This window comes from Haemaphysalis longicornis, unplaced genomic scaffold, assembly GCF_048455015.1.
Source record: "Haemaphysalis longicornis isolate Haplotype H1 unplaced genomic scaffold, Haemaphysalis longicornis Haplotype H1 scaffold_7, whole genome shotgun sequence".
NCBI classification, from domain to species: domain Eukaryota; kingdom Metazoa; phylum Arthropoda; class Arachnida; order Ixodida; family Ixodidae; genus Haemaphysalis; species Haemaphysalis longicornis.
The window spans coordinates 129,623,202-129,692,144 of NW_027526422.1; the positions used below are offsets into that span (position 1 = coordinate 129,623,202).

General features: G+C 46.6%; 1 protein-coding gene across 1 annotated transcript; it reads right to left on the minus strand.

The window, feature by feature from the left end:
* Window positions 1-10,351: 10,351 nt before the first annotated feature.
* Window positions 10,352-41,808, minus strand: LOC144146972 (uncharacterized). The gene is made up of 5 exons (XM_077678961.1): window positions 41,560-41,808; window positions 35,331-35,464; window positions 32,880-32,941; window positions 26,044-26,127; window positions 10,352-11,687 (listed from the first exon to the last, which is right to left on the minus strand). The coding sequence occupies exons 1-5, from the start codon at window positions 41,662-41,664 to the stop codon at window positions 11,557-11,559; spliced, it is 516 nt and encodes a 171-aa protein (XP_077535087.1). The 5' UTR covers window positions 41,665-41,808; the 3' UTR covers window positions 10,352-11,556.
* Window positions 41,809-68,943: the final 27,135 nt, after the last annotated feature.

The window sequence follows — 68,943 nt, forward strand, 5'->3', positions numbered from 1 at the left end:
CATCCTTATTTGTTCGGCTTCTCCTCACCACGAGAATCTCAGACTTCTGTGGTGAGCACGACAGCCCACATCTATTTGCGTACTCATTCACAGTGTCGGCAGCAAGCTGGAGTGTGTCCTTCAACCCTCCTTGGGAATCGGGGCCCGTCCAAAGTTTCACGTCGTCCGCGTACAGGGCACGGCTTAAGTTTGGTATTCTTCTCAGATGCGCTGGTATATCCAGGAGCGCGATGTTGAAGAGTAATGGGGAGAGGACTGTGCCTAGGGGACTCCTTCTACTCCCGAGAGTTACGGGATTAGAGGTGACGCCCGCGATCTTGAGTATGGCCAGAGTCCTTCAATGCTGTACTGGTCACGAAACTTCGGCGCTCGTTTCATATAGGGACCGCACGCGCCACTACAGGTGCCACCGCCGCACGAAGGGCATCCAGCCGCCGCGCGTGCGGCGTATTGGCCAGCTCTTGGCGTGCAAACACTCTCTGCTTTTCGTGTCTGCGCGCTGATTAAGTGTTTTAAATGCAGAGCATTTCTTTAACTCACATGTAGCGTCCGCCGTGCATCCGCAACAGCTCAGCGCGCAGGTGCGCCCTCTCCCCCACTCCTCTCCCGCATCACGCTACCCTCCTCGCTCTCAACAACAGGTCCGCACCCCTCCCCCTACACTATAAAAAGAAATAACAGTTACCGGCGCCTGGTTTCGATCCCACGACCCTGCGGGCGGAACGCAAGGTACTTGGTGCTCTACCCACTGCGCCACAAAGCCGACACAGAATGAAAGGCTACGAACGTGCCTTATATCCTTGACTCATTCAAACTTCGTCAAGAAGCTGCTGATACAACGCATTCACTACCTGTGGGCGGAACGCGAGGTACATGGTGCTCTTCCCACTGCGCCACAAAACCGACACAGAATCAAAGGCTACGAACGCGCCTTATATCCTTGACTCATTCAAACTACGTCAAGAAGCTACTGATACAACACATTCACTGCCACCAACTCCCCAAACACCAAACGTTAACGCAATACACCCACCCCCTAATGGACGCATTTACTCGAGTCCCCCTCGCGGGGAGATGGGCCCTTTTTTTTTGTAGAAGTTAGCGATGAATAGTCCAGTCATTGTGTATATCACCTGCCCTCAATGGGATTTTATTTTTCTACGTAAATTACCGTAGACTTCTGCCGCGAATCTAACGGCTTCTGTGGGCTCTGGCACAAGCGCTGCGCCGTCGTGTTTATGGATTTTTAAATCTCTATTGCTTCTTGTGTTAAAGAAAATGTTGTAAATACCATACATACTGTAGTTGCGTAGTCACGGAATGCTGTGGGCCTATCGATAATACAATAAAACAAAACTGAAAACAAAACTGAAAGAAACCAGGTACGCGTCGTTCAGACTACGCCTTATAAATCCGTTGATCGCTCTGGAATGCACAGAAAGCTAAAAGAGATAGCCCAATAGTATTGTCGTTTCGATGAGTGGGTACATACTTGAGAACATCTAAAAAAGCTGCAGAAATGCGAAGGATCAAAACACGAAGAGATATATGTTGCACCATGCGTCTTTCCGCTTCCACGCTTTGCAATCCTTGGAAGAACAGGAAGCGAACAAAGAACAATAAAACTGATTTTATCACAGGCAACAAAAAAGTTCAATGTTACGAAGGGAGACAAAGGAGCGTGGTCCAGCGCACAAAAATTTATTTTTTTGCGCTGCGATGTGCAGCACACGAAGCAAACAGAATATTGCCACGTAGCCAAGAACGACACAAAGCTTTTCTGAACGCAGCGAGCTAGCGAGCTCCTGCTCTACAAAAGACTAGAATGAATCACAAACGCCGAAGAAGCAGTCCGCAGTGTGATGTGTTCAGATGAACGTCGATAAAGTGTGTTGCTTGGCGTTTGCTATGCATGCATACTCTCACAACGTTGTTAATTTCCGGTCCATAGAAATAGGATCTAGAATATTGTCGAAGAAACAAAAAAATCAAGCTAGCGACAAGGTGGCACCCTTTCCATATCGAACAATAATGCCAGACGGGACGTACAACAAAAAGACCAAACGGGCGCTCCGGTTGAAACGCCAGATAAGAAACCGGAATAGGCCATGCGCGGTTACAAAACAAACAAAACGAACCCAAAGGGGTAATTCGCGCAAATATGAAAAGTAAAAGCACAAGGACGTCCCAAAGCTTTTTACACGCGAGCCTGAGCGCAAGGTAATACAAGTTTCCAAACAGGTAATGGAGCACCGCTACAACCTGACTGATATGACAAAAATCTGGCTTTAAGTTAGCCTTGTACGATTCTAGGTCCACGATTTTCTCAAAAAGGTACATTGCTTTTTCCATTCTCACACACAGTGCATTTCAACACACTGTCATGCACTTATATTCGAAGCTGATATCTCCCGTTTCTTGCCTTGGAATGCCGCGCCTACATTTCTCACGCAGCTCCCCGTCGCTCGGGCAACAGAACAAGTAAACATTTTCGGTGGTATCGTTGTACATGGAACGACACCCCGGACCGCAACACATGTTCGGCATCGTTGTTGCACTACTTAAGTCGCATCACAAGAGCGCGAGATGCACGTTACATTTTTTTCCCCGCACAAAACAAACACAACTCGCCGCGGCTCCGCCGTTCGAGCCAGCGCAACGGCGCCCGAAGAGTGACCTCAGTGAGAGGGTGGCGCCACCTCTCGGAGGCCAAACGCAGCATATGAAGCTCTCCCATTGAGTTACGGAGCAGTTTTGTGACCAGTAAAGCATGGAAGGACTCTGGTATGGCTCTGCGGCTGGAAACAAAATCAGCAATGCAGTTGTATGTCATCTCCCTGCATCCTGTGTTGGCCAAGTTTCAAAGGATCGCCTTGTGTGCCACGTTATCGAAGGCTAGCCTTTCAAGTCCAGAGCGAGGATAGCCCTCGGGGAGTGACGCGTGTCAGGGACGAGGACCTCCTCCTTCAGTTGAATGAGCCCGTCTTGTGTCCCTAGATGTTTCCTGAAGCCAAACATTGTGTCCGGCCTTTGTTGTGGTGCGTCAAGGTGGTTTTGCAGCCTTTTCAGTATAATTCTTTCCATGATTTTGCAATACAGGATGTTAGCGATACCGGTCGCAGGTTCTCAAGGTGTGGGGATTTGCTCGGCTTCGGGATGAAGCGAACTTCAGCCATATTCCATTGATACGGGAGTTTTTCTTTCATCCAGAAGAAGTTCAAATGTCTAAGTAGGATTTCCATGGTGGGGTCATCTAGGTTGGCAATAAGCTAATTTGTAATTTTGTCTGGGCCCGGGACACTGTTTCTCTCGCTGTCTGCTATTGCCTCTCGTAACTCGTACAGTTGGATTTCCTTATCTAGCTCGGGGTTAGGATTTCCATTGTACGGAGGGAGAGAAAATCCTCCCTGTGTTTGGAGGTACTTCATTCCAGCTTTTTTAGAAGGTCGGCGCTAGTTCCCCAATAGGCATTGAGTGTGCGCACCAGGCCCCTGTTAGACGCTCCTTTACTTTTCAGGGGGTCGATTAAGTGCCTCATTAGTTGCCAGGTATTGTTTGTGGCCAATGTGCCTTCTAGGCCATCGCATATTTGTAACCAATTCTCTTTGCATAGTGCTGCCGCCTATTCTGCAGGCTGCCTGTTTATGAGGGATATATGCTTCCGGAGCTTTTTGTTGTGTCTTTGCCGCTTCCACCTTCTTGTGAGGCTGTATTGCGTTTCCCATATGTGGAGGAGTTTTGGGTCCACATAAGTTATCCTGTAAGAGGTAGCTACAGTCTGAGTGTGGGCTTGGGCATCTCCAAGAGGCGCCTGCGTCAGTTCTCCACAGGATAGTTCAGAATCGAGGTTCTGAGAGACCCTGGCCTGGCGGAAGCCATCCAAGTTTATGCAGCCTGATCCAATACGGTCCTTGTAATTTTTGTCTTTGATTAACAGATGGATTATGTCATGGTCAGATCCACAATTTTCCTGCGTATTAGTCGAGGTAATATCTAGAGGTCCCCCACTAACAAAGCAAGGTGGGTATTAGTATTTCTGGATACGGTGGTGCACATTCGAGTAGGTGTGTCGGGGTCGTTGAGCAGCGTTATATGATCTTGCTCGATGGATTCTACGATAGCTTTCCACTTTTTTCGATTTGTGAATGTACCCCTATAATTGGTGTGGGGCGTTGCAATATCCCATGATTGTGTGGGGTGACTTTCCTGCTAATAATAGGGCTTCCTGGATAACTTCCCGTATTCAAAGTTGTGAACGCGGTAGCCGCAATACATGTTAAGTATAAACAGATTGAATTTCTTCTTTGTTCACGGAGATACAATTTCGTTGAGCCTATGCGGGCGGTCCTTGTGTGGCTTGAGGTGTTGAGTCACCGAAACGCAACCTTTGACGACAATCGCCGTAGACGTTTAAGTAGGATCGGCATACGTGATGTATCCTGGCAGACGAGGGGTACTATTAGTTTCCGGTAGTTAGTTTTTTTTTTATTTCTGGTTCAGGGTTAAGGTAGGAGATGTAATGTTGAAGTTCGCTCTTGTTGTTTTTTATACCACGGCACTTCCATTGGAGAACCACTGTGGCGTTTGTTTTATTTGATGTGGCTCTCATGTTGAATTGTTGGGTCCACTTGTTTTCTACTGGAGATCCTCGTAAGTATGAGGAGAGCCTGCGACTGCTGCGTGGGTTTGCGGTTTCGAGGCGGTCTATGTGGATGCTGTGACGCTCTGCTTCTTGCTTAAGGGCCTGTACATCTTGCTTCAATACTTGTACGTCTTGGTGTAATCTCTGTAGGTCCTGTCCTAGGGCATTATACGGGGCACCTATGTTTTTCGTTTACTTTAAACTGGTCTTGCGCCCACAAGGCGGCCTCAAGCTCACGAACACAGAAATGGCCGAAGTTTTCCTGGCTCTGTTGAATGCGATAAACTTCACTTGGCGCCAGGCTAATCTCAAGGTTCGCTTAGATGCCGTGCAAAATATACTCGCGATGAGCACACCGTCCTCGGATGCATCCAAGGTTGTAAGCAAGGGGAAAAAACTCAGGATAGCCGATACTATCCATGCCGTCAACCTATATGGACTAGCGCCCGATGACTCATCCAAGGGACTCATTCGGGGAGTGCGCCTGCGCTTTTCCGAACTCTAGGAGGGTTTGTAACTGGGCTGCTTGTTTCATTGCATGAAGTGGAACAGCGCAGGGACGGAGCTAAGAGCAGAGGCGACAAACACGGGCGCTGACTACCAACTGTTTATTTTTGGAAAGAAAGAATATTTGTACCAGTACAAAAATTAGCATGTTGATCAGAGAACGGATTGCAGAACGCGGGAAGGCATGGCAAACAGGCAGGGAAGCTCTTATCCAGCATGCGCGCGAAGATATGGGCGCAATGTGGGCTCCTCTTATCCGGCAAGATATGCGAGTTCCTCTTATGCGGCAAGATATGCGAGCTTTGCTGGATAAGGAACTCGCATATCTTGCCGGATAAGAGGAGCCCACATTGCGCCCATATCTTCGCGCGCATGCTGGATAAGAGCTTCCCTGCCTGTTTGCCATGCCTTCCCGCGTTTTGCAATCCGTTCTCTGATCAACATGCTAATTTTTGTACCCGTATAAATGTTGTTTCTTTCCAAAAATAAACAGTTGTTAGTCAGCACCCAAGTTTGTCGCCTCTGCTCTTAGTCCCGTCCCTGCGCTGTTCCCCTTCACGCTTTTCCGAAGCAAAGATCCTTGCCAACCTTAACCAAAGCCAGGGGGAAATATACGCCTGTCGCGGCCTTCGACAATCAAATGTGGTGGTACTCACCTTTGCCGGACTCAACGTTCCGTACTTTGTAACCTTGTTCGGCGCGAAGAACCTCTGTTCGCTGTACAAGAACACAGCCCCCGTGTGTAATCTATGCCACGAAACCGGACATCGATCCACAGCGTGCCCATAGCCAAACCTCAACGTGTGCGACCAGTGCGGCCTCTGAGAACGTAAACAGAGACACATAATTGAGCCACTTTGCAGCCTCTGCGGAGGCTCCCACATGACAGCGGTTCAGGGCTGCCCGAAGCGCTTCTGTGAGCCCTACCTTCGACGAAGAGAGCAAGCCAGGGGCCAGGCGGGGGAGCAAGCCACGAGTAGGGTCTCTACACTGCAACGTGGGTGGCCCAGGGAGCGCTCGAGTACCCCTACCAAGCGGAGGCGCAGTAGCACGGACTCCAGGTCCAAGTCTACCTCCCGAAACAGTGTGCTCAAGCCAGACATGACCACTAACGAGCAGGTGAACAGGTCACATGTTGTGTCTCCCACTGCTCCTAGTAAACCGACCCCCCCCCCCCACGAAGCATCACCTACTTTGTGCCGAGAATGCACACAACTCAGAGCACAACTAGCAGCACTCCAAGCCAGACTTGAAAAAATTGAGAACTCCCAAACGCGAAACGTTCCAGAGAAACGCAAGAAACCCTATCGCCCTGACCCAGAATATTCAGCACAAATGGACACAGCTCCCCCACCCTCACTAACAACGAATGATCTACGAAGCACGACACTCGAGGGTCCCACAGAGAATCAAGTCCAGGCACCAGATGCCTTGCAAGTCGCCCAAGCCCAGTTGTTTCAGGCAGCCATAACAACAGTGATGGCGACATTGATAAATCCTCTAGACAAAGTTGTTGTGGTTGGCCGATTCAATGCGCGGCTCTGGAGTTATATTACTGGTCGCAGAGTCCTCATGTCCGTAGCATCTGGTGAGACTGGGCGCCACCATGTTAGTCGCGGTGTTCCATACGGTGGAGTACTAAGACCCACCCTGCTTCAGAATAAACTCATCGGTCCCGTAGACGAAATACCTGAAGTCAGAGTCACTACGTAGCATGGCGATATATGAATCAGGACTTGTCAGTGTAACTGGACAACCGCTAAAAGCCCATGCTCAGTGAGCCTAAAATGAATATTTCGGTGCTTGCGTGGTAAACGTCTTAGCTTAGCTCCAGCAAGTTGCATTCTTCGCTCACCAAAAAGTCGATGCTCCTATACCCCATCAGTACTGTGGGTACCGTAATACCCAACGTCACTAGCCATTGGTTTTGTGGAGTGACAGCAGACCATGGTCCGTCGTGGACAAAAGATATCACACTGAAAATTATTGTCTGACAAGCACTGTACGCGTCCTTCGATTATTGGTTGAAATGAGATGCGGCCGATAAGAGCGGGCTATTTTCTATTGATGCCAGACACTTTTCCCAGCGAAGCTGTTAAGCACATCGTTATGGTTTGATGTCCGCAGTTAAAAATACCAAGACAATGCCTAGCGCACCTGAGCGCGTGCCTCGCGGCGACCGCCCAGCAGTTAAAAGACCAAGAAAATGGCGCGCGCTAGTGTGTGCTCGCATCGCAGTGACTGCCCAGCGTTTCCAGCGCACGTCTGTCAAGCTAGACATGCCCACATACGGTTAACGGACAAAACTGCAAAAATAACTACGGCGTTTTCCCTACTCCTGGCAACACACCCTCGGAAGAAGGAAAATCTCAAGCGTTCGCCATAATATGTGCCATACCTGCTCAGAACGAGAAAGGCACGTCAAAGCATACGCCCCTCCAAGGCGATGTTCAATGATTATCGATTCCGATAAAATGAAGGAAGCTCACATTTATAGCAACAACGATGGAGTAAAGGTGGTCGCGGCACGGAAGGAAAAGCAAATCGGTTACGATGGTGAACTTAAGCCTTCGTGGTGGTCCTGACGCTTGGGTATAGCTTTGCTAAATTCAAGTCTTACGAGTTAGTGTGAGCTTCCTTTATACTGTCCGGCATATTTTCGTGAGGTCGTGCCAGTCATTTCGAATTTGTGGGCCTTTCCATGACGGGCACTACACTGTTTGCAAGCACGGGTTCTAAGAATAAATGTACCTCGGCTTAACACGATGCGCTTCTACTATGGGCGGAATAAGCGCACACCTTCGACTGAACCTTCGATGTCTGACAAAGAACGAACACCATCCATTATCGGCTTTCCTGGGAACGCGCCCGAGTAGCTTTGTGCCAGTTATTTTACTCCATAAGCCTATGATTCGAGCAGGTTTCGCTCCAAAAATGGCTTCACAAAATCAAGGGTATTATCAAATTCATTTACACGACTTTCCATACGGAGAAGCCCGCTACGGCTCTAAAATAATTGATTCTAACTTTCTTGACAGGCACATACGTCGGAAGTGTGCGTGTATTTAATGGTGGCTCTGTGCCTGAGCCCTGGTCAACCATGGCAGTGGTAGATCCAAGCCTGTGCGTTTCTCGAGTCTTCGCACTAGATCTCAAGAAACCTCCGCTGCGCTGAGTTGTTTAGCATACGGGAGGCCATTTGTCTAATTTCCTATAACAACCTGACAAATGGACTTTGCTCTATGACGCGATACCTGTAACACAGGCTGTAATGGTTTTATAAAATCAGAACAATAATAACCATTTTCGGTGGAAGCAATATTATGTTCTTTTCAAGATAGACAATTTCCTTACCAATCCGCGGGTACCAGCTCACTGGGGCTGCATAGTTATGATTTTGCTTGTTTAACTCTTCTCTCGACTTCTTTTTTGCCCTGTTGGCCCTCTATGTTCGCTATTACGATAAGCGGTTCCATCTGCTTCTATGATTAGCGTGATTAAATTACCCCTGTAGGCTTCTATAGATGTATCCAGTACATGTTTATACGTTGAAGGCCAGGACCTATTTACTAGCCCACCTCTTATCGCTGAAGCCAAAGGCTCTACGATGACGCAGGCGATGGTTGCGGGGTTCGAATTCCTTATGACCCAGGTCGGAATTCTATATCCACTTTATTTTCTTGTTTTGCATTTAGGCTCATGTGGTGGTGGCTGTTTCTCAGGCCCTACTTAGGACATGCTGACGCGAGACGCCCGTTTTTATTTAATGTTGTTTAACGCTTATCGATGTAAACACAAAGAGGGCTGCAAACTTTTTAGGTACACACCAGGGAACAGTTTCTGCCAGCAAATTGCCACAGGTGACAGATTTCGTAAACTGGTTATTCTGACTCCTCTGCACTTCTTTGAAGTCTGCATTTTTTATAGCCGACCTACGCATTAATAGCAGAGAACGTAAGTTAGAACGAAGTGAAGGTCACTTCGCGATGCCGGAAAACATGCCAAAAGGCCTTGGGAACTTTATGCAGCGTCCACTCCCGCATATACAGCAGGTTGGTGCACAATTTATGTATTGTTATCTGTAAGTATCATTGCGTCCAGTCAATAAGTGAAACTATAGCAGGTCCTGTTCGGGAACTTCGAGAAGTGCTTCCCGAACAAAAAGAAATATGGTTTCAGCTGTTGCACTGGCCACGTGAAATGACCTTACACGCTCAAATAAATTAAGCCCGTGCTGTCAGAATTATATCAGCGAAGCACATCCAGCTTCTGGACCTTTTGTTCGGGTTTGGGTGCATGATTTACAATGACTGCATAAAACTATTAGGGCGTACAAGCGTAAGGAGTCCTCTACTAAGGGCTTCACTCCTATGTTCAGAATATTAAAAAGTTTTATTTTCTCTCTCACTGATGAAGGGAGTGACGAGAGAATGGTCGAGCTATCTGTGCCTTATGTGCACTTCTTTCCCAGTCACGAGACGTTCTTTTCTTAGCAGCTGTGGAAGAGCCAGTGGCTTGGCTGTGTGACACCATTATTCACATTGCATGTGATCTCCCCTCCACGTTCGCTTCAAGCACCGTCCGCCTGTCTATGCCGCGGCAGTGTGATATATACAACGAGCATACAGCAACGACGCAGCGGGAGTCAACCCAATAGACACGGGCTGAAACGTTCGCAAAGTGACCTATGGTTACATGCGGAATGAGGCTTTTGTAGGTCATGGTGGCAGCAAGGTCCTGTCCTGTTATGTGCGTGCAACGGGTCCACGCATAGGTGTTCTTTGTGGCTAACTAAACAGGTATGTTCTATTTCATTTACTTCGCATAGTCCACTCGCTAACTGTACTCGAAAGTAGGAATGCGATAATTCTAGTAGCGTAAAACACCGAAAAAAATTCCGCTACATTTCTTTGCGCATTCTGTTCAAAGGTGTCTTCATGGTGGTAGACTGGCCGACTATCTGACTTTTTTTGCTTGGGCTAGCGGACCTTGAATCATGCTTACGCTAAAATAGAGCCGGCAGGGTTGCGACGCTAAAGAAGTGGCAATTAAGGTCGATGCCCCCCCCCCCCCCCTCTAAAGTCATCGTTTCACGTAGAGCCAACAGTACGGTACTGGGTAGAAAATTGGTGTTAGCCATCAAAGTAATCTTTGGAACCTACTACCAGAAACAAAAGGCACAATAAAGCCGCAACATCCGTAAATTGTGCATTTTATTGCTTAAAACTTGGTTACAAAGGTTGCGAAGCAAAAGATGAAGGCAAGAAATGTAGATAACAATAAACACTGGCGAGCTACCTACCAACGAGAAAAATCTCACCAGAGGGATAACAAAGCGTGCATTATTAGATAGAAAGTAGCTTGCCAAATTACAATTATTGGGAAGGTAATTTTGTGGTGCGGAACCTGGATGTTCGCATTGAAGTGACATATTGGTTTAAAAAATTCTTGAAACGGAGATTGTTCTTTACAGATCTATAATGTAGAAACATGTGGCTTTACAGTTGTGTTACATTATGGGAAACGGGGCAAGCGTTTGACTCTTACTTCCCTGTCTTGCGGCTCAATGTCTCGCGTGTTGGGGTTTCCACTGAATATTTTTCTCATTTAAATTTTTCGCGTTGCCGATGGCCAGCAGCAGCCAATGGCTGCATGCTTGAGATATGCAGGGTGCTGCTCTTTAATGCGGGTTTTTACTCGTGAAAGGTCAATAAAATGAAAAATGGTAATACAGCGAAGCATTTGGACTAAATCTTAACAATCATGGTGAAGGGCGGCACACATACATTGTTAAAACCCATGCAGCAGGTAGAGTAATATGCAACAAAACTAACAAAATGTGTTATTTTTGTATTGCGTGCGGACTGCAGAAAAAAACTTTAAGTACAAGCCAACATTGCTATACTCTGATAAAATTTCTTCTAAGGTGCGGCACTTATTTGATCTGACATGATCTGACACTTGATCTAATTATAGAAAACGCCGCCGCCGACATGGTTTTGTGATTTTTTGCAAGCAATACCAAATATAAAAATAACATTCCTGGGCAATCTCATGACCATTGAAATACATATCTGGATCCAGAATTTTCTTTAGTAAACAATCGTGAGGAGTTTTGTTAAAAACCGGGTAGCGCCCTGAATTGGTCATTATATATAATCTGCTGTGTCTGCAACTCTGGTTAGGCTTTTCTTCGCCGTAGTGCAGGTCTTGCAAAATATCTGGCCAGGGAACTGTTGAGGTTAATGTACGCAGTAATGAACGGAAATATCGGTATTAAAATATACTTGGCAATAATAAAAGCAATGCTAAGCAGTGCGCGTGGATAAACAAAGCTCATGCCCTGGGCCTCTGGAATCCGCAGTGCGCTGTGTGCGGAATAAAGGCGACCCAGAAAATTCCCAGGTTCATCCGGTTTTCCGGCACTCCTTCTCGTCCAAGGTGTCGTAGGACCTTCCTGGGCAAACGAGCTTGTAACCGTCTGTGCATTTTTTAACCTGGGCGGTCGTTGCGTTTTCGTATACCCATAGGCGGCATCCTGAATGAACATAAAATGAAGTTACTATCAATTGTCGTTGCATTGCACTGTTGATATTGTAGTTGCGGGAAGGACATTGTTTTCTTGTTAAAGCGGTTCGCCCAGTACGTACCAAGAGTAAGTCATTACACACACACACACACACACACACAAACACACACACACACATATATATATAATATATATATATATATATATATATATATATATATATTTATATATATATATATATTGTACTGGAGATAGCAGTCCCCGACACGGCGACATACCTTGCGGTTAGTGTGCGCCAATCTCCCCTGTACAACCGACGGGGTATGTACCGGAGCAAGGACTACTATGGGCCGCATGATGATGGCAGGCGCAAGGTGCGGCGCGAGAGAAGAGGCACGGTCAGCATCGCGTTGCTCGCTCTAAGAGAACGCACCGAGACATCGGTCTGCGCTGCCTTACCCGTCTCTGGTCTCTGCCTCTTTCCAAGCGTCTTGCCGGTCCCCAGCTATAATCCCCCTTACAGTGTGATGGAGGTGCAGTTCCCATTTGCCTTTCCAGCCTGGAACTACGGAGCAAGCGCATAATTCGACCAGGATTACAAGAAATCCATCGTGAAATGGCGCCTCCGCAGCATGAACCCATGATGTGCTCCGGATCTCTTCCTGCCAAGTTCTCCGGCGCCGACGATCATGACGCCGAAGACTGGCTGTCTGCCTACAACCGCTGGGATATATATATATATATATATATATATATATATATATATATATATATATATATATATATATATATATACAAAGTAAGAAACCTCAGTAACAGCAACAGCGGAGGGTTTAATTAGACATACACGCTAAAGCGGTGGCGCAGAGGTAGAGCATCCGCCTCGCGTGCAGAAGACCGTGGCTTGTGGAACTGGTAAAACAAAATCTGCGCAATTATTAAACAGGGGTGTTAAACAAGAGCTCTTCGCTAGACTTATTCGCACCCCACCAAAAACCGTCGCTCAGTTTGTGACTGAGGCTTTCATGACCAAGAGGACACTGGACATGCGTTAGCCGCTATATGATCGACCACTCAACGCGCTTTGGCGCGAACCCCATGAACGCCCCGGGATTCACCACGGAAGAATTACGGAAAACAATCCGCGCGATCGTTCGCGAAGAACTGAAGAGACGTTGAACTTCTCAGAAGTTCAACACGCACTGGGAACTTCTATGCCATCGGAAGCACCCGGTGAGCTGCAAGCCATGGCATACGCCGAAGCTGTTCGTCGACCCCGCCCTTCTCCAACCCGCCGCTAAGAGGCGCCGCCGTACCAGCGCTTACTGTCGCCTCCCGCACCACCGTAGTCAGAAACCAAACGCCGGGAAGACGGACGTATGATGAGCTTCGGATAGTCGTCCTCTATGCTACCACTTTGGAAAGGCCGACCACATCTGTCGTCGCTGCTCATACAGGAGACTCAGACTGCGTGGTTCCTCCGTCGACGCACCTCGCCCACTCCCTGTCCAACGACCGCGTGAGATCGACAAGTATCTATCTCAAACCAGCCGTGACTCAGCCCGTTTGAACCGCTTGCCGCGGCCCTACGCATGCCAGTCGCATACCCATGGCCCAGCCCACGTGGGGAAAACTAAAATCAGCAACTTCTGCAGGAAAAGTTGCACAACGGCAGAAAAACGCAAACCCTCCAACGACGCAGGGACGCTCCGAACACCCTTATTCACGATATGCCCTCAGCTCGACGACCCGATCTGACCTTGGCGTTACTCCCGAACACGCCGACAGCCACACGGAGCGACGGGTACCCGGCATGACGAAGACAACGACGACGCATAGTTGCTGAACGCATGCACGGACAAGCCGAGATGCGATGCCCCGAACCAACCTGAACTCGAAGAAGGCGGCCTTTGAAGACCAGTTGTCCATCGATGGCTTTGATCTAGCCGCCCTCATAGACACGGTGGCCCACAACTCAGCAATGAATGGATCACTCGCGTCTAAACCGAAGAAAGTTGCGACCAGATGAAACAGTCCACACATATGCACAGCAGGTGGCGATCTTGTAACGGCAAGTAGAACGGGCACAATGCGTGTGACTATAGACGGCACGACGTACACTACTGCGTTCATTATTTTGCCTACCTGTTCCTGCTAAGTAATTCTTAGAATGGACTTTCTGACGAACAACGGTGCAATAATTGATCTACAGACCAAGTAGATAACTTTTCCTCCAATAACTTCATGACGCAGGATCCAAACCACGAACAACGTGCTGCTGTAAGAATCGCCGATGATTGTCACCCTGCCACCCCGCGCAAGCCTGATGATCACCTTCTACAGCGAAGATGCTGATCCTGACGTCGACGCTATCGTACAGTGTGACCAAACGTTGCTTCTCCACCACGGTGTCTCTGTTTCGAGAGGCATTGCGCACTTTAGGCAACGCTAATCCTACGTTTGGTCACTAATTTAACCAAGGTGTTCAAGTATTTAAGCAAGGACGCTACAACTGCGTTCCCCGACGAAACGCAAGAAGCAAGTGATGTGACCGCGCTTGCCGAGTTTGAACACGCACCCTAAGACACCTTTAGGCTTCCGCATTCCTTCGACGTGAAGGCGGCGCTACCGCAAGAAAAACAAAATAAATTATTGGCTTTGCTGCGTCGCAACAGCGAGTGTTGTTCGTCGAACTCAAAATTCTGTCGGACACCTATAATTCACATGAACTAAATAAACCGGTGTTCAACTTTACCTTGTCAGCATATGACATCCATCGGTTGGGTACTCTTTTCAAGAACCTCTAATTTCCTCTTACTTAGGGTAGCTTGCGGACATCGTGATAGGATTATTCGGCGAAGTGGGTGTTTTTTGCGTTGACAAAAGCGCGAGACGATCAAGCTCTTATAATGTAACATTTGCTTGAATCGACCTTCGGATGCTTGGTCTAGCTCCGATCGACTGCTTTCTGGCCTGTTTTCCAGGCAGGAAGCCTCGCGACCTTGCGAAACATTATGGCAGTCTCCATCAATTGGATACATATCATGCTTGATACTACTGTACCTAACGATTAGATGCCGGAACTTTCGGCAAAATGCTTATATTTTTCCTGAGTCCGTATCGAGCGTATTTAATATATAAGCTCCAACTAACGAAAATGAAACGCTTTACGCCATATGTTATTGTGCTTTTAGGTGCCCATTTTGAGTTTTGGGCCTATATGATCTTTTTTGCACTTACATATGCCTTTTTAGGGTTGTATATCACTTTTTGGCATTTTTCGCACCCATGTTCCGTCAAAACTCTTCTCGTTTCAAATGCCCGAAACTTGGAGTTTGTCTCACACTGTTTGGAAAGATAATCCACACGCCGTACCAGCGGAGCTGCATCGGAACTGTTTCCGCGAAAACCTCTCGCACTGTGTTGACCACCCCATTCGCAACAATCCGCCCAGCTTTCCTTCCTTTATTAAGGATACCAGTAATGTTATCTGAGACATCACAGAAATTGAAATTCCTGGTACCTGACTACAGTCACCCTCAATGTTGCGTCACTGTACACTGACATCCCTCATGAGCAGTCGTCATGTGACAAACCTATCAACTCTTCTACTCATCAAATTTTTCTTAGACTCGTTATTGAAGTTAACAATTTTGAGTTGGACGACGTCTATTGCGTGCACGTCAGCGGAACGTCAATGGGAACTCGAACAGGAACCAACTACGCCAATATCTGTATGGCTCGCCTCGAATCAAACTTTCTTGATACCCAAAAGTTAAAGCCACTGAACTACAAAAAATATAACGACAATGTATTCATGGTCTGGCAGCACGGTGACGCGGCGCTTCTCACCTTCATCGAGGCATATAACGTAGCAGATCCTAGTATTTCCCTTTTTCATACCTACTCGAAACACAGTCCCAACTTTCTGGACGTTACCGTTACTAGTTCCTACGGAAGGCTTTAAAATAAACTCCACAGAAAACCGACAGACCCGCCGCAGCATTTGCATTTTCAAATAAGCTACGTCAAGCACTGCAAGACCAAAATTTCTCATTGTAAATCACACCATCTTAGAAGAATTCATACAACCCAAGCCGATTTTGACTCAAACTGTCGAGAACTTAATACGGCCCTCATAAAATCAAAAATACCCGGGACAAGTTATCGACGACGCTATTATGCGAGCCAACCAATTAGACCGTTGCGGAATCTTTAAGCAAAATCTCCGAACGTTATTCCTTAAACTAAACTAGTGTTAACCCTCTCAGCCTCCGCTCCAAGAGTATCCACCGTGCTAAGAAAACATCACAAAATCCTAATTCAAAGCGAACGTCTAAAAAGTATATTTCATAAACTACCACGCCTTGTCTACCGACGCAATAAGAATTTTGCGAATTTTTTACTAACACTGGTATCAATCGAAAGCAAACCACTTGTTGCATTCTCTGTAATAGTCCTCGCTGTAAATTATGCCATCAAATGATCACCACGCCGCGTGCCACCAGCATGGCTGCAGACTACTACGTAAATACAAATGGTAACATTGACTGTGACTCCGCTACTGTCGTTTACCTTCTGGAGTGCACTATTTGTAGGCAACAATATATTGAATAAACTGAAACGCCCTGTCGAATGCAGGTAAATAATTACCCCTCGCATACAAAATGTTGTCCTTATTTGCCTTCTTCGAGACCTTTCAGCAATCCTGGTCATGCATTTGAACGTCTTAACGCAAGAATTTACCAATATGCATATAAAACCCACCACGACCCTCAGATTGGGAGATCTTATATGATTTATAAATTGAGGTCGGCGACGCTTGGCATCAATGAAAGTTTCGAAAAACTAACGAGCTTTTCCCTCAATTAAAATTCGCTACCTTACTATTTTTATCACGTCGCTCATTAACTATACTCATGCGTTTTCCATCAGAATTCGCACATACTCTATCCCACCACAAAACTGTCTCACTCCTTCAGTCCCATTCCAGCACTGTCACCAAGTGCAGCGACTTTATTAGACTTATCCGGATAGACAGTGCAATTTCCTTTTGGGAAGGTGGCTGCGTTCCAAGCACTACTTTTCAACCTTCATTTATTCCGGATTTGAGCAACGTACCTATTTTTCTATATTTTTCCCACCCGCCAACGGAGCGCACACAAATTGCGAACTTCCTTTATTTCCTATTTGCGCTCTTCCTTTATTTAATTTATGTATACGTTCACACCTGACTCCCGTTCCACTTATTACCCCTTTCTGTACACTTCTTTTCGAAACCATATTCCTCCGATCTGTATGCGCACTTCCCTGGCGCCTTCAGGTGCAGCCCACATGCATTGTTTCCCTTCATCTGGTTCAATGATTAGCTCATACTGCAATGCTCTTTGGTGCACCGCATGTTCTCCCCATCCATCGAGAGCACACACAAATTGTAGTCGTCCTTTATGCCTGTATCTATCCGTCCGAAGCCATCTCCCCATCCTCTGAATACCATATTGTGTACATTTCTCTTCTGTTTGAAATCATAACGTCCCGAGCTGGACGCATGCCTTTGCGGTGGCTGAACTTGCAACACATACCCTGTTTGTAGCCATATCGTCATGTAATCTTGAGAGCTGCTTTTTTAAATCAACTTTCTGTTTTTCGCTTCTTGCTTGTTTTCTTGTTGTCCCAGGGGCATAGCCTGACTGTATGCATACTCTCCCTTTTCCAAACATCTTTCCCTTCTTCTGATAGCTTTCCGAAAAGTGTTCCAAATATTTATGGCAATAATATTCTCACGAAGACAAAAATAACACAATGCTTGAAAGAAAAGTTTTTTAGAGCGAACTTTGGCTCCCGTAATAACTAAAAAAAAAAAACAGGCCGCGAAGCAGCAGTCAAAAAAGTGACCTGCGCATGCGGGTGTCAGCGAATATAATTCCGTGGGGTCTGCTCTGCGGACATTTTTCTTTTGGCACGGGCTTTTCCAGAACCGTCGAATTACATGGAGAACACTGTAGATAAAAGAACACTGTTCTAGACTATGCCGTTAGGGCTAAACAATCTCCCTATCAAATGAGATAATCCGTGCTACATAAGGCAGAAAGAATGGAGCAAGCTCTTTGGTCGGGATAAATATAACGCAGCCCGGCGCAGCCGGGTGGTAGAGGCAAAAGTGTAAATAAACAAATCGAGTGCATGGTTTGCAGCATTACCGCCCCCCCCCCCCATCCCTCTTTAAGGTAGCATCGACCCGTTGCTAAAATGAAACGACACTCTGAACAAACCAAAAGTGAAGTCCCTCATTTTACGTGAATGGTTTTAGGCGAACCGCGTGGATTACTTCGAGCCGCGTGCGTCGTCATGATTTTCCACAATCTCCCTCGGGGATCACCTCGTAGGTATGTTGGCGAACACATTGTAGGATCCAGTAGGGTCCAAAATACCGTCGCAGAAGCTTCTCCCTGAGTCCACGTCGTCCGATGGGAGTCCAAACACACGATCCCCTGGGCATACTCGGCGTCTCGGCGTCGGAGCTCGTAGCGTCCGGCATCCACAAGCTGCTGGTCCGTTGTGCGAACTCGAGCGAACTGGCGGGCCTCCTCGGAACGCTGAAGGTATCCTTGGACGTCGGCGTTCAAGTTATTGTCTTCTGCGTGCAGAGGCATAGCGTTAAGCATTGTAGTCGGCCATCTTCCGCAGACAAGCTCCAACAGTTTCATCTGTGTTTTTACTGCATAGCCACGTTGTACGCAAACGTGACATCTAAAACAACGTCGTCCCAAGTCTTATGTTCAACGTCCACGTACCTAGACAGCATATCCGCGATCGTCTTGTTCAGACGTTCCGTTAGTCCATTCGTTTGGAGGTGGTACAGCGTCGTTATTAGGTGATCCGTGTTGCTGTAGCGTTAGATTATTGCACAAGCTCCTCAGTGAAGGCCGTTCCAGTGTCCGTGATTAGAACGTTTGGGGCTCTATGTCGCGATACAATTTTGGGCCGAATTCTCTAAAATAACGGGGCGTCGCTTTCAAACGACGTGGTAGCGCCATGCGAATGCATGTGCTCTGGGGTTGGGGTCGTCGCTTTGAGTGCAGATGAGGCACCAGATAAGCCAAGAAAAGCACTGTAGGAAGAGGCGCAAAGCAACAAGCAAAATGGCGCTTTTCTTGGCTTATCTGGTGCCTCATCTGCACTCAAAGCGACGACCCCAACCCCAGAACACATGCATTTGCATGGCGCTACCGCGTAATTTAAAAGCGACGCTCCTTTTTTAGAGAATTGGGCCCTTGGTTTATAAATTACCCCGAGACTTCTCGTGCAGTCCCCCTCGAAGAGCGGCGTCTCTGCGTAGCATGTCATGCAGTCTGTCGCTACGACAATCCACTTGTTCTCAGGTCGTGACGTGGGGAACCTAGCCCTAATGGCCATTTGAATCTGTTGGGAGGGCCTTGATGGGACGGCGATCAGCTGCTGAAGCTCGGCTGGTCTCGTTGTCGGCGTTTTTCTTCGCTGGAAGTAGCCAGTAGCGACCGCTCCGGATGTAGTGGGCGACGTCGGATGCAAGGCAGGGCAGTAGCACTTCGCCTTGATTTTTTAAATAGTGCGAGCTGTGCCGAGATGTGAAAAAGACCGGTTGCCGTGGCACGCTTCGAAAATGTTGTCACGAAGGTACGCAGGAATGACTAGAAAAAAATTTCTTCTCGTTACGGGGCCGAAATTCTTCTATACAAGGACGGGCATTTTTCGGCTGAATTCTGGTAAATTCCGTTTGAACACCCCAAACACGGCGACGTTGCATCCTTCCAGACAGTCCATCATGTTGCGTAAGTCGGGGCCGGCACGCTTCTTTACGGCTAGGTCGCTTTCTGTCACGACTCCGAAGAACACGCTGTCTTAATCGGAGTCTAGTGCTGATGGGTCGACGTGGGCGCGGGGCTGGCTGCCGGCGTCGGAATGTTTCCTGCCGGATTTATAGAAGATTGCAACGTGGAACTCTTGCACACGCAAGCTGCACCACACAAAACAGCCAGAGTGGTTCTCCAAATTGGCGAGCCAACACACCGCATGCTGGTACGTTACAACATTGAATGGTCTACCATACACGTATGGGGGAAATTTCCAAATGGCACAAATATTGCGAAGCACTCATTCTCAGAGGTTGAGTAGTTTTTCCCCTGCTTCGACAGACGACGCCAGCAAAGGCGATTATTTTTTGCAACAGCTTTGCTTTAGGACGAGGAAGACACCCAAGCCTCTATCACTGGCGTCGGTGTGCATTTCCGTTTCGGCGTTTTTGACAAAATGAACGAGCACGAGCGGGTTTTGCAGGCGTTGTTACAGCTCGCAGGATACTTTTTCTCGGGCGTTTTTCTAGCTTAAAGGGGTTCTATCTTGTGTCAAGTGCGTGAGTGGCCCGAGAATTCGTGCTACGTTTGCGACGCAGCGCCGGTAGGGTGCGCACAGCTCGATACATCTTCGGACGTCCTTCTGGTCTTTAGGTCTTGGTACGTTTCCTATGGCTGACGTTTTCGCCGTGTCAGGCAGGACTCCCACGGCGTTGACGACGGGACCCAGAAACTTGAGTTCCTCGTACGCGAAGCGGCACTTTTGAAGTTTCAGCGGACGCCTGACGAACGGATAGCCTTGAGTATAAACTCAAACCGTGCAAGGCGTTCGTGAACGTTCGGGCGAATACCACTGCGTAGTCGAGATACACGACAGAGGTGTGTCACTTCAAGGCAGCTAGCACGGTTCCCGTGACTCTTTGATATGTTGCTGGTCCCGTACATAGCCCGAACGGCATTACTTTGAACTCGTAAAAGCCGTCCGGGGATATAAATGCAGTCTTCTCTCAGTATCTCTCGTCGACTGCTATTTGCCAGTAGCCTGGCTTCAGATCCATCGATGAGAAGTACTTCGCGTGGCAGAGGTGGTCGAGGGCGTCGTCGATTCATAGCAGGGAGTATACCTCCTTATTCGTGATTTTGTTCCGATGCTGGTAGTAAACGAAAAACCATAATATGGTGTCTTTTTTTTCACTAGTACGACCGGCACAACCCTGGGGATTTTCGATTTGTGTCATATCGTCGCTGAGTATTTCTTCCACTTGTGTCCGGATGGCTTGCCGCTCGTGGGAGGACATGCGATACGGGGACTGTCGGGTAGGTCGGGCTCTATCTTCGGTTGTTATTCGGTCCTTCGCTAGTATAGGTGCCTGAAATGCCCCTATAATCCAAATGATTATCCTCACGATTATCCTACAATGCTAATATTATAGCTGCATTCCGATCATGCCTATTCTAATGGGTTCATGAAGGACAGAGAAAGAAAAGTTATCCTAAATAAACATTTCTCGAAATAAAGTGTAAAACAAACTTATTCTCTCATCAAATGCAGCGACACTGCTTCAGTAATTTTATATACATTTGTCGCGACCGGCGCAGTGACAAGCAGCCATGACAGCGTTTGGGCTCGAACTGATTTTTATTCCTCCAGCACGAGCGCACGTGAGCGTGCGCCTCGTGGTTCCGCCTTCGTCGTCGTCGTCGCCTCGGCGCGGTAGACACGCGCCGCTACAGGGCTCCCCCCCGTAGAGCCGGAGGCCGTTGTTGAAGACCACGTGACAGTTTTCGACGGTTGATGGTGCAAAGTTCTGGGCATGGTTGTAGAGACGGGGAAGGTCTGATTGGGTCGAAGAGAGGCGAGGTATGCAGGCTTTACGCGGTCAGCGGCGACGACGTCTTGGCGGCCGTTGATGTCGAGGGTGAAAGTCTTGGGATGCCGCTCGATGACGCGGTATAGGCCATCGAAAGCGGGAGTGAGGGGTCGACGGGCAGCGTCGTGGCGCACGAACACGTGAGTGCAGGAAGAAAGGTCCTGGCTCACGAAGACGGAGTGGTCGCTGCGTTGTCGAGGAAGGACAGGCCGGATTTGCTCGAAAAGGCGACGAAGGTCAGCCACGTAACCGGGGTCCGAAGGACCATCGGCAGGCGGAGGGGTGAGGAGGTCGCCCGGGAGACGAAGAGGGCAGCCATACACCAGCTCGGCAGATGTGCAATGCAGGTCTGCCTTAAAAGCCGAGCGTAGTCCGAGCAAGACGAGGGGAAGGTCGTCGGCCCAGTGTTCCCTTGGCTCGTAGGTGGTGAGAGCTGCCTTGAGTTGGCGGTGTAAACGCTCCACCATCCCGTTGGCAGACGGATGGTAGGAGGTGGTGTGTATGTGGCGTACTCCCAAGATGGCAGCGAGAGCGTTGAACAGGGCTGATTGAAATTGACGCCCGCGATCAGTGGTGACAACAGCGGGGCAGCCGAAACGGGACACCCAACCACCAACAAATGCTTTGGCGACTGTTTCCGCCGTAATATCAGGTATCGGGATTGCCTCTGGCCAGCGCGTGAAGCGGTCGACGCACGTCAACAAGTAGGTGGCGCATCGCGACGGTGGTAGGGGGCCGACCAGGTCAATGTGCACGTGCGCGAAACGGCTGTCCGGTGGATGGAATGGCGAGGCAGGAGTGACGGTGTGCCTGGTTACTTTGACACGTTGGCACTGGAGGCAGGTGCGTGCCCACCGGCGGACATCTGCATTCATGGAGGGCCAGAACCACCGAGCTGTGACGAGGTGTTGAGTTGCTCGGATGCCGGGGTGACTCTTGCCGTGCAGGGTGTCGAAAACGGCTCGACGAAACGCCGGTGGAACGTAAGGTCGGGAGACGCCGGTTGATGTCTCGCATGTGATTGTGCCTTCGGTAAACGGCAACGGCACATCTGTGAAAGTCAGCGTTGAGGTGTCAGAGCGGCGTTGCTGGAGCTCAGGGTCTTGTTGCTGTGCAGAAGCAAGCTCTTCCATGCAAATCGGTTAGGGTGAAGTCGAAAGGGCTTCGACGCGAGACAGCGCGTCAGCAGCAGTGTTGATCGGGCCGCTGACATGGCGGAGATCGACAGTAAACTCCGAGACGAAGGAGAGGTGACGGATCTCACGCGACGAATACGAGCTGTGGTTGCGCTGGAAGGCGAACGTCAGGGGCTTGTGATCCGTAAGGACGTAGAAGTCCCTGCCTTCCAGGAAATGCCGGAAATGTTTGATGGCAAGGTAGACAGCCAGTAGCTCGCGCCCGAAAGTGCTGTACCTTGTCTCAGCAGGTTTCAGCCTCTGGGAGTAGAAACCAAGTGGCTGCCAACCGGAGACGAACTGCTCAACCACAGCACCGACAGCCACGCTGGAGGCGTCGGTTATAAGACGAAGTTGAGCATCAGGAACGGGGTGTATAAGCATGGCAGCGTCGGAGAGGGCCTTCTTCGCAGCAGAAAAGGCGGACGCTGCTTGCTCGCTCCACTCGAAGTACTCTGCAGGGCCTGTCTTGGTGGCCAGCAGATCAGTGAGGGGCTGGACTAGTTCGGCACAGTTGGGAATGAACCGCCGATAGAAGTTCAGCAGGCCCAAGAACTCTCTAAGCTTCTTAATTGAGGCGGGCTGTGGAAAGTCCTGGATGGCCTTCACCTTGCTGTCGAGAGGTCTGATGCCCTGTGGAGTGACCAAGTGGCCCAGGAACTCGATGGTCTGCACGCCGAAGACACACTTTTTGGGGTTGATGACGAAGCCATATTCGTCAAGCCGAGTGAAAAGGGCTCGCAAGTGCACTTCGTGCTCGGATGGTGATGAGCTTGCGATCAAGAGGTCGTCGAGGTAGGCAAAGACAAAGTCTAAACCGCGGGTAACCTCGTCGATAGCACGTTGAAAGGTCTGGGCGGCGTTACGCAGGCCGAAGGGCATGCGGACATATTCGAAGAGACCAAATGGTGTAATGATGGCAGTCTTCGGTATGTCTGCTGGCTCCACAGGTATCTGGTGATAAGCTTTGACCAAGTCCACCTTGCTGAATATCTTGCAGCCTGCCAGATTCGCGGTGAAGTCCTGCAAATGAGGGAGCGGGTACCGGTCCGGCACGGTGATCGCATTGAGGGCACGGTAGTCACCGCATGGCCTCCAGTCACCGGGGTCCTTTTTGGGTACCATATGCAGGGCTGACGCGTAGTTGCTCGAGGATGGACGGACAATTCCCAGTTCCAGCATGTGCTCGAACTCTCGACGAGCAATGGCATAACGCGATCCGGCGAGACGACGCGCTCGAGCGAAGACAGGGGGTCCCTTCGTGACGATGTGGTGGGTGATGGTGTGCTTCACCGGGGACTCTCCCGTGTGGGGTCTTGTGATCGCGGGAAAATCTGCAAGTATCTTCTCGTACACGGAAGATGGCACAAAGGCTCGAAGTCCGGTCGCCGTGGTAGAGGAGAGAATACCATGTACTGAAAGGCTCGTCGTCATGTCCACGAGGCGTCGAGAGTGCACGTCCACGGCCATGTTGTAGAAAGCCAGGAAATCAGCACCGAGAATGGGCTGCTTGATGTCAGCAATTGTGAAAAGCCACCGGAAAGTGCGACGTAGGCCAAAATTGACTGTGAGCGACCGCTGGCCGTAGGTGTTGATCGGCGAGTTGTTGACGGCGATTAACGGGGAGGTCATTTCTCGGTGTCGTCGGTCTAGCGAAGAGGCCGGTATGACGCTGACCTCTGCTCCCGTATCGACCAAGAAGCGGTGGCCGGCAACCTTCTCGGTGACGTAGAAGAGGCGGCTGACTGCATGACCGGGTTCACTTGCCGCCGCCAGTGTCCGGTCTCCTAGTTTCCCGTCCATGAGCAAGGCTGGCTGCACTTGCGGGCGGCAGTGCCGAAGGTACGGTGATACCAACAGACGCCCGAAGGGCCAGGCTCACCGCGTGTTGCGGAGGAGCCATGTTGAGAACGGGACGGGGATGGGGAGTACCGTCGGTCGCGGGATGCACGTCGGCGTCGGTGCAAGAGGGGTGCGAGGGATGACAGCTGATGGCTGAGTTCATCAATGCGGCTCTCAAGTCGACCAAGCCTGGAGTCGTCCCTTAAGGTGGAGGGCGTATCGACGACTGCGGCGATGCTTGGGGACCGGGAATAGTCCGCGATGCGGTCAGCCAGTTCCGCGAGTTGGTCGAGTGGCATGTCAGCGGCTGCCGCAAGTACCAATACCATGTTCTGGGGGAGGCGTTGAAGGAAGAGCTCCCGAAGAAGTGGATTATTGAGGTCCTGGCCATGATCGCCCAATAGCTGCCGCATGCGATGTAGCAACTGCGAGGGTCGCCTGTCACCGAGCTCCTCGGTGTTCAGAAGCTGCTGCAGCCTGCTGCGCTCCGACTCCGACTTGCGTTGGATGATCGCTGCCTTTAGGTGGTCGTACGGCGCTTCAGTATGTGGGGCGTCGAGGATGTCGGCTAGCTCGTCCGCGATGCTGCCTGGCAAGGAGGTCACGACGCTGTTATATTTCGTCTCCTGGCTGGTGATGCGATGCAGACGGAAGCGCGCTTCTACTTGCGTGAACCATGTCCCCGGGTTCCGAGTCCAAAACGGGGGTAGAGTAGCGCTGTGCACAGCCGCGGTTGTAGCGTGAGCAGGCGGAGCTGCTTCGTGGGCGGGCGTAGCTGCGCCGGGTTGTAGTTGGCCCCCAGAATCCGGTGAAGCCGAAGGGGCCGACATGGCGCGGTCAGAAGAGGCGAGTTCGGTCCACGTCACCAAATCATGTCGCGACCGGCGCAGTGACAACCAGCCATGACAGCGTTTGGGCTCGAACTGATTTTTATTCCTCCAGCACGAGCGCACGTGAGCGTGCGCCTCGTGGTTCCGCCTTCGTCGTCGTCGTCGCCTCGGCGCGGTAGACACGCGCCGCTACACATTGATAAATAACCCAGCTTTTCGTTCAGACCGCAGCGTTTCCCCTGAACCAAGGCGGCATATACTCACGGCGACCACTGGAGATAGTGCCAAGAGCTACTGCCTCATAATTAGTCTACGCCTACCAGGTACAGCGTATGCTGTGAGCAAAAATATGTACGGCAACATTAGCAAAGCAATATTGCATAAACGTATGGCGTTGTGATGCTTTTGGTGGTGTGCACGGATTCCTACGAACTGCGCTCCCGATCTTTCGGCGGTAAAGGTATCAATCTAAGAGATTTGTTTTCCAGAGCAAAAATTTACCTTAATGAGATAAAGAGTAGAAATCCGCATACTTTCATTTCAAGCCACCAAGAGCAGCTTGTCAATGAAATTTTACAAACGAAGGGCATTCATTACCCTGCGAATAAAATCACCCAGAATGCCACGTCTCTCCGGTGAGGGGAGAACGGTAGCGTGGACCGGAACACACAGGCTAAAGGTATAAGAAAACCCTGGAGCGCCAACGAATAGACCTGACGGCAATAAATAACGTTTCGGGGATAGAAAGCCAGGAAGAGACCCCTTCAAAAGACTTCTCCAACACCCCTGTCTTTCCAGCCATAAATTATTCTTACCAAATAAGTCGCTCTCGTACCGTACAACAAAGCAGATGCCATAGTCAGCATACCGAACCTGGACAATGTAGCTACGGCTAGCATCTGTAAAGAAGAACGTAGACAAAATTATTAGTGCGTGCATATTGATTTTATACAGATTACCAGCAACGCGGAGAACAAATCAGACACGGCGAAGTGCTGCCTTGTCAACCATATGAAGCTGCTCTTTAAACATTTTCTCCGCCATTGTGGCTGCCCGCGTTCTTTATAGGGGCCCGAATTAAAGTACACCCGTTTCCTCAGAAATAAGCGGTTTTCTCTAGTGTCATTTCAAGAGCGGCACAGCAATATTGTGACAACCAGAAAAAAAAGCAAAACAAGAACCATCATCGCAAGCAGAAGGCAATAATGTGCAGTGTTACGAAAGGCCTCTGCGCTAAGCTTCCAAGCGCTCCAATTGTCCAGTGTAGAGTGTCTAAATCCACTTTTGGCTTTTAACTTTTCTGCTTCTTCCCACAATCGAGTAATGTGGCTTTTATTTGTTTTTAGTGCAGTTGCTCCGCATCCAGTCTGTCCCTCTGGTGGTTCATGTGCAGTTATTTCCACGCACTACTGTTCCTATCGAACGCCGCTTCTGTATCCTAATCTCAGCTGTCTTCCGCACAAGTTGCACTCTCTAATAAAAGCCACTTATGTGCTATTCCCACGCCTCTCACGTCTCCTTGGGCCAACCCACGTCTTTATTTCAAAATGTTTAGGAGGTCCGCAAGTTCTTGCCGTGGAATTTGCGACATCCTGTGTGGTTTTTCCCTGCGTCACCATATCTCCTGCGCTGGTTGCATTCATGATTCTTGTCCTTGAAGTGTTTACGTGAATTGCGGATTGGTAGTATACAATTTTTAGTAAAAGAGGCAGCCTTCTGCTGAGTACTAGTTATTACAAGCGCCGTGGGAACTCAAGCCCAATATATTGTGCGTTTGATATAAGTAACGGCTCGTTAATTCGAACCCTAGGGGAACATCAAACTAATTCGAGTTAATGAAAGCTCGAACCAAAGAAAGTGAACTACAAAAGCCGTACAACGAGACTGCGGAAGCGTATAGCATGTCAGACATTAAACGCCTGAAAAAGGCTGGTACTCAATGCGGCCTTTTATGCTCGAAGGCGAACGTTAGCACTATTTTCTCCAACGAGTGAATGCAGCGAACGGCTTCCAGTGCCCCCAAACTGAAGAAGAGTCGGGTAGAATTCAACCCGACCATTACTTTCTCGTGATGTCAGCACTGGTACTTCGCCGGACACCTTGTCGTAGTCACTGGAAGCGGCAGGTTCTACGCTTATGACCTCCGAAATGATGCACTCTGAATGCGAGCCCCACACGGTGAACTCGTATCCAGAAGGACCGAGTTTGCAAAGGATATTCTTCTAAAACAACTGCTATGGTGGTTTTAGATTGTTTTTACCCTATTTACCTTCTCACACTGTTTTCCGCTCCTTCCCTGAGGCGACGCAACCTCAGGCGTACACAGCGGGCCCGTTTCTCTGGCCATGCACCAGGCCCCATGCTGGAAGCGCGGCGGCGCGTAGTTCTAATTTTCCGGGCGGAGTTCCCTCCCGTTTTAATCAGCGGGCTTTTCAATAGGCTTTTATGGAGACTTCGCCGGACCAAATCGTACATATCTAATATCAATCAACTCTAACGACGAAAGTTTGAATTGAAGAGCTTTCGCTCTGTGTTAGAGTGGTTTTTTGGGAGCAGTGACAAATTTTCCAAGGTTTGCATGGTACGTTTCTTGAAGCATTCATTCTTTTAGATAGTTTCTATTTATGAATGTTCAGCTCTAATGCTCCGACGCAGCTTTTTTGGTACATTTCTTGATGTAATATTTGCAGGGCTCCCATCCCTGAAGTGCTCAACGCATTTGGAAATCTCAACTTGCTAATATATTCTACCCTTACACCACCCTCAAGTTTTCAGCCAGATTTCAATAAATCCCCCTCCCCCCCCCCCCCCCCGGGCAGGCGCAAAATAACATCATATGGTGCAACCTTGTTCGATTGCCGTCCTGATATGTAACTCCTAGATGTAAAGCGTGGCATTTTTTGGTGATTACCCCCGCCCCCTGTGTTACATGGACCGTGCAACGCCATGAAGTTCCCACAACATGCAGAGTTGGCAGAAGTAACCCCTCAAATCTTTATAATGGGGCAACTAGAGATATTTGGTCGAACAAATTTTGAAAAACTAGAAAATGCGACACATATATACACATTACTTTCACAAAACCGAATTGACAAACTGAGATGTATGCACCTTATACATCTCCCTCGAAACCCAAGAATAACTAAAAAAGCTCCTCAGAAGAACGTAAAAAACCGTACAAAAATAGCGAAAAGGCCTGTCGCGTAACGCCATGCATTAGCACACAAATGCACCTTTCGCGTAACTAATGCATTTTCCCTTTGTAATAGCGCCAAAGAGATAAATGGTCGGACAGAAGTTCGAAAAAATAGGAAAAATAAAACGATTGAATTTGTTAGAAAAGGGGTCAGACAAACTCACATATACGTATCTCATACATCTCCCCCAAAAACAGATGAATAAACAAAAAAATGTTCGGAAAAGAACGTTCAAAATCAGAATACAAAAGAGCGGAAATTGCGAACCGTTCAATGGCCCGCATTTCCACAAAATTGAATATTTGACAAAGGCAACTTTAACCCTTATAAGAGCGTAAATGGAGATAATTTGCCGGACCGAATTCTGTTGAACCAAATTATTAAAAAACTATCAAAAATACAATTTTCAAAAAAGTGATCTGACAAAATCAAATATCTTATACATGACGCCAAAAAACCAAAGACAAAACAAAAAATTCAGCAAAGGAACTTTGAAAATGCGATTAAAGAAAACTCGCGAACCAACCAACTCTGCTGTAACCCTTGCACCCTCAGAAAAGTTTAATTGCAAAGTGAAGGCACGTTCTCGCAATAATGGTATAGATTTACATCATTGGCGAAAAGAAAAAAATCACCACTAATAAGAACAAAATAACCCAACGTCTTCTGGTTCCCATGAATTGAAGCGCAACAGAATAACACGGGCGAAGAACAGAGTAGAAGAGACAGCCGCCTGTCTCGAGTAGCGCCTGTCTCATCTACTCTGTTCTTCATGAGTGTTTTTTTTTTTGTGGCGCTTCAAATCATGCCAACTATTCACCAACTAGCCCAGCAAGAAGTTCTCGTTTTCTGGTTCTTATGGCAATATTGGGCAATAAATGACTTACACTCCTGACATGCAGTCTAACAGTGATATGCATTACTAGACAATTCCCTGTACTTCTGAAGATTTTCGGTATGGACGATAATAATATCAATGCATCTATTGTAGCTGTCATTCGAGAGCCGTGTAGAAGTCCTTTCTTGTATGCTTCGCAATGCTTATCAAATCGGTGTTGCTATACTCTGCCCATTTGTAGTTCCTGATGGACGGCATCAACGTCACTCAACGTTGTACAGCGTTTTCTAAACTCAGTCTGTTTCTTCAGTTGGTTGAAATGTTGAATGTCGCTTAATGGTTTGTTATCGCCATCGTGAAAAACTTTTATAGAACATAAAGCAGGCTGACATGTCTGTAGTTGTTAAGCTCTTTGGCATATTCCTATTTGGGAACTAGAATTAGGTGAGCGGTTATTGCAGGCTAGCGGTCCTTTTAGTCCTGAAATAATGTGACGATAATTTTGAGAAGGTTTCTTAGAACAATGACTTTATAATTATTCATACGTCCACGGTTTTTTCTTAGTCTGTGTGCAGCTTGCCCTCTCTTGATTCCTTTAAGCGACTTTTCGAACTCTCCTTTATTTGCCGGTGGGACCCCTCTGAGCAAGGTCTACTCCTTTTAGACGTGTTTTGTTGCTTAACTATACAAGAATAAACTCTCTTTATAACCTTTTCATCGTCACCACTTTCTTTTCATGAAACTGTCATATGCTTTTCACCAGTTTCATGATCTCAGCCAGGGTTTTCCGTACTTTTTGTTTTCTTCCTGGATACATACAGCTTAACTTTGCCAACAGCAAACTCTTTTAAAGCACAGCTTTACTACTTTCGTTCAGCGATTTCTTGGAGGATGCGCCATTGACCTTTTGACCGGAACACTCCCCCAGCGACACACCCCTCGAAGCGCATTGCGTGATTCGCGGGGACGACTGTTGGCGCCTGCGGGCGCCGACAGTGGTCGCCACCACCGCTGCGGCCAAGGCAGCCAACCACCCCTGCTGCTTCCCATGCATGCCGCGCTGGGTCGTTTCTGGCAACGGGACACGTCTCGCGCCCGGCGAAGAGGAATGGTGCGTTCGCCATGAATGAACACTGCGTCCGCCCCGACGAACGCCGCGTTCGCCCGGCCTCCTTCTGTGAGCGTTGCACGGAACCGAACGGCTTTGAGGTGTGGCCGGCAACACAGGTAAATCAAACGTTAACCAAGCGAAACCTGTACTCAAACAGACTAAGTCAAGCTTTTGTTTTCCATATCCAAGGTTAGCGGAGCTTAGCTGCAGCTATTTTTTGGTTATTTGAAGCTTCCTCCCATTTTTAACGTTTGTCGTCCTTTGGCATGTGTTAGGTCGCGATGTGAATAAACATGCTCGCGTCTGTTAATTGCCACAACTCCACAAATTCGATTAGCCGCTTTGTTTTCAACAGAAAGATTATCCGGACATTTTACCCGCCGCGGTGGCTCAGTGGCTAAGGCGTTGCGCTGCTGAGCACGAGGTCGCGGGTTCGATTCCCGGCCGCGGCGGCCGCTTTTCTGATGGAGGCGAAAAGCAAAAACGCCCGTGTGTACGAGATTTCGGCGCACGATAAAGATCCCCAGGTGGTCAAAATTAATCCGGAGCCCTCCACTACGGCGCGCCTCATCGCCTGCGTTGCGTCGGCGCGTTAAACCCCACAATCAATCAATCAATTATCCGGACATTTTGAATAACCGTCGTCGTTAGCTAGGTAGTTTACTATTCTCCATAATGTTTGGTGATTCTACACCTAAAGCTGATTTCGTTGTCATCGCAGTGATGTGGTCCTTCAAATACATGCTGTGTCGTAACAGTTTGTGAATTTGGTTAAGATCGGGAGTTTTGCTTCGATAAGGCTATTCTATATGCACATACACTACCACAGACACACAGCAAGACTGGCGTCTTGTTTTACAAGTATCGGCCATCACTTTTGAAACATGCGCCCACTCAACTCCTCAAATTTGTGTGATCACTGTCTAAACCCCGCTTAGCCTCTTGACTTCATGCAGAATACCTGCAACTGCACTTGGAGAGAAGTCGATTTCATCGGTGATTTTGACGTTTGCGCTTTTCTGTTTCCGTTCTATAATCGTTTGCTTGCGGAAAAATATGGATATTCTCAGGTTATTTTTCAGCCCAGCCTATCCAATGGATCCCTTTGGCTGTTCGGAGTACGGATTAAAAAAATTTTCGCGGCACGTTCGCACGCCTGCTTTTCCGTTTCTGCATTGAAATCTCCTATTAATATTATGTGGTGATGTTCGTTGCATTCCTTTCCCGATGAATATCCAGGTAGAAACCCGACGGCATGGTACTCCTAACTAGACGCTGCGGCATAGGCGTAAACTAGTCTTAGCTTCTATATTGGTTGTAGCCCGATCACTGAGACGACGACCCTCTTGGTACTGGTGCATTGTTACCCACGTTCTCGGCATCTCTTAGGAAACAAGGATTTTTACCGCATGCTCATTCATTTTCGAAGAACCCGGTAGTGCCGAATATGTGAAATACAGCAACTTGAAATTTCAACACCGCGATATTGGTCGTTCTTTTATATGAGCTCCCTATTTGTCATGGCTTTTATGCGCCAGGCGCGAAGTTTGACATCGCTTCGGTGCTTCTTTCACTTGGAGGGTGGTATCAGGTTACGTTCGTAATGTAGAGGGCTGTTGAGGTGGAATACCAACGCATCGATTGCCGGCTTGCACCGCGAAAGTTTCGTTTCTCTGCTTGTCGGACAAACCAGCATGTTATACCAAAATACTTTGCGAATTGTTTCATCATAAATTTAACATTCTCGAAGAAAGTATCCAGGCATGTCAGGTTTGGTGCAAAGCTAGTGAATTATTTATGTCAGGTTGCCACCGGTGTACAGTGCTCTATAAACATGAACGCGTGCTCTGAAAATGCCCTAAGGACGTAAGATGCAGCTTTTTTCGTGCGAGTGGTCTAGGTCCCCTGTTCGAAACACAGCTTTACGAACCTCGCGGTAAGATGCTGTTTGGCAAGCGAAGAGGCACTGAGTATCATATTGCCTGTGATATAACAAAGCTTATGCGGTGAAAGTTTCGCGCGCTGGATACTAACAGCGACCACACGTGAAGAGAAGTGTGGGGTCCTACACTTCCGTAGATCCGCAGAAATAAATCGTCATGGTGCACGCGCGATACTTCAAATCGCCGCAAAACGCCCCACTGACAAACCACGAATTATTGAAGCGCGGGCGGGAAGCAATGATGTGTTATAAAGAACGCCAATAAATCTTTACATGGACAGGTCAGAAACAATATTCCTAACCAATATTTCAAAAATAAGTGCAGGCCTTAAGAAGGTGTCTTGGAGGGCGTAGATACAGTCTTCTTGGCTTAGTTTTTCAGTACCTTTCGATTCGTGTGTATGTCGTTTCTAACGTGCAAATAATTTATGTTACGGATTACGTTTTTCACGCCCAGGAGAACGTCTATATTACATACATTATTGCGGAAAAGCGCGAAATGAGCCGGTTAGGAATAGTTAGCTGCATGGCTGTTGAGGCGAGATGTACGAGGGCCTACTTACCAACAGTAATGTTGACTTGATCTGGCTCCTTTGTAGGCGCAACCGTCTGCGTGGTTTCGAGCCTGAAAGTAGCAGCAAACGTTCTGTGAGAAGGAGCACTTCACTAATATTTGAGTCCTAAAAATATTTATAAAACATTGTGTAGTAGCCCCTCGAAATTAGTTACCCAAGCCAGCTTCTTCTCCTTTAAATAACCCCCTCTCTCTTTCTCTCTAACGGTGTAAAATATTAAAACAAAAGTAAAGGTACCATTGATAAACTATTCCAATATTTATACTAGATCTTCAAAAATACACGAGCATCTTGTCCTTCTCTTTAGCGGATTTAAGGCTCGGCCCAAAGCGTCCGCCTTGCTCCTGCTTGAGAAATTCTCAGGGTGGCGTTTCTCAGAAGTTTCTTGCACACCGCGCCAATTGCCCTTCGTCCTTTAGAGGGGCTATGCAGACAAAGTCAAAATTTGTTTTAGTCGAAATAATTTGTGTTTTATAATGCCCCCAGCGCTCACCCGGATGCAAACGAAGCTTTATTCACTGATAAATTAATCAATTCAAGTTAAAATTTTGATTTTCTCGCTACATCGTGAGTTCTTGCGGTCTGCAATGACATCACAGGGACCGACCGCTCATCAGCCGATTTCGAAGCCGTGTTTATCGTTAGTGAACATCAATGGCGCCACCATACCGCGTCAAGCCATTTTCTGCCTTTGGTTTGTTTTTGACTGTATTCAAACCTCGCTTGTTTTTGTTCTGGGAGAAAATAATCGTTTGGTGAAAGACACTGCTCGCTCGAGAAATATGATCGCGTAAGACACCATTGCTTGCGTCCATCGGCCAGTGTCGTCTGACACAACGCCAAAGCATCGCAGTGCTATGGAGCTAAACAAACCATAGTGCGCGCTGTACAATCAATCGCTACTTCTATGTTTACGTGGGCTTTCGTAACTTCCACTGTTTGTCTCACCACTCTTACTGCTTTAAAAAGAATGTGCCCTAAATTTATGTGTAAATATCTTGTTCGGCAAGCTTATAAGATCGGCTTATATGCGTTTGTTTTTCCGACTTTTGTGAAGGGAATAGGCCAGTCATTTTTTGTGCATTATTTGTTTTGTTTAGACCTATCTGAACGAACTGTTCACACTTTCTGCAAGCGCTGTCATTACTTTCCCTGTATATTATACAACAATCTGTGCCAATTTAAGTTACACATATTGTACACTTTCCTAACTGCTGTGTGCCATAAACTGCATCTCTTAAGTTGTTCGGTGATGATGTATGATGCCAATTTATACATACTTAGTTCTTGTTTTTTTGTTACTCATGGTTCGCGCTCACCTTTTGGCACGTTTCGCCCATTTACTTGTTGTATATGTCTTTGTTAGCCCCCCTTATCAATGCCCTAACCAAAAGCCTGTAAGATACCTGTAAATAAATAAATAAATAAATAAATAAATCGCAGAGCTGATTGGTATGATATCATAGGTTGTGTTGCGGGAAATGAGCTAGTGGCTAGCACGGCGATTCACATTTTTCCTAATTATATAGCTTATTTGAGCGACGTTTACCTTAAAAGTGGTGTCAGTATGATTCTAACGAGGCAATCTTTTCTATGAGCCAAACTTGTGTTTTGTCTTCATGGCCCCTTTAAGCATGTCAGCAGCCACATTTGGTAGCTTTGGCATAGGTGTTATTGGTTTGTCGTTCGCTTGCTTGGCAACTTGTATTGGCATCCTAAGAATTTATTCGCCTTTCCTCCGGTTTCTATTCGTTCCGCTTTTGTCGCCCGCGCTGGCCGTCATTGGTCAGCTTTTATGCATCAGTTCAAAACAGCTCGTTATATTACCGCATCAGTGAGCTACAACAACAACAACGAACATTTATTGAAAGGGATGGCTCAAGGCCACATGGGGAAGAGGAGGGAGGGGAGATGAAGACCTCAATAGTGTCCTAACATGGAGGAGTCCAGAACGAACCGCCAAAGTGCGGATAAAGTCTGTTTGATGCGGCCCTTCGGACGGATCCAGTCCTCGTAAGCGAGTACCCAGGCAGGCCGATGTGTCTCACGTGGCCCTACGAGACCTATGCAGTCCCATACAAGGTGATGGATGGTTGGCTTCAGTGACTGCCCACATGCGTAGCAGACGTACGTAGGGTCGGATGGTGATGCCAGCGCACATGAAAGGTCTTCGGAAGCTGCTGCAGTGGAATTGCCGCTCCTCATTGTTCTATTCGAGGCGTGCCTCCACCTGGCCACGACGTCATCTGTTAAAGCGTATCCGGAGCGCGCACGGTTCAGGAAGACATGTGCAGCGCGGCTAAGCCCAGGAGGCACTGGGTCCGGGTTGATGGGCACTGTTGAAAGGATCTCCTGTCGGCGGCGCTGTTTGCGGCAGCGGCGTTCGCCATCGGGATGTACTACAGGATACAAAATCAAGAAAACAGCCAAAATGCTCACTCTAATATTCCCGTCTTCGACTTGTAAGTGACGACGTACGTTCCATTGTCCAGGTGCTTTTGGCGAACGCACAATCCCAATGTAAAATCAGTCGAAGCGCGTGCAAGGTAGATGGTTTTAAATGAGCTGTAAATCTAAACGGAAGAAGAACATAAAAAGTTTGAATAAAAGTTTGGTTGTCCTCACGCCGCGATTTACAATGGATAGTAGGTCGCCGATAAAGCAGCGTTAAGCACCACTTTGAAGGGCAAGACATGAAAGGGGCATTTTGATGAGCGGATTGATTGGGGTCAGCAAAAAACGATAGACATTTGGTTTGACTTGGTTGCGACCATGGTAAACCACTGGCGTATTGACGCTAACCTAATGGGGGATGATTTAATTGGGGTGCACGTATGCTATTATTAATGGACTAGGGGTAAAATAGTTATCGCTTTCCCCTGAGATCAGTGACTCAGCAGCTTGATACAATAAATGCGATGCAGGCAATTATGGTTGCAGTATGCCTAGTTTCAAAAAAGTAGGCAATTATGGTTCCAATACTGCTTGTTGTGAAACTGTCGCTTTAACGTAACAATAATAACACAAAGGAGCACGGGATAATGACCCTCTGTCAATCCCAATCTCTCTCTTACCCCTCTTGTTTTGTTTACATTTGAGACGTTGCCGGCGTTAACTATCTAACAAAAAATTTCGCCGCTTCTTTCTAGGGGTGGGGGTTCACGCGTATGTTATACTTGTTATAAATTTGCTTTCTTGGGACTTTTTTTTAGTTTTTCTATGTTCCTTTTCTCCAACGGCTCCTACTTTGGTGTTATCGTCAATTGCTTGTCCCGATACGGTATTAACCTCCTTTATGTATTGTAGTATCCTTGTTACCGCCAGTTAACGTCGTGAATTCGTTGTCAAGCCTGAGTGAAAACTCCAGAGCTTTTTTTGTGAGTAGCAACAGTGCAGGGTCTCTCAAGCAGTTGTTGCGCAGCGGACTGAGCAAGGTGTTTATTTTCTTTTTGGGCATTCCGCTCCTTTAAACAGGTCAAAGTATTTTTTTTTTCAAACTTACTTGCCCTTGGAGACTTGTGATTTTTTGATAAACATCCGCTCTTCCCTTTCAGTCACCGAATAAATCTCGAGGTACAGCGGAATTGCAATGTATGTTAGTCCAGTTGTGTAGGGTGAAATGCCCAAAAAGTTTGTCATTGGTTCGAAATTACAAAGCAGCTGGAAAGATTCTCCAACGATGATGTCCTAATGCGAATGCAATAAATTCCCCATTACCAGAAAATTTGGCGTCAGCGTTATGGAGTGAAGGGTTCGAACTGGTCGATGGCGCAACGAAAATAAAAGAGGAGAAACAAAAATTGGGCCAATCTCGTTCCGGGATCGGAACCTGGACGTAGAGAATGTGGGTTTAAAACACTGCCCCGCCCAGCGGCTGACCCTTCGCTCTACCTAAACAAATGTTTCCTTGTGAATGCGTTAGAGCCTTCTACATGAAAAATTTTGTTCAAGACAGGTACGCTAGTTTGGAGCGGTAATTAGCATTCTCAATGTACACTTTCCGCAAACGCTGGTCTTAGCACCGTACGTCTAGGGCCAGCATAGGCGATTGAAGTAGCCTATGGGTCGTGGTAAGAGAAATATCAAATTTGTGGCAGGGAAAAGAGATGACGACGACGGTAGTGAGAGGACGAAATATTTCGCCTCACTGGTGATCTACAGCGGAAAACAGAGAAGCAAAATGCAAAGGTACGAAACACTTTGGCGCTACTTTCACATATGGAGGTCTAACAAAGGCGATTGGCCAGGCGTCTTTGCAATATAAACACAGCGAGGAGCGGCACAAAAAGAGAAAGATGTTACGGGGATGCATTAAAGCGCTGGTGAAGAGCTTTTCAAAAAAAATTGTTGAGGGCAATACTTTACGGTTTTCTTGACGCTTAATTCGAAAAACATGTTTATTTTATGTGTAAATACCGCCAAACCATCGTCTTCGTCAAAATAAACGACTCCTGCCCGGGGGCTCAGTCAGAGTCCTGGCTCCCTTTCGCCATTGGCCGGCGGCAGATGACGTCTTATTCGGAAGTGCCAGCGCTGCGGTGACCGCTCGTCCTGAAGATCTTAATGTGTTGCCGTTCAGATACGCGCCAGAAGGTCCTCAGGTCAATGCAGGGCTCACACAATCTCTCCTTGTAATAGGAGAGCCTTGGGGAAGTATAAACCCAACAAGTTCGCTCGGGGCGGGCTTTAAAATGGGGTTCTCTTCCAACGACTCAATGCCGACTTCTGCTTCTCGGGGGCAGGGAAGTTGTGCAGATATTGGTTCGCCGCTTTCACTACCAGCGCTAGTCACAATTACTAGCACAAATTTTAACACACCATCATTTTCTTCCTCAAATGTGGAAATTTATTTTTACATTCGGAGAGGCGGCAACAAGCTCTGTGCAGCGGCCTGCGATGTGCGCAGGCAGCAGTTATTAATGCGGCCGCCGCCGGTCACTGCGTCGCGCGGAGGTGCTGGTGCCGGGCCGGAGGTGCTGGTGCCATGGTGGCATTGCTACACATACTCAGTTTTAGAATACGGGAACTGACCGTTGGTGTACCCCAAAAGGTAGAGGAACCCAAGCGCAGCACGCTGGTCCCCGACGAGCTTTAGAACGCCTTCCCTAACTGCTCCAGCCGGCTCACGTTGCGCGGATCGCCGCTGATGTTGGGAACTTTAGGCTTAGCACGGAGGCATATATTTGATCGCTACTCTCCCTATAATTGCGAATAACTATCCTCAAAACACTTTTTTCACCCCACTATCAGCCCCTTTCTCGCATGTGGAACGCTAGTTTCACGTTGATAGTCATCATAGGGATCGGTGCTATGTTCATTCTCGCCCGCAGGTAACACCATCCATCGGGCTCTCGCCGCATCCCGTGCTCGGGCAGGTTCCTTTGCTGCCGGCAACGAGCCTCCTCGAGCGATCGGCGCTCCGCACTCGCGATACGAATTTGATCAACCCTTTCAAAATCACCTTAGATGAGAATCCCTAGCACAATTTTCCACCACCCTATCATCCACTCTTTTGCACATTTCCTTGCTTCTCGCGACGGCCTTGATTATGGACGGCCGCGAAGAGCGGTTGCATCCACGGCATGTGTGGTTCGAGTCGTCTCGTGGGCCGTGCAGGCGTAACGACCGGTGAGTGTGCGGAGCACTTCCGCGCGCAGAAAACGCGTCATGCTTTACAGCTTGCTTGATTTCTTCTAAAATCTACCTACTTAGCTAAGCGGTCGTGACAGCCGACAACATTGGCCGGGAAAAAGAGCAAGAAGTTGGGACCCACAGCTGTGCGGTCCCACAAACTTTCTAATCCACTTATAATAAGGGATCAAGAACTTGGGGTACCTCTCTATTTGTTTGAGCCCGTCGCATTGTGTGTGAACGACAGTGCACCCGACGACACGGGCGCTCGAGTAGGAGATCTGGTATATAGGAGTCTTTTTAGCGAATCACACAGTAGCATTACGGTTTAAAAATCGACACGGAAACAGCTCTAGAGAATAAAGATTGAAAAAGTGCAGATTTCACGCCTGCCTAATTCGGAACTTTGCCCAGAAAGATGGGACACAGCGAAGCGGCGGCGCACGTCGCTGGCTGTCTGGCGAATTTGACGCAACTTCCGGTCGCTGCCTCTCGGTTTCTATATCTTTCGGCGATGCGGGAGGGAGTAGTGAGCGGGGCGTAAGGTCAACTTTGTCGCGACGAATACCGCTGTCCCCAAGCTAAAAATGCCGAAAAAATGTTTGTAGGAATAATTTGACCAATGTAATATTTTAAAAAGTACAGTTTTATCCGTTTTTAAAAGCGCTTCAGTAGCCCTTTGAGAGGACGCAATGGCACCACTGGAGACCTGCAGGAGTAATTTGCCCATGATAATTGCACAAACTAACAAATCACGTCTACACTAATATTGGTCAACAAGGTCGGTTTGGGTTGGGTTGGCTTAGGTGAGGTTAGGTTACGTAACGTAGGGTTAGGTTAAAATAGCCGTGTTTTTTTCAAGCAAAACAATGTTTTCTGTGTGCTTTTTAAATTTTTTGGTCCTGATAAACATACAAACAAGCCATAGATCTGATCATGCAAGTGTTAACTGGTCTCTAATGGTGCGAGTAATTATGGCACCTGGCAATGCAAAATTTCAGATTGAGCAGAAACAAACCTCTTTTTGGCCTGCTTTCATTAACGTTGTGACCACATGAGCCCAAAAACAATGCATGATCTTCGTAGTGCATACATTTTTAGATTTACAAGATTCAGGATACAACTAGGAGCTACGCTTTTTTAACGTGAATGTCGGACTTTCGTTTTCACAGGAGATTCTTTTTTGTAGCTTTCCGCCCCGATAAGGCGCAAAAATGGTGACGTCTACCGCAAAAGGCATATTTGAAGAAGAATTGCCCCCAAGACTAGGTGTTTTCTTTTTGTTCTTTATGTGTTAGAAGAACGTTTATGCGATGGCGTCCATTGACACCCCCAGGGCCGAAAGGGCTAACAGCAAAAATGGTGCACCCCTCCATTTAACGACCGCCATGATTAAACGCCAAGCATACTCATGAGAGATTACCTGGCGGTCGTCTGAGCTTGAAGTTTGACTCGCAGACGGTTCGGAGTTTTGGTCGGAGCGGCTTTGACTCCGTTCTTTTTTGGATTTCGCACGAAGAAAGCTTCGCTTTCAACCGTCTCCTTGTTAATATTAAGGGGTGCATCATATTGCTGTCTAACTTTGCACGTCCATGCACCCTTGTAGACATCCAGACTAATTTGACCATTAACTGGCTTTTGCGCCCCATGAATATTTACTAACAGTGTCCCGTAAAACGCTTTCTCAACTAACGACTTTTTTATGGTTCAAAAAACAATTGAGCACTGTTTCATTGACTGCAAAGTACCTGTATTGCTCTGCGATGGGCTTCCACGGACATTTCAAAAGTTATTTCTACCTCATAAGTACCCCACATTCTGCGGTACCTTGTAGCTTCATGAATTAGCAGCTTTGTCACCTGTTATGTTTTATGACCCTACACAGTTTGGAAAAAAAATGTGCGTGTTAGACCAACACGCGGAGCCGATGGTATCTTTCTAGATGCACTTTAGTTAAATGATAATTAGGCTAAACGGCTATTATGACTAAGATAATTTTAGACTGGATAGGTACCCTGTCCTACAGCGATGTGTATCATTGGGGACAATTGTTGTGAATATCGTGAAGCGAGAATTGTGAATATTTTGTTCACCGAATACCACATTACCCGTTTCGTGTTGTACATTCAGCGCCATAATCTGTAAATAGTTCAGGTACATATGCTTCCCTATTCTAAATAAATTTTATGTTAGAAGAAAAAAATGTCGTAATGCGGCTTCACAACGCGAGAGACCAACGCCCGATTCGGACCACAGAAACCTTTCTTTTTTTTCACATCGCCCACCGCAGAGAAAGTTGGTTTTTCTTAAGTATCATTTGGACGAAACTTACGCCATCGGTGAGACATAGAAACCTTCGATTTAACAAGAGAACCCCGCAATGGCAAGGGATCATGTCCAAAGTTATGAAAGGACGAGCTCCCACCACTGAACATGGGTCTGCTTTTTGTCCTGTCTCTACTGCGATATATTCTGTATCGTCTACCTCATGCGCTGTTTCTCCGGGCGATGAGGCATGTGACTGTAACACTGCAAGGCACCCTGCCCTGATCCTTGGGGTACAAATTAGTATGCCTCTTAGCGTGATGTCGGGGGCCTAATTCCCCCATCATTCATAGTAGCCGAGCAAGATATACAGGTCCAGACAACAGTTCCCCAGTCACAAAGCGCTGTGAAAAACTTCTCAGTTCTCGGCCATCTAGGGCATGTGCAAAAATAATCCAGGCTTTTAAGGTGGATTATTATATAAACGCTACGCCATGGAATGTAGAAGCCTTTGAACTTATTCGGCTTTGTTGGGTTGTAATGCTTTGCACTGAGGCTTTATCAGCAAGTCTTTGCGTTCGCAAAACGAGGTACAACGCTGAAGAGCGCCGGAATATTTGATTGTTCGAAGCTGCCATAATACTGAAACTGCTCTTGATGCTTCAATGGTTGCACCGCGTTTCTTTTAATTGACGTTGTTTTACGACAGTCATTTAGCCCAGGCAACGATTTCGCCTACTTTGCCTGACCACCAAGTAACATGTTGTCTTACCAGTGATGCGTTGCATCGCTGAACAGTAGTTCCGCCGCATGTCTCCGCATTAACAGCCATTGGCATGACCATGCAAAAGAGATAGGGAGCGAAAAGTAAAACCATCTCGTTCGTAAGAACCGCCGTGCCACCAGTTGGAAACTCGTATTCAAACGAAGTCTCTTAAGTTATCTGCTGGGTTGAAGTGTAGCCTAAATTCCCGTCTCTGTACGAGTCGTTCCGCACGGTTCCCACGTCGCAACACTTACGCTCTCCAGCATAAATACCCTCTTTGTTAAAAACGCACAAAAAAATTATAATTAATGCGCCCATACCACAGAGCTTAGGTTTCCTGTTTTTTTATGTTTTGACTGTTTTCAGTACGCACGTTATGTGGCTTGTACTTGCTACACGTGCGCTTAGGTACCTTTACTTGGATACGAGTGATGTGGATGCACCTTACGCACGTGCGCACTCTTCCAAACAAGCGTTTGCTTTTCCAGAGTAATTTATCATTTTATTAATGGCTTACCTTGTTATTCCCAGTGACAAGAAAATTGCGGTCTTTCCATCGTGATGACAAAATAGGAACACTTGTGGCTGCTCCGCTCTGGAAAAAAAGGGAGCTAGGGTATGTCCTGTCCTGAAATTGGATATATGTTTTGAAGCAGGGAGGAAAACTTGTGGTATGACGTTCTGGCAAATGCTAGGGTGTGTAAAATATAGTCAACTGGTCCTGTCTGATTAACAGTTTAATTTACGCGTACTACGTTCTGCCTCATCGAGGTTTTTCCTGTTTGCGCATGCACGTGCCTCTGTCCCGGAAACTGGGTTTCGAGTTTAACCTTGCGTAGAAAAGTACGCACACATATTCCAAAAGCCATGTCGCTTTCAGGAGAGGTATTTGCCTGTAAAGTATATGCGAATGCTGCACGAACCCAACACATTTTGTATAAGTGGTCAGCCCCAGGAAAATTCGTCTTGTGCTGATGACGCGAGTAGTCGTTATGACATAAATAAATATATTACACTTAAATTGAGTTTATTTTCAGTGGCCCGTGACTGCCATAATCTTTTACGTCAAAAGACAGCGAGTGAACTGCAGCATGTCGTCGTGTCCGTGCTGATCTCAGTACTCTATAAGTAATTACCCAGTACCCCCTTGAAACAGGCTTTTCAAATTGGTGTAGTGGTGTGACGGACTTTTCCGTACTCACCATATCTATCCAAGCTGAATGTCTACAGTGTGAACTGCGCATCACTGCCTCACTAAACTGCGCATTTTGTGAATCAAACCCTAACACTTCAACTGTGTGCATTGTGTGAATTGTGGTGTTTACCTTTCCGCACCTTTACTGCCAACCAGTACCTCATGGCATATTGTTTCTATAAATTGTTACACCGACTCGTATCGTAAACAGGAATTGTGAACGTTTGAGAAAACCACTTGCTAGAACGACGTATGGCGGCGGTGAACTGTGGTGTTATTAATCAATCAATCAATCAATCAATCAATCAATCAATCAATCAATCAATCAATCATGTTTATTTACGTGCCCAGGAAGAGCCAGAGGCCTGAGTGCTGGCGCGCGGATAGTTACATGAAAACAAAATACAAGAAACACATTGCAAGAAACAAACAAGCGACAAGACACACACAAATTGAAGTAGTGAAAATGACAGAATAAAGCACAGGCGGGGCCTGGGTACAGGTAAAAAAAAAGAAGATGCCTTTGTGGCTAAGCTTATTGTAAAGACCACACAACCAGCAGAGAACAAAGTTTGACAGCAAAACGACAAAAACGATGACAAGAGTATAGAGACAAATGATAAGACAAGCATGATAAGTAAACAGTTTCAAAAATAGGCAACTATCTATTGGTTAAACAGAACCGCAGAGAAACCAAATTCCACCATTGAAAGAAAAAAAAACGAACGACAGAGATATCATAGATATTTAACATACTGTATTGAACAGCGCAGTACGGTAAATTGTAAAGGAACTCAAGGATATCAAGGTTTTCAGAGAAGCGGTTATAACAATTCTGTTTTCTGCGCACAGGAGAATGATTGGAGTTGCGCGCAGCGCTCAAAAAAGAGCGATGCGACCTGGTTGGCCTTTGTGGAACAATAATAATAATATAATATTAATATAAAATCATGGTAATAATAATAATACTAACCAATCAATCAATCAATCAATGTTTATTAGAGTGCCCAGGAACAGCCGAGGCCTTGGTTCTGGCGCACTGAGGAAGACAAAATGCGGCACTAATATACAGCAGAAACTCACAATATTGTTACGTGACGGCAGGACGCAGGAAATGAACCATGAAAGATGCAAGTGATGTATTTACACTATACTACACGATGTCGGCCATGAGAGAGCCCGCCCAGCTGGGTCTTCGTCTTCTTCTCTGGAGATTGGAGATTGCTCTCTTCTTCTTTCCGTGACACGTCCCCCTCGTCGAAAGCGACCGTCCCGGTCGAGGCCGTCGGAAATGTACAGATGCGGTGAAAATGAACGAGGAGAGGAAAAGTGGAAAAGTCCTTGCCGCCACGGATGAAGATGATGGTCGTGGTTAGAACTGGCCCAAGTGCATCAATGCCCGCCGACACAGTGAAACAACGTCCAAAGTCCTCGGAGATGCGTCGGAGTTCTGGGCAGGGGAACAGCGTCGTCTTCTTTGTAGGTCGCGGCTGGTCACGTCGTTTGTTCTCGGCAAGTCACAGGCTGGGGACGCGGGGCTGGGGAATGGTGCGTCCATGGCTCACAGGGGCTGGGGCGGGCCGACGCATTCCAAGAGCCTTTCAGCGATGTTCAAGCAGCCGAGACGAAGCGAAGCTGGGGCCAGGTTGAGGATCAACTCCGCAACCTCCACCAAAACATGTTACGTGACGGCAGGACGCAGGAAATGAACCATGGAAGATGCTAGTGATGTCTTTACACTATACTACACGATGTTGGCCATGAGAGAGCCTGCCCAGCTGGGTCTTCGTCTTCTTCTCTGGAGATTGGAGATTGCTCTCTTCTTCTTTCCGTTACAATATAAACAGTCAACGAGAAGAATGAGCGAAGAAAAAAAACGAGCAATAAAACCCTAAGGATAATAAAAAAGGTATTCCAACCAAAATTAGACGATTAAGAAACTCTAATGGTGGATCAATGGCAAAAGTATGTGGAACAATGGTCACAGCAGTTGGGTGAAGTAAGCAGACATAAAAACATATTCGCAGATATAGGCGAAAACACAAAGCTTCAATTAGACATGGATGTATGAAACAAAATACAGGAACTGATTTATGAAATTACAGCACCAGAAGATGGAAAGTACCAGACGCATCACTGTGCCTCCTCGCAGCACAATAAATCGGGTACGATGGAAGCCAAGTAGCATACCGTAATATATGACAAGTCAATGAAGCAATTACAGCCACAAAGTCACGAATATATAGGACTTACAAACAAGAAACAAGAACTATGAAGACATTGCACACATAAAAACGACATAAAAAAAACTACAAAAAAACTGTGCCGAAAAGAAGAGTAATTATTGTATCACAGCTAATAACCCAGTCAAAAACTCCCGAAGGGGACGTTGAAATATATAAAGTTTCCCAGAGTGACAGTTATATAGACGCTGCACTCTTTGGAGGGCGAATGGGTGTTGAGTGCTGTAGCATTATGGAAAGGGGGGGTAAACCTTGTTGGTTTTTGCGAAACACGAAGGCTGATTTGTGGGAGTAGTTCCTGGCATGTGATAATACCATGAAGCAGTTTATATAGAAAAAGAACATCTAGGCGGGTTCACCGACAACTCAGAGAGAGAGGTAATGGGAATCTGGATACTGCTAAGGCAGTCTCTGGAGGCCCAGAGGAAAAACGATGCCTGTATATTGATAGAAATTTGGTCTGAACACGCTCTATACGTTCGCTGTTAGAATTGCAGGTTCCATTCCACACGACCGAGGCATATTCTAGTTGAGGAATACAAAGTGTTTTGAATAGTTTCAGGAATGAATTAGGAGACCGAAAGTCCTGTGCAAATCTGCATACAGCATCAAGAGAGCGAAGAGCCCGACGAGTAAGTTGATCGACATGGGGCGAGAAAGTTAAGGCGCTGTCAAAGAGCACTCCAAGGTCTCTGATACCATCTACTCCAGACAGGGGGCCGCCGTCAATGGTGTAAGGAAATTAAATATGTTCGTTTTTCGGCTATAAGAGATGACCTTTGTTTTTTTTGGATTAAGATTTCATCTATTCTCTGAACACCATTTAGAGAACGAGGACACATCTTTGTTTAGGGAAACACAGTCCTCAGAAGACTCAATACGTTTGAATATTTTGATGTCGTCAGCATAGACTAGAAACGAAGACTTCTTGATTGCAGCTGACACATCGTTTATAAAAATAGAAAACAGAGGGCCCACCACAGAGCCTTGGACACACCACTTTTTCTGTACATAGCGGACTTCTTGCCGTGAACACTCACATAACAAAACCGATTGTGTAGATAACTCCACAACAATGCCGCGAGTGGTGCATCAATAAAAGCTTATTAAGTAACAACGAGTGGCAGATAACATCGAATGTCTTGCTCAGGTCGCAGTATACAACGTCCAACTGGCCTCTCTCTGAAACTGCTGCGGAGGCCTGCTCCATGAAGCAGGCGAGGTTTGTTGTTGTCGACTTTGCCGATATAAAACCATGCTGGTTAGGTATAAAGACGTTTTGTACAGAACTTGATAAGACTTCGTGAAGCGCTGCCTCAAACAGCTTGGAGCAGACACAAAGGAGAGAAACAGCCCTATAATTTGTTGCGTCAGACGTCGGGCCTGGCTTTAAAATTGGACGCACTCGAGATATTTTCCACGTGCGAGGGAAGACATTTGTTTTCAGACAATTATTGAATATATAAGTTAGAACAGGTACAAAAATACTGCCATAGGTTTTAACAATGGCTGGAGGGATTCTGTCAGGGCCACAGGACAAAGATGGTTTCATGTGCTTTAGGCTCTCAAGAACCAGCTTTTCGTCTAATAGTATAAGGCGTGGGACTTGTACATGGTTTAACAAAAGGTTCATTACCGTCTCATCGTCTCAATAATAACAATCAATCAATCAATCAATCAATCAATCAATCAATCAATCAATAAATCAATCAATCAATCAATCAATCAATCACTCAATCAACCTTTATTTTCAGTGCCCAGGAACAACCCTAAGGTCTTGGTGCTGGCACACCATATACAACACATTATTAAAAGAAACTTAAGACAGCACGGCACAACACACAAAATCCCCGATATGACAGAAAAGCAAAAAAACAGCGTTGCAAGCTATGGCACTCGGCCAGCGAAACTTTCAAGGCACTTGAAAAAAGGAAATATACAACAAAATACACAGTGCACATGATGGAGACAGAGTGTACATACAGAACGAGAGTTTTGATTTTTGAAAAGTCACACTGCAATAAAGTATTACCCTAAAACGAGCGATCCTTTGCGATGTCCCATCTTGTCGAGACACAGCAAACAGAGCAACAAGTTTGACAGAACAATAGCGAAAAAAAAACAATGGCAGGAGTATAGACATAAATGATCAGACCAACAAATCGCAGAGATAATAAAAATGATGAATGAAACAACAAATAATTGTTTATTAGTGGGTCAAGGGACGATGTGCTGGTGCGAAAAGAAAGAAAAGTGCATATCTCAGAAAAATATAGAAAATAGCACTGTATATTCTGAAAGAGAATGAGACACTTTGAGATACACACACGCCGACACACGCACATGACCCGAGCACATATGCAAACAAGGCATCGCAATCAGTGCATAGCGATAAGACTAATAATAATAACAATAACAATAATCAATTAATCAATCAATCAATCAACCTTTATTTTCGGTGCCCAGGAACAACCCCAGGGTCTTGGTACTGGTACACCATATACAAATCGTACATAAAAACAAACTAAAATCAAGACAACACAACACACAAAACCGTATGCATGAAAGAAACAATAAAGTAAAGATAGTTACAGTAATCTCAGAAAGAAAAACAGCAAAAAAAATAAGAAAAGAAAAGAAACAGGAGACCTAGCGTTGCAAGCCATGACACTCGGATAGCGAAATGTTCAAGGCACGTGAAAAACAGGAAATACTCACTGAACATGACAGAGATAAGTTATACGCATAACACGAAGGTTTCATAACAAAATGTTCGGAAGTTTCAACTTTGAAAGAAGTTCAGCATTACAAGCACTGGCACTCAAACCTGCAAAAATTCAAGCAACGCAAAACCAGGAAATGTGAAGAACAAACAAACAAGAACATGATTTGCCTAAAATAAATACAGCACATAAATTTGCAAAGACTAAAGGCACTTAAGTTACAACAGTTTTCAAGTCGTTTGAGAACAAAGAAAAAGAGCTCTGAAATATATCAAGACGATCAGAATATTCATTATATGCACATTGTATTCTGCAGAGGGACGAGCGTCTTCTACTTAAAGCATCTGTTCTAAAAGTTCGAAATGTTCGGAAAAGTTTGTTCGGCAAGTTGACATTGATAAGTGTAACCAAGTCGTCACACAAAATAGCCCCATGAAGAAGTTTATAAAGAAAGATAATATCAGCTCGCATTCGTCGACACCGAAGGGAAGGAAGACTTTTCAGAAAAGGCACACTGCTGTTAGCGTCTTCTGGCACATGACGGAAGCGGTGCTTAAAGATAAAGAGGAACTTATTTTGAACTCTTTCGATACAGTCACTATTGGACTTGCAAGTTCCATTCCAAACAACAGAGCCGTATTCGAGAAGAGGTAGGCAGAGAGCCGAATACAACTTTAAAAAAGGAAGAGGACCTTTAAACTCTCTAGAATACCTGCAAACAGCACCCAGACATCGAAGAGAGCGACGGGTAATTTGTGTAACGTGGGAAGAGAAAGTCAGAGAAGTATCAAATAGTACTCCCAAGTCTCGAATTTCAGTCACCCTCGGCATTGCAGTGCTTGCAATTTTATAAGAGTATTGCAGCTGTTGAGTTTTTCTACTATAGGAGACAACTTTCGTTTTTGAGGGGTTCAAAATTAGGTCGTTTTTGGTGCACCAACGATGGAATGACGCAATATCAGCCTGAAGATAATTACAGTCATGAATATTGCGCACTTCTCTAAAGATTTTCATATCATCAGCATACAACAAAAAAGAAGAATTTTGAATTACAGAAGCAACATCGTTAATGAAAATGGAGAAAAGAAGGGGACCCAGAACAGATCCCTGGGGTACACCACTGGTTGCTTTGTACCTAAATGAAGTTTGACCGTTAACACTTACATAGCAATATCGCTGCTGGAGATAGCAACGTATAAGACCCACCAGAGAAACGTGGACATCTAACAGAATGAGCTTGGCAAGCAATAACGAGTGGTTGACTACATCAAAGGCCTTGCTCATGTCACAGTAGACCACATCAAGCTGGCTTCTACCAACGATTGCTGGGACAGCCTGCTCCATGAAGCACGCGAGGTTTGTGGAAGTTGAACGACCACGCATAAAGCCATGTTGATTAGGAATGAGGACGTGTTTAAGTGAAAAAGACAACACCATATGAAGAGATAACTCGAATAGTTTAGAGGCAGAACAAAGGAGCGAGACTGGCCTATAGTTTATGGCGTCAGTTTTTGGGCCTGACTTGAATACAGGGAATACGCGAGAGATTTTCCATGAGCGAGGGAACGTGCCAGACCGGAGACAGTTATTAAACATTGAAGTGAACACTGGAACGAATATGTTTGCATACGTTTTTAGAATGGCGGCAGGAATACCATCTGGTCCACAAGAAAGCGAAGGCTTTAGCCGCTTGATACTGGTCCGCACGATGTTCTCATCCAGTTGGAAATAACCAGAGTTACCGCCCTGGTGACAAGGGGCGCTACTGTTATCACTGCCACCGCTAATTCCAAAAAAAGAAGAAAACTGACGAGCAAAGCAGTCGGCCACCTCCGCAACCTCATTGCCGTTGGAGTCTAGTAAACGAATAGATTCTTTAGTTTTACTAGATCTTGAATGAATGTACTTCCAGAAGGCTCCCGGTTGATGGGTTGCTTTAGCTTCTACTGACGCCAGGTACGAAGCATGATCACGCTTGTGCAATATTGTGCATAAGGCACGTAGGCGCCGAAACTCCTGAGCGAACTGGTTCGCACCAGAGCGCTTCATCTTTCTGTGCGCACGTTCTTTGAGTTTAAGGGCATCCCGCAATTCAGAAGAAAACCAGTGTGGGAATTTGAACTTCTTTGGTAAATATTGCGGGATGTATTTCTTCATACCCAAAAGTACAATCTCAGTAAAACGGTTAACTTGTTCATTGACATCAGGTTCGTCAATGACTGTCGACCAAGGGGCAGCAGAAAAGTAATCATACAGCCCAACGTAATCTCCCCGGGCGAAAGCGTAGCGAGGTTGCGTGTTGCAGGAACTTACGGAATGGTGGAGCATTGTGGGAAGGGACCAGGAAATAGAAAGAGGAGGATGAAATCTGTCAGGTCTAACTAAAGGACAACCAGAGTGTGACACACTAACATCATCAAAATTCGAAAAACACATGTCCAAAATGTTTCCACTGCAGTTTTCTATGTGTATATGCTGTGCCATGGAAGTGAAAGACGAAAAATCTAGTAATCTATTACCCTTCTGTTCAATGTGGTGGTTATGGTGGGAAAAGGATAGATGGCTCCACTGAACGCCAGGAGCGTTAAAGTCTCCAAGAAGGAGGACCTTGCGGTTGCAATGAGTAATAAGCTCTTGTTCAATGGAGGAGACTAACTGATTGAATGCGTCAGGAGCTACATCAGGGGGAATGTAAAAAACCCCAACAAGAAGTTTTTCAGTTTTAGAGATAAGAATTTCAACCCATACAGACTGATCTGCATTCTGAATATCACTACAAAGCACACTCGGGAGAGATTTGTCGACGGCAAGAAGGACCCCACCCCCTTTTTGTTTGCTTCCCGTCAAGGCACGATCACTACGATATACATGGTAATTTTGAGGGAAATAATCACTGGACAGGATATCAGGGCACAAACAAGTTTCAGAGATAGACATTAATGGAAAACACGAAGCCAGGACATTACCAAAGAAGCCAGTTGCCTTGGTACGAAGACCGCGCACATTCTGATAAAACACATCCAAAGTACTAGTCATCATTGCTTTTCTTATGTGATGCGCTCAGAGCTGTGAAGCATGCCTTCGCGAAACTCCTTAAAGAGGCAGTCTTTCGGCCAAACAGCGGGGTCATTCAAGCGCTCGAAAAACTCTTCACTGACGGATATATAAAAGGATGCGTACGTGTCAAACTTCGTCTTCAGTCGTCGGCAGCTCAGGGACGAGACACCTAAGGTTGACAGATGGGCATTAAGGCTAGCAGAGGTGGTGGATGGGGAAAGCTTTGAGACGAACATAGCTTTGGGGCGCTTCGGCTGCGGAACGACTACGAGTCCACATGTGTCCGATGCACCGACACATGCCCGGCTTCGGCGCTTCTTCTCAATAGTAGGAGGGTTACGATCAAGCACAGACACAGATTGCACCGGGGAAAGTGGGGACGGAGTGGGAGGCAGTGTCGAAAAAGCCGAAGACACCGACTGCAGCGGAGCCGGCGTAGCCGACGGCGACACTCCTTTGTAGACAACTTGCGTGAAAGAAGGCTTTTCTGAGCTGCGACGTACTTCATCCTGCAAGGCAGGGGGGCGGCGAAGCAATTCGGCACGCAAGGAGCACACCTCCGCACGCAGGGAACTAACCACCTTCGCATAATGGGCGCGGTCTCCCTCCCTCTCTTGACGGAGACGGTCGAAAGAGAGCGCGTTTTCCCGGCGCATGAGGTCATTGTCCTCCCGCAGCCGGGCCACTTGGTCGCTGAGGAAAGAAATTCCGTCCAGCGCGTCGATGAGGAGTGCGCGAAGACCAGAAGTTTCGGCGTCAAGGTCAACTGGCTTGGACGGCGGGGCCGGGGCCTTCTCGACGACGGGCGGCGACTCTCGTCGAAGGGAGTAGGGGGAAGGAGCCCTGCTTGCGGACGTGCCGATGTCGTCGCCGGCTCCGCTAGGCCTAGCCGCCGCCTCAGCCGTTTCACAGATGTTGCACTTGAACGGCCGAGCGCCAGAACTCAGGAGTTGAAGCTCAGCGTCCGGCCACACAACACACTTCGCGTGCACGCGTTTGTTACAGGAAAGGCAGCGGAAAAATTTTGTTTACCGTAAAAAACACAAGGGCATAGAATACAGCAATCTTTGCTGGGCGCCATCTTGCCGCAAGATGGCGCCCAACAATAATAATAATAATAATCAATCAATCAATCAACCTTTATTATAGCGCCCAGGAACAGCCGAAGCCTTGGTGCTGGCGCACTGAGAAAAAAAAAGAAAAAATGCCGCATTGAAATACATCAGCGGCTGACATATATAAAACCAGGAAAAAATGTGGGCGCATGAAAAACAATAAACTGGAATACCACAGAGAAAAAATAAAAGTGGTATCCAAACTACATTTTACGAAGTTATGGTACATTGCACAAACACAGCGTACAGTCACCATAGCAATCGGCTGAAGCATCAATTACACAAAAACGTATGAAACAAAGTACGGGAAATGTTTGTAACTATTCACATAAATTGATAAATTATAGAAACATTTGTTTCTATAACATTTGGTTCGCCCGGGCCACTTAAACATATGTATGAAGAGTTGACTACAGAAGTGTAGCATAGTACATACAACGATTACGCCCGCAGCACTAACAACGTATATGAACAAATGAGAACAGACTCTGTGAAAACAACATACACATTCGGAAAATAACTGAAGAACACGAGAACTGTCGAACTGAAGTTAGTGCGCCACGGCTAACAGCCCGAAAATAATATAATAATAATAATAATATAATCAATCATAAATCAATCAACCATGTTTGTTTACGTGCCAAGGAACAGCCAGAGGCGTGATTGCTGGCGCGCGGATAGTTACATAAAAACAAAATACAAGAAACACATTACAAGAAACAAACAAGCGACAAGACACACACAAATTGAAGTAGTAAAAATGACAGAAATAAAGCACAGGCGGAGCCAGGGTGCAGGTAAAACGATTTAAAAAGATACCTTTGTTGCTCTGCTTATTGTAAAGACCACACAACAAACAGAGCAACAAAGTTTTTCAGTAATACAACAAAAAACAACGGCAAGAGCGTAGAGACAAATGATGTGACGAACAAATGACAGTAAACAGTTTGAAAAATAGGCAACTATCAGTTGGTTAGACACAACCACAGAGAAACCAAATTCCAGAAGAAAAAAAACGAACGACCGAGATATCATAGATGTTTAACTTACTGTATTCAACAGCGCAGTACGGTAAATTGTAAAGGATTTTTGAAAGAAGTCAAGGCGTTCAAAGAAGCGGTGGTAACAATTCTGCATTCTGCGTACAGGAGAATGATTGGAGTTGCGCGCAGTGGTCAAGAAAGGGCGATGCGACCTGGCGGGCGGTTGCGGAACACTAAACTCTAAACAGTTAGGCAGGTGTGCGCAAGAAAAGTCACCATGAACAATTTTGTGGAGGAAGGTAAGATCTGCACGCATACGTCTGCAGTTCAAGGAAGGAATGGAAGGAACTATGGTTACGTCAGAAACAGGACCCGGACTGTGATTTTGATGACGGTGCTTAACTATGAATAAAAACTTGTTCTGCACACGTTCTATTAAATCACTACCAGATCTGGAGATGCTGTTCCAGGCAACAGAAGCATATTCTAACTGAGTTATACATATTGCATTGTATAGCATTAGAAATGGATCTGGAGAAGAGAATTCCTCTGTAATCCGACCCACATTTCCAAGATTTCGGAGCGCTCGCCGGGTGATTAGCCTAATATGAGATGAAAAAGAGAGAGTACTGTCGAAAAGCACCCCGAGGTCCCTTATCTCCTCAACTCTTTGCAGAGGAGCTCCCTCAATACTGTAGGAAAACAGCAGATGGTGGGTTTTCCGGCTGTAGGTGACAACCTTTGTTTTAGCGGGGTTTGAAATTATGCAACTTTTTTCTGCACCAGACCGATAATTCCGGCACAACCCTCTGCAAGACGCAGCAGTCGTGAACACCGCTAATGTGCCTAAATTGCCTAAATAATTGGACATCATCAGTATAGAGAAGAAAAGAAGAGTTTGTTAACACTGTTGACACCTAATTCATAAAGATAGAACACAATAATGGACACAGCACGGAACCCTTAGGTACACCACTTGTTGCAGGGTAAACACTAGACTTTTTGTAGTTTACATCTACGTAAAAGGACCGGTCAAGGAGATAGTTGGACAACAAGGGAACAAGGCTTGCGTCTACACCGGACGTAGCAAGCTTGTTAATTAATAACTGATGGTTCACCACATCAAACGCCTTACTGAGGTCAAAATAAATAACGTCGAACTGGCCGTTTTCACAAACTGCAGCCGAAGCCTGTGTCATAAAGCTTGCAAGATTTGTGACCGTCGATCGACCCGAGAAAAAGCCGTGCTGATTTGCTATCACAAAGTTCTTGACGCAGGCCGCAAGAACTTTGCGCAGAGCTGACTCACAGAGTTTTGAGGCGACACAAAGGAGTGAGATCGGGCGATAGTTGGAAGCGGGTAACTTATCACCAGACTTAAATATTGGAAAAATTCGAGCGATCTTCCATGCACGAGGAAATTTAACGAAAAGTAAGCAGTTATTATAAACTGAAGTCAGGACAGGCACAAAAATGTTGCCGTAAGCCTTCATCAGAGCTGCTGGAATTCCATTCCAATAATAATAATAATAATAATAATAATAATAATAATAATAATCAATCAATCAATCATGTTTATTTACGTGCCCAGGAACAGCCAGAGGCCTGAGTGCTGGCGCACGGATGGTTACATGAAAACAAAATACAAGAAACATATTGCAAGAAGCAAACAAGCGACAAGACACACAAAAATTGAAGTAGCGAAAATTACAGAAATAAAGCACAGGCGGAGACTGGGTACAGGTAAAAAAAAGATGTCTTTGTGGCTCAGCTTATTGTAATGAATACACAACAAGCAGAGAACAAAGTTTGACAGTAAGACGACAAAAACAGTGACAAGAGTATAGAGACAAATGATCAGACAAGCATGATAAGTAAACGGTTTCAAAAATAGGCAACTATCTATTGGTTAAACAGAACCACAGAGAAACCAAATTTCAGCAATGAAAAAAAAAGAAAAACGAACGACAGAGTTATCATAGATGTTCAACATACTGTATTCAACAGCGCATTATGGTAAATTGTAAAGGAACTTTGAAAGATGTCTAGGCGTTCAGAGAAGCGGTTGTAACAATTCTGTATTCTGCGCACAGGAGAATGATTGGAGTTGCGCGCAGCGGTCAAGAAAGGGCGATGCGACCTGGTGGGCTTTTTTTTAACACTAAACTGTACAGAGTTAAGCAGGTCTGCGCAAGAAAGGTCACCATGAACAATTTTGTGTAGAAATGTAAGGTCTGCACGCATACGTCTGCAGGTCAACGAAGGGATGGAAGGAGCTATGGGTAACTCGGAATCAGGATGAAAACTGTGATTTTGATGACGGTGCTTAAATATGGATACAAACTTCTTCTCGACACGTTCTATTAATTCATTACTAGATATGGAGAGGCCGTTCCAGGCAACAAAAGCATATTCTAACTGAGTGATATATATTGCATTGTATAGCCTTAGAAATGGATCTGCAGAAGAGAATTCCTTTGCAATCCGACACATTTCCAAGACTTCGGAGCGCTCGCAGGGTGATGAGCCTAATATGAGATGAAAAAAAAGGGTACTGTCGAAAAGCACCCCGAGGTCCCTACTCTCCTCAACCCTTTGCAGAGGAGCTCCCTCAATACTGTAGGAAAACAGCAGATAGTGGGTTTTCCGGCTGTAGGTGACAACCTTTGTTTTAGCGGGGTTTAAAATTAGGCAACTTTTTTCTGCACCAGACCGATCCGACACATCCCTCTGCAAGGCACAGTAGTCCTGAAAACCGCTAATGTGCCTAAGTAGTTTGACATCATCAGCATAGAGAAGAAATGAAGATATTGTTAACACTGTTGACACATCATTGATAAAGATAGCAAACAATAGTGGACCCAGCACAGAACCCTGAGGTACAGCCACTAGTTGCAGTGTAAACACTAGACCTTTTGAAGTTTACATCTACGTAAAAGGACCGGTCAAGGAGATGGTTGTACAACAAGGCAACAAGGCTTGCGTCTACACCGGACGTAGTAAGCTTGTTAATTAATAATTGATGGTTCACTACATCAAACACCATACTGAGTTAAAAATACATAACGTCTAACTGGCCCTTTTCACAAACTGCAGCCGAAGCCTGTGTCATAAAGCTTGCAAGATTTGTAACCGTCGATCGACCCGAGGAAGACGTCGTGCTGATTTGGTATCAGAACATTCTTGATGCAGGCAGCAAGAACGTTGTGCAGAGCTGACTCAAACAGATTTGAGGCGACACAAAGGAGTGAGATTGGGCGATAGATGCTACCAGTTGTCGGTGAAGACACATTGTCCATCAACACCTTTGCAAAGGCAAGCAAAACTAGAAACCAGAGCTACCAAAATGTCACAATCATGCTTGAAAGCTTGTACAACAATTACGAATACACCTCGGATGCTGTAGAGGTACCACAGATATGCCATGACGTTCACGGAGACATTACCAATGTACCCTACGTGCACCGGTAATGTACTCGGAAAGGGACATCGCGGATCTGAACAAGTTCGGGAAGGGCAATGAGACACCTGGCATCAGTGTGTTGACAAGAGCCGACCGAATGTGGCTGGTCATGACTCCAGAAGTTTGCCGAAGCACCAGCTCGGGCGTGGCAGCCGTCAAAACTATATTTGGATGGACCTGTGACAGAGCCAAAACACGAAAAGGAGATAGCCTGATCTCTAAATGCATGGTCTGCGTTTTGCCCTCTTTCATGGCCCCTCAAAGAGATTTTGACACTACACAGAAGCGATGCAAGTATTCACAAATGGAAAGCACGGAACTACAACCAACGCATGCTGCCGACAAGATTGGTCGAACAGTGTTTCATGACTTTAAAATAACTTGCCTTGGCAAGAGGAACAGTACCATATTATCTCTAAACACAAGTGTGCGCTGTCTTGCCCTCTGAAGGGAATATCCCGCATGGAAAACTTCGTCAACAGTAACGATTGCATCAATATTTGCTAAGGAGGCCAAGTTGCCTCAACGTGAAGACTTCATGCGAGATGTTTCACAAGGCCGTCGAGTTGATTTTACAGCGCACACAGCTCAACCGTGGCCAATTTGAGTCAGTAGAAGCGACCTGAAATTATTGTGGGTCGGACAGTTCCCAACAATAGTTAATTAATGGTCACGGGAGAAGAGACCGACAATAATTGCGACAGACCTGGTGCAACCAAAGAAAAATGTCGACGAAGATGCAATTACGGGCCGCAGTGGTTCGTGCAACACACTTATGTGGTATTCGGTTGGGCGTTTACGAGCGCTCTGGAGTGCTCTGAAAAGCGGCCGCGCCTTAGGTTGGTAGAATTAGAGCGCTCGAACGACCTTCGGTTGGTTCTTTCGAAGCGCCAGCCTCCGGTTCGGAGCGCTCCCGACCGCTCTGACTTTGCAGTGAGAGCGTGGCGCTATCTGGCCCGGAGCATAGAGTTTTCGGCGATATTGAGAAACTCTATGGCCCGGAGGACGGGTCACGTGACACAAAACTCCGTGCTTTACCCGTAGGATTCCCGCTCTAGCTGCACGGTGGCGCTACAGGCACGCTGCTCCGACATCGCCGATGCATTCGGTTGGTACGCCGCCTCTCGCGCTCTGATTGCGATCCGCCTTGGCATCTGGCGACTCCGAGCCAGAGTACCGGAGCGGCCAACCGAATACGCCATTAGTCTAACAAATTAGCAAATGAAGGAACTTTACATGGACGAAAAAACGAACACTCAACAATTCCTTCACCGGAGAATTTAAGGTTCCCGGGGGAGGATGTTAAGAAAGAAGAGGCCGCTTATCAACGGCTTCCAGTTAGTAGGAAATAAAGAGGAAGAAGTAGGTGTGGTGATACCCGAAAGCATCTCGTCCTTGTCCCCTTCTCGCATTATTTCACATTGATGCCCTAGACCTTCCTTGCGCTACATCTTCTGAAAACGTGAGGCGAGTCACACTAATCAAAAGCAAAAGCAAAAAACTGTTTCAAGCAATACGCACACTCCAGAATACTAGTGCACGATTCTTACGATTCTTCACCCCAGCTGTCATACAAAGTTCGTTGGCAGGCGTAGCCGTTGCTCTCCTTGCAAGCTAAAGTTGTGGGCGCGTTGCGCTTTGGAACACCCTAAGGCGAAAGTCTGCATTGTCGGAGAATGCATTAGAACGCACTCTTGCACCAAGTTTTGGTGCGTGTAAAATTCGCTGCAACTAACTTCATGCTCGCACGGACACATGCCATCGCGAATAGTTTTCATAAAAAACACACGTGTTTGTTTTCCCGCGCACCCATGTGTGGTGTGATGCACATACAGATATAGAGTAAAGAAACACAAAACATCGTCGGAAAACTTAAGTCTGATAACATGCTTTGAATGGCAAAGCCTGGAGATACTTATTAGCAACTTGTTTTCTGTTACATCGGATTTGCATTTCTTTTTTCGCGTTCGCTTTTTTGTCTTTTAGCACGACATACTTCGGCTAGCTTCTATTCTGCTACAGCGTGTTTGTGTCGGCTTCTTGGATTTTGTTGTTCGGTCTGAATGCGGGAGTCACATCAGCGAACCGACTTACAGCTTCAAAACACACCTATAGTCAGTGTTCTACGCGGCTGATATGTTTTACTAAAGTGTCATCACGCTGAAGTATCACGCGGCACGCGCGATTCCACAACTTGTATGTTTGCTATTCAGAATTTTGTGAATTTTGTGCCGCTGGGACATTAGCCTCTAAAAGCTTTGTATTCCCGGTCGGTTCCTCAACTGGCAATTGCCATCGCAAAAGGAACAACAACGACAACTCTTGTTCTGCACCGGCAACTTGCGGGGACAGCACAGCTGTCGAATGCTGAGAGAAAGCACTTTTTTTCCAGACTGAATATAAGGGGGAAGGATGGCAGAGGCCCATGTGGCTTCCCTACCCCAACGGCCCTTGCGGATAGCTTTCTAAGCACCTGGTACGAGCTCCCTAAGATCTGTTGCCAGAGTTATGGTTGGGACTGGGGTGAAATCGGTCGTGTGGACAGAAACAGGGCGAATGAAAGTGTGTATCTCGTTGGTCGCAATGAGAGCAGTATGGTGCTTTAAACATGCGGGGCGCGTGGATGAGCGTGGCTCTGTGGCAGAAGCAGTGATTTTGTATGAGGCACCATGGGTTGGTGGCAGCGTGCCCTTGCGGTAGGCTCACGGGAAGCCCGGCATGTGTAGAATCCGGCTGCAGTATCTGCCTCTTCATTACTTTAGAGCGCTCATGCCACGGTGTCCGAACGATATAGACGTCCAATGAATTTTGTCTTGCTTTTAAAGCCTGAAATGGCATTGGAAGTGCCCTCCCTGAAGTTTCACCCTTGCGAAAGCCCCGGAAGGCCGCTTCCGAGTCGCTTGTGAAGCCCACCCTTTCTTGTGTATCTAGTATTGCGGTAATGTGAAGCGCAACTGATGTTACTTTTGGTGGGTTAGTGCCAAAAATAAGCAAATAAAAACACACGCATGATAAAATGGAAGTTGAACCCCAGTAACCACAGTAGAAACACAGTGTTCGAGCCTCGACCGCCGGAGCACGCCCCTGCTTTTTCTTACAACGGTGTCAAAACACCTTCTCGGTATGCACGTTTAACAGAGGAGAAGGCACCAAGCTCTACCGACTCCTCCGCAGGCATTCCCAACTGTCATAGTAGCCCATTGTGCCACTAATTTTGGAGTGCGGAGACATTTAAGGCAGTGAACGTGCTGCCATCTTCGGACTCGATGTACCAGTCCCCTGATCACTCGCTCTAATCGCAAGATTTCCTTGGGCAAAGCGAAAAGCTGCCAAGGAGGACTCCCACACCGAACAAAATACTTGTACCACCATGTTTGTTCATCCTGCCCGGGCACCTTGTCAGGGTAGAGGGACTTGTCCTGGGTGGAGTCCGATTACAAGTGCACAGGCACCAGTTCAGTGGTGGCCTATTACAGTCCCTAAAACTGGGTTGCAAAGGGTATTCTTCCGGATTTGTTAGGTCCCGAAACTGGTGGGACTACGTGACTGCGGAGGTACTACTGTTTATTATGGATATTTTACGGAGCCAAGGATTTGCGCTTAACATCGTTGTCTGCAATGTAATCCACCCCTGCTTACTGCACAATGTCCTTCGCCCCTACCTGGCTTCCATGTTATTGTCCAACGCTCTTTACCGAGAATGCAGCACGTAGATATGAATTGAACCTATTTACAAGATCAGGCAGCTGACTTTACGTGTATTTAGGCGTTATTCCCAAGATACCTTCTTGTTCTGTGTGTTCGCTTGTCCCCATGTCTCTCTCTGCGGTCTGTCTCTAGTTGAGATGTCAAAATTCAATTAACAGCTGAACCAGTTTTGCAAATGACAGCTCAGTATAACTGATTTCACAAGCCGCCCCTATAAGGCTGGCATAAGTCTCAACGTCCTGTTTTACACTCAGTCTTTATAGCGCATACCACCCGTGTTTTCAAGTTTGTTAGTTTTATTACCACTGAATTCAGTGTAAATGTTTCGAACAACACAGCCTTATTAGTCAGCATACCCCATCTGGTATTGATGAATGCGGCTGCGGTCTGCAAATATGAAGTATAACCATGAAATCAAGCTGGGAGCAGTTGCTATTATTGCCATCCCCGCCGAAATGGAGCTCAAATCAAGCATTTAATAATTGGACCGCTCATTACACTTTTTCTGGGTGGGTGCGACTTGTAGCGTTCTTTACTGGGCCCCAAAATAGTGGCGACAAAAAATGTCGGAGTGTCACGGCTAAGAGTTCTGGTTTGGTTACAGAAGTTCTCATTTAGTTTTCATTGTTGGGTCACAGGCGTGGAAACTGCGACAGGGATATTGACTTTATTGCTTGGCGTGCCGTGCGCCTGGTTACGACCCGACACGGCTTACGTTGCCTTCGCGGTTACTTGAAGACCGCGGCAATACGCAGCTGGAGAGCCCGGATGGGGGTAACACTGCTCCCTCCACAAAACATGCTCGTCACGGCAGAACAGAAGGCACGAACTGTGATAACTGAGGGTATTTCTTAGGCAGCCATTAGCACAAATTTTTGTACGGTGTTGGTGAGCACTTCAAATAAATAAATAATTAAATAATAAAAGTATAAATAAATGAATGAAAATCGATCAATAAATAAATAATTAAATAAATAAATAAATAAATGAATAAATAAATACATAAATAAATAATGTAGCCTCTGCAAGAGAGGCAGAGATGTAGGGGCAGGTCGATAAGCGGTCTGTATAGGGGCGTACGGCGGAATGTCGCCCTAGAGCGGCGTAGGCGTTCCGGGCTGCCAAGCGGCTGGTGCTGGTTTCATCCGCTCTTGTCAAATGTATTTTGCGCTCAGAGGCTAAGTACACAAAGAGTGGGATACTAAATTGAGTTTTCGCATGGAGATCTGCGGCCATACACGGTCTGTAGCCTCCGGGATGCGCTCTTGCAAGGCGGGAATTACCGGCCCCTGTAAGCATGCCGCGGCCTTGTGCGCCGGGCAACTGACGATACCTGCACAAGGCAACGCACGAAACCTGCACAAGCAGACCCCATCAGTGGGGAAAACCATAAAAAAACGAAGCTGGACGTGAAAAATAGCATCGCGTATCTGTTCCTAGGTATTTTGATTAAGAATGCATTCTCTCGACTCCCCTTTTTCCCGTGGTTTCGTGATTGATTGATTATGAGGTTTAACGCCCCCACGTTACACAGACGACGAGGCGCACCGCATTCTAGTGTTCCGGGTTAATTTTGACCACTTGAGGATCGTTAACGTGCGCCAAAATCTCGAACATACGGTGTCTTTGTTGTCGCCTGCATCAGAAAAACGGTCGCCGCGGCCGGAACGGTCGCTACCGCGGCCGCAAGCGTCGACTTCCGCCTCAGTCAAGAGCAGCAGGCCCTGCTCCGAGGCTTTTAGTGAAGCATTCCTGTCTGGCGACCCGTCGTTCTCCGACGTGTTCAACAGCACGGAAACGGGTGAAGATTCCTCAGGCGGATGTGGCGAGGTCAAATTTCGAGCCGCCGATCGACCATGCTTCTTCCACCTGCGGTGAAAGGAACACGCGTATAAATCAGTGCGAAATGTGGCCTATTCTCCGCTTCATCTTACTTCTCGTGCACTTACCCGCGGGCTTTTGTAATTTTGTAAACATCGGGCAATAAATTCGGTAGGTAAGCTGGGTTGGCCTGGCTCTCGCTGTTTGCGTTGTTTACGAAGTGCCTGATGAATTTTCGTATGCTTTTTTGGCAGCCACGGGGAGCCACCAGAGCTATTAGAAAACAAGGTTATTTAGTGCAGTTGAGCTACTGAATCATAGGGGAAAGGCAGGAAAACTGTCACTTACTTTTTCCACCGCACCGCCCTAATCCAGGCTTCTCGGCGGTCTGACGCGAACCACTTCCTGGCAAACTCATAGAACTTCACGAGGGGCTCGTTTCCCTTCGTGTTTAAGACGCTATTGTGGCACCCAACTACACAACAATATCTAATGCCCCGTCGTTTTGCCTAGGGTGCGCTAGTTTTCATCTCGGAGAAGCAGAAAGACGCGTACGACAAGCGAATCTCCGGAAGAGCGTACCCGGTGTATGCCGATGAAATGTTAGGAAAGCCCGCTAGCGGAGGTAACGGCTCTGCATTTGGGTGGCGAAACTTGATCCGTACACCCCGTACGTCCCAGTTGCTCGGGTATTAGGCATCAGTGGGACGCCCAGGCGGATTCTCCGAACCACGACCTCGTGACAGCGGCGTAAGCCACCAGGATGGTCAGAGCCACGCGTATGGAGAACGGAACGCGTGGAGCGCTAAAGAATATCTTTTTTTACGAACAAGAACAAGATATTACGCAAATATGAGGCTGGAAATCAACACATTAGTGATATTTGCAGCGTTTTGTTATTAGTAAACTCATGCATGCTTGGATTTGCAAGAGCAAATGAAATACTACATCCACTGCCGAAAACCGTTGCCTGTGGTTTCCGGTGCTACTATAGCTCTTGGCGGCATTGAAGAAATCTAAGGGCAACAGAAACGAAAGGTTCCACTAGACAGGTTCTACGTTCCGCTTGGAACGCTTGTGGAATAAGGTAACGTGGTTCTAAAACGTTGTAGTAGGGTGCATCGATTCACGCGTGCCTCCGCCGTACGCGCTTGCAACGAGGCGCCCGGCTTCGAGCAGTGGAACACGGTGAATTTAAATTGACTTGACCAAACCTTTGGCACGATACGGGAGAGGAATAGCGTGGGATTTCAGTGGGAAACAGAAGTGCGGCATATACTTCGCAGGGGCTCCAGTCGACTATCATCTTTCGTCAAGATTTGCAACGATAGGAGCATATACGCGGCCAATGTTTTGTCCTTCCCCTCTTCCACGACTAAATGCAACCACCAAAAAAGCCGAGTGCCATATATAAGAAGTCAGCACATGACAGTGGACAACTAATGATCATTAGCCGAATGAGAACATTCGAGGAAATATTCAACACTATTTTGGACTTGCTAGAAGGCAACGCACAGGCTATGTCAAGCTAGAATTAACCACTAACAAGTGCTGTCATCCTTTCACACCACTGCAGCGTTGTACTTCACGTTAGCATATCTCAATATAAGTCAATTGTTGCAACTAAAATGTTCTAGAATGGCAAGCTTTACAGCATATTCCTGAATGCATCACCTATGTCACTTCTTAGTTCCTCCTTTTCGCTGAACAATTGTACAGCGAAGCTGTAAGCATCTCGTTGGTCGGAAATTTTGTGTCATAAACAAAAAACTCTGGCAGGACTCAGCCGTTCTCGCCCAGGACTCCGAGCACACGCGCCAGGATTATCAGGCATGAGCGCAGAGCTCAGTATTAACTTTAATTAAGAGAACCACAAAACAAGCATCAAACCGCATGGTGAGTGATAATACCGTATGCACCATGCATAAAAACACCCGCTCACGTGTCCCGTTAAAGATTGTAGCTGGTGTAGAAAGGGCCGTTTGACGTCATTAGAAGCCTTCGTCCGGAATATGAATATATATTGGCATTGTGATACCCGCCAATAAGAACTGCTTATCATCGTTTGTCACGGACAAATAAGCATTTAAATGCTACAACCACCCCAATCAACCAAACACACCAAAGAGATCGTGGTTGGAGTTTGTCCTGGTTAAGAATTAAGTGAAAATGTCCACGAAATCAATCATGCTCTACCACAGCGATCACAAAGCCATTATCACTACCATCACTGCAAAGTAATAACAAAACATTCCCTAATCAGCATGTGTGGTGCTGCATATAGCGTCACTGGATATTCACATTCGCAGGGTGGGATGGCGCCCAATTTTTAGTGTAATCATTTCATTTGATATTAATAAGGCAACATCACCGCACTCATATCGCTGCTCACCAGCGTTTTGTTACCTCTGCTATTAGGAATGAAATTGCTCCACAAGTGCGTTGGACTTTGTGCTGAAGATATCAGAACTAAAATTCTTATGCCAACGATGTCCCTGCATGCATTATTTTCTGTTGGATTCTTCACAATTTATTAAACAATTGGCCGCTTGCTCGAAACTTCAGCGTACCAAGTAAAACCAAAATATTCACGGCTCATAATGAGATAAAACGCGCTAACAAGACGAGGACGAAGAGAGAATACACAAGCACAAGCGCGAACTTTCAACAGAATGTATTTCGGAAAGAACCCCTTTTATACACTTGCTCTCACCACAAGGAAGTATCGCGCATGCGTACGTTTACACATCTCGTAAAAAACAAATTTCTTTTTCGGACAATGATACAGAAGGCGTGCTTACGCAGTTTGCTTTTAAGCGATCTATCATATCTGCTTCTATGATTTCGCGAGTTATTTTTTCTCTGTTTTTCCTGATTACAACACATTTTTGAAAATCCGCTTCACACCCCCCTTCCCACTCGCACGTGCTGCAGTGGTGCGCCAGCCATCCGCTACTCCCATTCCTCACATTAGCGCAGTGTTCACGAAGCCTATCGTTCAAGCAGCGCCCCGTCTGCCCTATGTACCGTTTTCCACATGAAAGGGGTATTTCATAGACAACATTTCCCACGCATTTGGCATATTTTGTTTCGTGCTTTTTGGCACATTGGAGGGGGGGTTTTCTATAAGGATTGCTGGCTTTACACAGTTTGGTTAATTTGTTCGGCGCAGAAAACACAACTTTGATATTGGCTCGCCCGCCAATTTTCTTTAGATTGTGGGAGACACCGTGCAAATACGGTATAACAGCGAATTTTGGGCGGCTGTTTGTTGCTGCGATTGGTTCCTCCCGCGTTGCGGCACGTATCTTTTTTAGGAGAGACTCAGCAACCGAAATCTGCACGTGGACTGGATAACCAGACTGTGACAGTCTTTGCGACTGTTGACTAAGGCTTTTAGTCATGGTATGGGCACATGATTTTTTGATTGCATTCGTGAAACACATGCTCGCAATACCTCTTTTCACCAATTTTGTATGCGCTGAGTGGTAAGGTAGGTGGGGCTTATTGCTCCGCGGCTGATAAGTCCAACAAGTATGAACCGGGTTAAAAGTTAAATTGATGTCAAGGAACTGGATGGTCTGGTTAACAGGAAGTTCGTGGGTAAATCTAAGCGGTTTAAAATGTTCTTTGACTATGGTTAACACTTCAAGGGCACAAGATTCCAGCACATCAAATTTGCAATCGACAAGGAACAAAAAATCATCAACAAAGCGAAAGACACGAATCACCTTCATTTTGTCAAAGAAGCGGGCAACACCATTGTCTAGTTTAGATAAAAACAAGTCGCTAAGAATGGGGGCAATGCATGAACCAATGCAAATTCCTTCTCTCTGAAGACACAGCTTACCATCGTACTCAATGTAAGTGGAACGCAGGTAAAACGATAAAAGCTCTAAAATACCGCTAACCGAGACCCCAGCAGCATTTTGAAAGGCCACAGAACCGAACTCATCAATGTATTTTTCAATAAAATAAAAAGGATTTCCTCGATCTTTTTTTCAGTGCCAAAACTCACAAACCGGAAAAACCATTTCGTGTCATTGTATCAGAAAGAGGCACGTGGCAGAACTCGATTGCCCTGTTCTTGCAAGAGAAATTGGGCCTTTTGAGATTTAATGATCCGTTTCTCGTGAGGAATTCTGAAGAGATTTTAGATTTTTTACAGTCAGAACCCCCAAAAGGACTTTGTGCCTTTTCACTGGACATCAAGCACCTATCATTATTCTCTGCCACAGGATAAACTGCTTTATTTTATTGAAGAATGCATTGATGAGTTCGGTTCTGTGGCCTTTCAAAATGCTGCTGGGGTCTCAGTTAGCGGTTTTTTAGAGCTTTTATCGTTTTACCTGCGTTCCACTTACATTGAGTATGATGGTAAGCCGTGTCTTCAGAGAGAAGGAATTTGCATTGGTTAATGCATTGCCCCCATTCTTAGCGACTTGTTTTTATCTAAACTAGACAATGGTGTTGCCCGCTTCTTTGACAAAATGAAGGTGATTCGTGTCTTCCGCTTTGTTGATGATTTTTTGTTCCTTGTCGATTGCAAATTTGATGTGCTGGAATCTTGTGCCCTTGAAGTGTTAACCATAGTCAAAGAACATTTTAAACCGCTTAGATTTACCCACGAACTTCCTGTTAACCAGACCATCCAGTTCCTTGACATCAATTTAACTTTTAACCCGGATCATACTTGTTGGACTTATCAGCCGCGGAGCAATAAGCCCCACCTACCTTACCACTCAGCGCATACAAAATTGGTGAAAAGAGGTATTGCGAGCATGTGTTTCACGAATGCAATCAAAAAATCATGTGCCCATACCATGACTACAAGCCTTAGTCAACAGTCGCAAAGACTGTCACAGTCTGGTTATCCAGTCCACGTGCAGATTTCGGTTGCTGAGTCTCTCCTAAAAAAGATACGTGCCGCAACGCGGGAGGAACCAATCGCAGCAACAAACAGCCGCCCAAAATTCGCTGTTATACCGTATTTGCACGGTGTCTCCCACAATCTAAAGAAAATTGGCGGGCGAGCCAATATCAAAGTTGTGTTTTCTGCGCCGGACAAATTAACCAAACTGTGTAAAGCCAGCAATCCTTATAGAAAACCCCCCCTCCAATGTGCCAAAAAGCACGAAACAAAATATGCCAAATGCGTGGGAAATGTTGTCTATGAAATACCCCTTTCATGTGGAAAACGGTACATAGGGCAGACGGGGCGCTGCTTGAACGATAGGCTTCGTGAACACTGCGCTAATGTGAGGAATGGGAGTAGCGGATGGCTGGCGCACCACTGCAGCACGTGCGAGTGGGAAGGGGGGTGTGAAGCGGATTTTCAAAAATGTGTTGTAATCAGGAAAAACAGAGAAAAAATAACTCGCGAAATCATAGAAGCAGATATGATAGATCGCTTAAAAGCAAACTGCGTAAGCACGCCTTCTGTATCATTGTCCGAAAAAGAAATTTGTTTTTTACGAGATGTGTAAACGTACGCATGCGCGATACTTCCTTGTGGTGAGAGCAAGTGTATAAAAGGGGTTCTTTCCGAAATACATTCTGTTGAAAGTTCGCGCTTGTGCTTGTGTATTCTCTCTTCGTCCTCGTCTTGTTAGCGCGTTTTATCTCATTATGTGTCACCAACAGGCCCAAACCTCGTCCCTCTTGGAATTCACGGCTGTCCCCGTCTAGACAAATTATCAGGTTTGCTTCTACGTCGCTTCTCCTGGTATGCCACTTTTTACGTCATCCTTACACACTTTTAGTTCTGAGCTGATAAGTACCCTGTAACACTGGAGATATTGCATCCTTACTTCCATGTGCAACAAAAAATAGTAAGTGTTGCAATTCGTGAACCAGAGGCTTGTACATAAGGCTGCGTTGACCATGCTGGTGCGCCGTCGGTAGGGCGGTGTCGCATGATCGAGGGTGTCACTCAATGGTGCTCGCTGGCGTTGCCGCCGACGTGCCAACATAGGAAGAGACCGTGAATGGCGGCTCACTAGTTGATCCCGCCATCGCTACTGTTTCTCTGAACCAAGGATTCAACCTGTGGCTTGCTTTCCCTCCCTGTCGTATAATATCCCCGCCGCCACATATATTTCAACCTCCATGAAATAAAGTTACATTAATCGAGACCATGCTCACATTCATGTCGCCAAGCACTGTTAGGAGCGCCAGGTATGCTGGGCACCCCTACTCTTTTACGTGCGAATAGCGAGTGCGTTAACTACAAAGAATGCCAAAAAAAACCGTTTGAGGACACGGGTACTGCACGTATTGTCGCGTTCTTCCTTCCTAGATCTTATCTCCCTTTGTGTTTAGGAAAGAAATCGCCTCTATAAGCTTTATGTTTCCAGTAATAGTAACAGCCAATGCATGCCCCGATTACTTCGAGCGATTATGATGGTCACATTTAGGCTCGTCGTGCCGAACAAAATCAGACACCGAGTTAAACTTTCGGCAATAGGCCAGGAATAACAGCTATACTGGTCAACAAAATATAAGGAAAGCCAGTAAAAAATTACCAGCCTCTGCTCCCTCCTTCCCGTGACATGCATTTTGTTTGAATCAAGATCCCGCTTATGCAAGAGCAAAACAGTCTCCCGCTTCCTGCATACAAAGTACCAAAGGTTTACCAGCATTACTAACTTTGCTGAAGTCACAAATCGTCACCGAATTGCATTAGAAGCGAAGAAAAAATCAGGTTCTAATGAATGGACTCTGGATTGGCGTGGAAGTCACGAATCAGTGACCGGCGCATACGCGGGGAAATGATTGATTGATAGTAGGGTTTAACGCGCCGACGCAACGCAGGCGATGAGGCGCGCCGTAGTGGAGGGCTCCGGATTAATTTTGACCACCTGGGGATCTTTACGTGCGCCGAAATCTCGAACACACGGGGGTTTTTGCTTTTCGCCTCCATCAGAAAAGCGGCCGCCGCAGCCGGGAATCGAACCCGCGACCGTGTGCTCAGCAGCGCAACTCCTTAACCACTGAGCCACCGCGGCTTTTTTTTTTTTTCTTTATCTGAGCCACCGCGGCGGGTATACGCGGGTAAAGGCTACCTAATGCATGAGGCAAGA

What these genes read in the sequence shown, in the direction of transcription:
- LOC144146972 (XM_077678961.1), bottom strand. Translation starts at nt 41,664, where the DNA reads ATGGTTTTACTTTTCGCTCCCTATCTCTTTTGCATGGTCATGCCAATG. An exon ending in AGCGATGCAACGCATCACTG is followed by an intron (nt 35,465 to 41,559) that starts GTAAGACAACAT and finishes TCTTCCGTTTAG; the next exon opens with ATTTACAGCTCATTTAAAAC. An exon ending in TCGAAGACGGGAATATTAGA is followed by an intron (nt 32,942 to 35,330) that starts GTGAGCATTTTG and finishes TGCTACTTTCAG; the next exon opens with GCTCGAAACCACGCAGACGG.